The 72089-nt window shown below is 39.8% G+C and overlaps 1 long non-coding RNA gene across 2 annotated transcripts; it reads right to left on the bottom strand.

The window, feature by feature from the left end:
* Positions 1-42768: 42768 nt before the first annotated feature.
* On the bottom strand, positions 42769-54475 carry LOC113961482. 2 transcript variants are annotated; one of them, XR_003532315.1, is made up of 4 exons: positions 53842-54475; positions 49255-49332; positions 48912-48975; positions 42769-44781 (listed from the first exon to the last, which is right to left on the bottom strand). It is a non-coding gene; the product is annotated as an uncharacterized LOC113961482 (long non-coding RNA). The 2 variants fall into 2 exon arrangements; XR_003532316.1 differs by lacking the exon at positions 42769-44781 and having other exon boundaries at positions 47177-48975.
* Between the last annotated feature and the right edge of the window lie 17614 nt (positions 54476-72089).

Here is a 72089-nt window from a genome sequence, read left to right as displayed (position 1 = left end):
GGCAGGCTCTGATCGAAGCCCTAAGCCTCACAGGGTGGGTTTTGGAGCAGAGACATACCATTTAGCACTTTAAATTCCCCTCAGGAAGACTGTGCTGCAGCATCAATTGTCATTCCACCGCTCACCCATAGCAGATGAAGGAAAATGTTGCTCTAGCACCTTGCTGCTTTGCTTCACAGAAATGGTGAGACCTGGGGCTTCGAGCAAGCTGCAGACCCTGCCCTCCATGATGGGGCCCTGACATGCCCCAGCACACTCTCAACTCCCTGTCCACCACGAGGGATGGTTTGCTGTTCCTGGCCCAGCACTGGTCTGCCAAGGAGGCACACAGGCTTAGCAACTCACTGTCCCCTTTTGGTTCTCAGCGCAGTGCTTGACCAATATCAGAAGGCTGATATATGCTTCAGTAGTTCAACTTTATGCTTTCCCTCTTAGATGAGCTTGGAATAAGACTGTAGACGAGTACCAAACATCACATAGCTATCAAAGAAAGAAGAATTATATTTTAATTACTGTATTTATCTCAGAGAACACAGTGATTAGTTTTTCAGATGAAAATAAACACAATGAAAGACTAACAGACTTTTGGTAGCAGAGCCATTAAATTCTCTATCTAAATATGGTCTAGATATCTGGGGTGCAATTAGGATAGCCACGCTGAGTGCTTCTCAGGGTAAGTGTACTGATGCACTCTAACCTGAATCTAATTCTGTTCAAAGGCCAGGCAGATGAATGCTATTTGCGTTGTAATGATTGAGTAGAAATGGGCACCATTACGTTTCTAATGCCTTTTGGTCAACGAGCACGTTGGACTTTCAGTGCCTGCCACTGAAGACCTAATTACTTTTAGGAACTCTTTCACAGAAGATACACCATCACAGCAACACAGTGCTCATGTGTGAACAAATCAGATCCAAAGCAAAGCAGTGGGTGTCAGGAGGATAGGGCACATGATAAGAGAGCTTTTGTAGCAAACTGCAAAATTCAGACATCAGTATTAGGCTTTACTTGTAAAAACAGAGCTGAACAAATAATTCAAAATGAATAATTTATTTGATTAATTTTGTCTCTCCTTGCTTGGGGAATATATATAAGCCAATCACACCATCTTGAATTTGTTATTCAAATACATTCAGTGACTTTCTTTTCACTATATTTTTTTACTCTATGGATTAATCAGAATATTTAAAATTAAAAATACACAGTTATCCTGTGATTGGCCAGACGTGCCACACGACACTACTTTTCTTCTGTGACCAAGTGAGTATGCCAGCACTTCTGGAGTAATCCTTATGCATGCAAAATTGAAAATTCAGTTTTGAAAAATATTTGCATGTGCATCTTTGGAATTAACTTGCTGCCAAGAAAACTGTCAGTAAAATTCAGCACCTCTTAAATTTGCAAAATGTGAGAACTAAAACATGCATTTTAACATTTGCATTTAACTTTTTTTCTCTGTTTCATCTGGAAGTTTTAGAACATCATATTTTCCCTGAACGGATGCAGCATTGCCTACCAGGACTGAGCTACAGTTTTGAGCCACTCATCTTAATATCAAGTGGCTCAGCCAATGATCTGTTGTCCTAAAAGCCTGTAGTTTTCTAAATGGTCAAATGCTACATGCATCATGTACAAGGCTTTCAAAAGTCAGGGTGGTTTTGCCCTGATGGATACATGCATTATTCCTGCATCAAATAATCAAATAATCCCTCAATTACTGAATGATTCTAGTTCTATTGTTAGGAAAAAGCCTAAGCAATGATGTTAGCATGAAACATAGTTGAAGGGAAAAGCCAATCCACTCCAGAAAATTTTCATCTCAATTTTTTGTTTAGCGAAGAGCACCTGTTAAAGGAGACCTCATTTATTAGTCCCCTCTTTGAGGACAGAGCCTAAGTTAGGGATTTCAGGGAATGTCTTATGCTACCTCAGACTTCAGCTCCATGTGTCTGCAAATGTTTACAAGCACATCTATGTACTTCAGGTAGCAATAGCCCAGCTCTGGTGCAAAAGACACTGGGGGGGACTGTATGTGCAAGTGTATGTTTGCCTGAGAACTAATACAACTATCTGCAGGATTTATGTGTTAATATATCCCTTGGTCATCTTTAAAGCAGCTTCCAAATGTTATTGTGCAAGGACATGAAAAAAATTTAGGGTCTGTCTAATCTCCAATTATATCTGACCCACTGGTGACTCGGTTTGGGAATGAAACTGAATATATCCCTTATCACACTTTACAGAAGTATTTAAGTGGAAACTCTGCCCATAGAGTGATATTTGTTAAGTCATCTGTAGCAATCAAAAGCAGAGCTTGACACAGCCATTGCTATCCTGGCTGCAGACTGCCCTCCACTCAAGGCCACTGTGTCCTCTTCTGCCAGGGAGAGACAGTCCTACCTGGCCAAAGAGGCAGCTGGCACACTTTGGGGACCATAAAGTAGCAACAACCAAAACCCACCCCAGACAGCAGGAGGGTTATCTGCTGGTAAAGACAAGCAGGAGAACAGCAGCTAGCTCTTTTGGCTAGCAAGGACCATAAGTGCAACTATAAAACTATGGTGGGTAATTAATTGAATAAACAGAGCTGGTGCTCCAGTTAGCATACAAGATGATTTAAATGGCTTAATTTACACATCACAGTAAGCTTTTCCTACTGCAAATCAATAAATTTGCATAGGTTCTTAAAATAATAAGCAACATGCTCCTGCATATATTTTTTAAATAGGTACCAAATTCCTTAATGATAGCCAGAATCTCATCATGAACTCAGTTTTTAGTTCACTTGATAGTTGCATTGATAAGGAAACATGAATACATTAAGGGCTAGAGCTAAGCAGCAGCTTCGCTGTTCATTTCTGCAGACAGCAGAGTACAGGTTCCCATGGACCCAAGTGTACAGCCCCCTCCTACCACCCACAGTGCCCCGCACAGGCAGAGCCTGCTGAGCACTCACGGCATAAGCAGAGAAAGAAATGCAGCCGAGACATCCTCTGTGTACACCTCTGTGCAGGGGACAGGCATGCAGAGCGAGGGCCAGACAGATGGACAGAGGTTGACTTCCAGTAGGAATGGCCATTACCCAGATCCAGATACATTTTTTTCCACCTACTTTCTCACTTCTTGTTCTCCTTCTTCCCTTTGTTCTGGCTGGGATCAGAAGTAGAAGCTCCAAAATGCCACCGGCAAAGCTGTCCTGGCAGCAGAGTGCCCAGCTCCTGAGAAAGCCTATTGCCATCAGAGTATCAATGTGATATTGCCACTTGAAGGTTAAAAACATTTGACATAGGCATCCTGGCACTCAAGGTCTCATCTGAGCCAAGGCAAACTTCAGATGTTGCTGAGTTATTCCCGTAATTAGCCACAACAGCTGAAGAGCAGGCTTTGCACTTGCACTGGCTCTTCTATTCCCCTCTCATTTGGGTGCCCCCATGTATGCAGCCATAGCAAGGTCTGACCCTTCCAGGGCTTGAGGAACTGGCACAAACCAGTGAGGAAATCTCACAGCTTTGTTTAATCACAGATAGACACTGCACTGATGAGTCAGTGGGGCATGAATGGGGGGGTCCCAAGGCATGCTGCAGCAGCAGGGCACACTTAGACCACTGGCTGTGTGCAGGCATGGTGCAGCTTGGCTTCTGATTTATCAGTCTAATCTTTCTGGGCCCAGCTGTAGAAAAAAAAAAATTTAAAAAAATCAAGATTAAAAGATTGAAAGGGAATACTTCTGTGCTTGTAGCTGTGCAATGACTAGGGGCTTTGAAGTTAATTTTTAAGCAGTTCTTTTTATTCCTCTGCTAAAATAAAAAGCAAGGTTTTTAAACAAAGAAACAAAATGAGGACAGAGAATGGAAAAAAATATGGGTACTCATGCCAAAAGCAAGAGAGGTGTAGACAAGGGCCTTGATACTTTCACTGCTGGAGCAGGAGTGGCCTCTTGCTCTGCAGGGCCAGGGGTGCTCAGGTGTTTCCCTGGGTTTGGCATGAGTTAGCCTTAGGTACCAACCAGAATTTGAACAGTTCTGCTTGCTTTCACCTGCTTTCCCAAGTGCATGTCATGACGCTGTGGGGTCACCATCAGGCATCTTGAGGGAAATACAAACATCATTCAGGTGTAGTGCAAGACCTCTTCTGAACGGCAAGGACATCCTTTCTGCCCTAGCAGAGCTTTGTTCAGGGAGCTGAAGAGCTGGAGCAGACTCAGATGATCATTATCTCTTCCCTTTGCCTAGGGCAGGACTGATACCAGTCTCAAATCTTAGAGCAAATGCCCCTTACTGAGCACCATTACAGGAGCCCTTACTGTTTCTACTGGGATGGAGCTGCTAAAATTCCAATTAGCCTGTGCCTTATGAGACTTGCCAGAGAGCACGTCTGTGGGTGAAGGATCACGAAGGCACCTCTGAAGAACAGCTCAACCCTTCATCTGTTTCCCTGCCCTCCAAACATGGCCCCACACAGAGCCTGACGGACACAGTCTCCTCACTCAGTCCACTGTTGTCGTCTAGAATGGTTGCAGATAATTGGTGGATATGGAAAACAGGCCCCTATTATGGTCACGTTTCCTGGCAAGGTACTAGTCTGCTGTCCTTCATTTCTTTCCACTTCTCATACTTAATTTGTTTTTTGTTTGATTGGCTTTTTTTTTAAATATTTATTACTCATGGCAGAATGTTGGGTTATAGTGTGTCAAACTTGACAAAACTTCAAGCAGAGAGAATGATAAAAAGTATCTTGAAAATTGTATTTGCCCCTTAATAATTTAATTCTGTAGAAAGGGAAATCAAAGCATCACAAATTGATTGCTGTGAAACAAATTACAATTATTTCCACGCATCCAAATAAATCTACTAATTTTAGGCATCTGACTTGAGGCATTAGATGGAATATGCAAATACATATGTTGAAATGATGGCCGCGTCTCTAGAGCCGCTCACTTATTTCTCTGTTCTTACTAGATGCTCAACAGTTTCAGACTGCTATTGAGACATGCAGTAAATTAGCTGCTCTTAAGCATCACCTGTTAAAAATATTAAAAAGCATGGCTGTAAAGCACAGCTGACAGTTTTAGGCATCTGACACAGGCTTATCCTTTCTAGAAATGCAGACTCCAATGTTCACTGTCACTTTCCCCAAATCTGCTTCCAACTGGGTCATACTGTTCGAGCTACCATTAACTGAAGCCCTCTGCCCTGCTCTACCTTTTAGAAAAGGAGTGCCATGCCATGAAATGTCCCCCTTGAATACAAGGTTTCCACATACATTTTACAAAGTGTACTTGTTCAGCTGTCATACTGCTTCACATAAGAGAAGTCATCTGATATTGTTACTGACATACTAGTCTAGTGTGGCATTTACTATTAGGCTTTTTATAACTCACAGGGATGGCAGAGCAATCTCAGGTAATCAAAATAAATGAAGACAGCCTGAATAATGCATTTGTTAAATCTAAATAACATACAGTGGACACCTTTAAAGTGTTTTCCAGGAAAATGTGACTCAGGTGCAATATTGATTGAGAAGATAAAGACAGGTGGTTTTGATTCTTATATTATGGATGCAGAGAGGACTTTGATAATGTAACAATCATCTTTTGTTATTTTGCTGCAGTCCAATACAGCTAGAATCAATTTTTCATTGTACTCATTTACTGGAAAAGGGGATAATGGCAAGGACAACACAGCTTTAATAGAACGAATAAGTCATGATTTAATTCAGATGTTGTACTACAGTTACAAGTTGAAAGATATATTTATATACACCAAAACATACAAAGGACCCTGCATGCTTTTGAATAGAAGTCATGGCTCTGCATTTCTATTTATTGGTACTTAGGTGGAATGATGCAGCATTATTATCCTGACAGCAATAAGAAGCAAGAACCTTTTAAAGTGGAAAAAGATAGCTGTAGGATTATGAGCAATCTTTATAGAAAAGCAAAATAAAGGGCAATAGTAAAAGGGCACGTTTAGGTCTTCATTAATATTTGTATTTAAGTAAAAATGACAAGCAGAAAAACCCAAAGAAAGGCTAAGTTCACCATCAATGTAAAATGTTTTTCTGCACAATTGAGATCTTTCTCAAAGATTTTGATAAATTTTGTTCCTATGGAAAGTACTCAGAATGATGATAAAATAATGATTTTTTTTTCCCTAGCAAAATAGATTGCTTCATGACTTCTTGAATGAAACACAAATCTAAGAGTGATAGTGTTTGGGGCTGGATTAGTCTCCTGGGGTTGCATCCAGTGTATGAAATTTCATAGCTTTTCCAAGGAGTTCAATAGTGCTCTTCTCTGTGGTGAGACACTGCTGAATGACCCCTGAAAAAACACCCCACAGATCGAGCTTCAAAACATTACCACCAAAAGCTGCCAGGAGCTAATTGAGCCTGGTGTAGCCCAGAACTATTCTCCATGGCATATTTCTGAGCAACACTCATTAGTCCCACCTAAATCTGAATTTCAGCACAGACTTTGGAGGAAATCAGGATCCAAAGTCAAGCTTTAGAGTTGCTTTCTACCTCTCTAATATACCTGCTCTTGAAAGTCAGACTCTCCTTTTAACAAACATCTACAGAAAACCAGACAAAAGGGAAAAAATCCTTGCCTGGAATCTCAAGCTTTTCTTAAAAAGAATTTGGTCTAGTTCTAATTCATTGTAAGCTGAGCCCACATTCCTCTCTGAGGACCAAAGAGAAAATGAAGAGTAAACCAAGCAAAATCAGAGGAAAAATTAACCCCTTCCGCAGCAGCAGCAACTTCTCACAAGCATTTTCAAGCTTCTTTTTAAGCTGATGATTCAGGCTCAGCTACATCTCAGCTGTAAGTGGCTCAGGGAGGTGTTTTCAGCCTCCAGAGGACATTTGGGATTTACACCAGTGACCGAGCACCAACTCTGTACAGCTCTTGAGGTGTTGGGAAGCCTAGGGTAAGTCCCATTTTCCCCTGCCAAAAGAGGCACGTGCTGGGTTATTAGTAGGCAAGATGCAGGGAGCTGCAGGGTTCTGGTCACTGGAAGACCAGGGCAGTTTTTCAGGATGTGGCAGACAGAAATGCTCTATAATGTGCAGAAGGTGCAACACAAGCACTTGGGAGAGTCACAGATGTCCTACTAAGCAGAAGCCGAGACAGCCCAGCTCAGCATGCCTTGCTGCTCAGGAGCAATAGGGGCACTGTACTGCAAACATCTAGGATCCCAAACATAATGAAGCTGGCCTTAGACCACAATGAGTCTGCCCTAAAACGGCTAAGATTTATAAGCAATCTTAAAGAAAACATGTCTTCAATTTTCTTTACACTGCTATTTCTCAGCCAGTAGGCTGACACTTCCTCCCCAAGCTACAGGGCAGGTGCTGTATGAAGCCTTGACCTCTGGGATTCACTTGCACCCAGCCAGTCTGACCATGCAAGATAACCCCTAGAATGGAAAGATCCTGGAGGAGAACACAAAAGCTTTGAGCTGAGCACCAGTGACTGCAGCTCTGCTGACTCTAGAGGGAGGTTAGGGTAATGGTATAAAGATAACTCTATAAGGATATATAAGGATAGCCCTTGTGTCTACCATGTCTTCCTAACCTTTGTGTGTGCTGCCATGGGAAGAGAAGTTATTTGATCAGATTTTTCCTGGGCTGAGGAGAGACCAGTATGTCAACAGTCCTGTACAAGAGAGCAAACAGTCTCAGTGCCTGCGGCTGAACCCAACACAGCCTTCATCTCTGATCCTATAGCAGTCCACATTGCCAGACAGTGAAGAATGGGGGCTACCAGCATTTCCTTACCATCACCAGTCTGTGATTGGCTGTTTCCCTGCCACACATGTGCAGTGCCAGGCAGCTAAAGGTCCTCTTCACATACCCTTTTCAAGGTCCTGGGGCATTTGGAGAAATGAGCTGTTACTCACTGTCTATCCGGTAGCTATAGTAACACCTGACAACGGTGAATGACTTTATATATATATTATATATTTTTATATATATGTGATATACTCCTTTTAACAGGGAAAGGAAAAACTGCTGTTCATTAGAAAGGAAATTCTATCATTCTCCATTTCCTCACATTCCTGTTGATAGAGGTGCTTTTATCAACTTCACTCCCTTTACCTCTTCCTCCTCTTTATTTTTCAATTCTGGCTTCATTTTTCTTGCTTTTGATTAAAGGTTTCTTAATACAGATGTTTACTATTTATTTTAGAATTACATGGTCCAGGTAGGAATTCCCTGTAAAACCAGATCTTTCCTCTTGGGGAGAAGTGGGCATTCAGGTTAGTACAAATCAAATCACATGAACTCACAAGTTAGATTTCTCTCTTAGCCCTGTCTTAGTTTAGAGGAAACACTTAACCAGCTCCAATCTAGCAACCACCTAAGTGTGGCAAAACTATGCCTTTCCAAACACCACTCTGAGCTCCCAAAAGACTACTCATGCCCTATATAAGTAGAGTTAATTTTAAAATGAAAATTAACTCTGTAATAGAAAGATGGGGCAAAATCCTTACCAAGCTTTTTATACCTTGGTTCCATGCCACTGTGAATGCAGTCTAATCTGAAACATGTTAGCAGGCCCATTTCTAGGCTAGAAAGAATCAAAGATTGACTTTCTTACATATACAGGTGTTTTCAATTTCCTGGCAGGAAAACAAAACTGATACAAAGCACACAAAGGACTCCAATATCAATGAGAATGTCACTAGCAGTGCAATACATTAAAGAAGATCATTGCAACAAATCAAGTTCCTAAGCGTGACTGTCCCTTTCATGGAGAGAATGACTGATTCGTTCCCCAAACAATGGAAAACTTTGTGGAGTCTCTGGAACAGATTGCTCTGTTTGCTCCATTACTCACAGATCAGCTTGCCCCATTCAGCAACAAAGGCAAGGGCTAAACTTATTTGTTGTCCACAATTTATGAAAAAATAATCTAGCTCATAGGAAATGAGGTGCTTCAAGAACTTGCTGAAGTGAAAGCATTTTACTGTCAGCGTGGAGTCAGCTTCAATATGACTCATCTGATCTGTGCACTACTATTTTATGCTATGTTGATCCATCTAGGAAAAATTGTGAAGATTTTACTGGATTTTTTTTTACCACTAGAAAAAAAAATGAAACTGTACTGTCTGACTGTACCTTGACTTGAGTTACAGATCATAGTAGGACACGGTCATTGCATTTTTTGGACATGGGCAGGCCTGTTGTATAACATGTTATCAGTTAGTTCAGTGACACAGTCCCATGTCCTGAAAGGAAAGTAACATTTCTGCGCAAACAGCTTTTCCTTGCATCCCTGTCATACCCCTTTTTGATGAATTTTTTTGTCTGCCACCACTTGGCAATAGTGAACCATCATCTAAACATGTAAAAGCAAATGAAACGTATTGTATGCAACCCATTCAGAACTGTCACAACTAACACCAATGCTTTCAGACTAACAGCTTCAGGAATCCTTCAAAAGGTCAGCACATGACTTGGAGCTGTCTGAAACTACAAGAGAAATTTCTCCAAAGTCTAGCATATGTAGATCCCACATTTGACTCTATCCCACCATGGAACCTACCAGCCATGTAGTGTGAACGCAGCAGCTGCTGCTCTGCAAGGAGAGCCCACCTCAGCCGTTCTGTGCAGATACTCCCACACCAAAAGGGATTTGTTTTCACACCACCATCCAGAGAGGGAGATTTCAGGCTCCCAAAGACCAACTCTGTTTGCATCCTGTTTCAATAGACTGGAGGACGACAGGAAGATTATCCCTAAGACATTGCCAATTGCCCTTTCCCCAAATGATTTTAGTGAAATTTTGTGCCTAGGAGAAACTGTGCATATAAAGAGATCATTCTTCAACCTGCTTCAGAAAAAGGCATAGAAAAATGGGATGTTCACTTTGATCAGAAGAATAAGTCTTTCAGAGACAAGTTCTGAGGCTCTTAGTATAATCCTAGCAAAAATCCCATAGTAATTCATGTTTTTATTCAGAAGAACATTTTCATTGTTAATACATCAGATTTTGCTTTTATTTGGCTTACGCTCAGTGATTATAACATAGATATAGTGTTTGCATATGAAAGAGTAAGAAAGGAGTGAGTACTGTAGTCTATAGAGAAGATGGATGGATGGATGTTTCCCTTGGTAAATAGTATTAGAAATAATTATTTTTAAAAGTATTCAGGTGCATCTCATTTTACTTCCATGTAACTAAAAAGGAAGCAACTGATTTGCAACCTGGGATTTGAAAAAGCTGATAAAAAGCCAGAAAATAATTTTTGATGAAGTACTTGTTCAACAGCTGCAGTATCATCCAGTACCTGTTGGACAAGTGCCAGACTATCTGTTTAATGTCTGAAGACTGATATCTTTGGAATTTGATAAATGACAGGTTGAGAAGGTACACACAGTGCCTGGACTACAAACGGGCCTAGGGATGATATCCCTAAAACAAAAACAAGTGCAAGTTTTCAGTTACAACTGAGATCAGCAGTCTGCTGCATTACTCATTTGTTATTTTGGAGTTTCTCTGCAAAGAAAAGGTCCTGAAGGCATCCTGGCAAGTGCCCACTGATAGCTTTCTTGAAAAGAATTTTTCTTGAAAAGAATTTGAATCCAAAGGACTGAATTCTCAGCACCTCTCAATTTTTCTTCTAGAGAGCACCAGCACTATTTTATCAAAGAAGCTGCTTGACTTTGCTGGTATTAACTCATTCTTTGCTCCCCTAATCTTTTTGTTTTCAGTGTTGTCAAATAACACAGATGCAGAGAGAGATGTAGAATTCTAGCCTGAAAGCCAGCTTCCTCTGTTACATCAAGTGTTATCCCTGGGGTCAAGGATTGTCTGAATCAATAACACACCAATCTCAGTGGCCCCATTTAAATGGTGAGTCAGTTCACATAATCCAACCACATGTCAGATGAAAAAGAATGGTTTAGCAAACACTTTGCAGTCATCTGGTTTTTAGAACTTAGTAGTAAATTATTGGGTATCAGTCTACTGTTGCAACTATATATCTTTACACAATAGCAATTTTTCTTAGAGTTTTCTCCTGCTCAGCTGCTTATTCAGTATTTTTATATACCCTATATTTATTTTCAAATACCATTTTAAAATACTCACTGGAATTTTTCCATCTACAGAAGTTTTAAGGGACTAAGTCCAGACACAGTTCACGAGCATTTTTCAGGCAAGAAAAGCGGATAGAAAGAGTTTGGCTGTCCCACTAATTCAGAGCACAGAATTACTTACCTCTGGTCCAGTTCTAATTTGGAAACAGCCTTTGCTTCCCAAGGCAACTGCATTCAAGTGGGCTGTTCTAGCCATACATGCTTCTGTTGGGAGTTTTAATACATACACTGGTTAAGTGAAGCAAAATTCATATATTAACTATTTTCTATCAGATTAGAAAAATAACCTTGCTGCATAATTACACATCCTCAGCACCAAGAGCAGCTAAATCAGACTGGCCTCGGGCCCTCAAGCAGGAATGGGAGCCCCAGTAGCACTCCATGGAAGACCTGGGAGCAGTCAGGAGGGGACTGGAAGAGTCCCCCCAAACACATTCTGCTTTCTAATAGGGGAAAGGGGCAAAGACTACCCAGACACTCCCCATCAGGCACAAACTTGAATGGTCAAGCTCCCTGTCCCTGCATCAGCTCTTGGACGTGTCCATACTTTTTCCCACAGTCACTTGAAAAAGTTTTAATGCCTCTCAAGTGAGGGGCATGTTAAAGTTAGTAACAGGTGGAGAAGGAAACACAAACCAAGATGTTCAGCAGGTAAACCTTTTTTCTACAGAAAAGGCCAAACTCTCCTAGTGGGCTAGGAGTCTTCTACCCAAAACAAAAAACAAACAAACAAAAATCACAAAAAAATCTAAAGTAGTACAAAAGAAGTCCCTGGTATCATGAAAGACAAATTATCTAAAGCTACTTTTATAAGTCACTCTTTCAAGTTTTCTTTGGGATTACACACACACACACAAAGATTTCCAATACTTCATATATATATATATATATATCTTTTTGATCACACAAATCCAGACAAGCAGTTTGTGAACAGAATGACAACAACAAACACTTTTTCCAGAACATTCTAACCAAGTGTGGTGTGTTTTCGAGGATTTGCTCTGTGCTCACTCTGGAAAATACATGTGAATTTGAATAACATTACCAATGCTCTAGTACAGAAAATCCAACACTTGTGCCGGAGTGACTCTGATTCAATAGTCTTTGCTAACACAAACATCTCAGATTTGGCCTTCAGCAGCCAGTGTGCTGCACCTGCATTGCTGGCAAACAGCGGGCAGTAAAACACGTTCAGGGGAAAGAGGAACTCCATGCACGCCTTTGTTCAGGGCTGGGAGCATTTGCTGTTTCTGAAGAGCAAAAGGCTGAGCAAGAGACCTCTCCTGTACAGCACATTTTGCGTGAGCACAAGCTTTCAATAGGGACTATATACATGACAGTACACTTGGTACTTAGGAAAGCCAGATAACTTAGAATTAAAGAAATTTGGCCAGCCACCATAGAGGGGCTTAAAATGAAGGAAAAACCTAAATCAGTACTGGCTGTTAAAACGTTGTTAGAGGAAAGAGCAGCATTGTGATGCATGTCATACAGCACTGGCCATCTGAAGAAGTGCTGTTTTTTACAGGGATTGTCTTAGCAGTTTCATGTGTAATAGCAAGTTAAACTAATACTGTGGGGTTTTTCTAAGTGGCTGATTTTACAGGAACATGAAACCTCATGGGAAACAGCAATGCATAAGTTACTGCTTCCCTGTTGAAACTTGCCAGCAATGGAATATATTATGACATCCTGTCTCAAACAGACAGATACCAAAACTGACGTTAAATACAATGAGGGTCTGACTAATGCTAGTTGAAACCCAACACAAACATCAAACAAGGAGTGTTTTCAAAGTTGGGCAGGAGATGCAAAATTTGCTAGGAAGGTTGTGTTTTTAGTGTGGATATCTGTGAACGTGTGTTGCACTTGTACTGCAGCTAGGTTACTGCAGCCCTGATTTCCTGCTCATTTTCAGCATCTTTAAATCCTAGAGATTAGGAGCTGCCTGGTAAAGCTATGCTCTTACCTCTCAATTGGCTGCTGTGGAAACAGCAATTACAAGTTAAATTTCATTATGCTTAAAAATAATCCTCTTTTTCCCTCTTGTCTAAGGTTACCAGTCTTAGAAGAAGGCAGCAGACAATTAGAAATGAAGGAGCAAAGCCTCAGGCTGGGACATGCATATAGCTTCTGCTCCTCCTGCTCAGGCATTTCTTCTTGGCTCCAACAGCATCAATAGCAACTTCACTGGCGGCAATGGCAGATTTGCAGCTGAACCTCAAAAATTTTCCATAGCTCCTATATGGATCTGGACCTCCCTAATAGCCAGAAACTCTCAACATTGCAGTGAATTTCTGAAAAAAAATAATGTCTCAGTCATGCTCCTGCTATGGCAGCCAGAGGAGCAGAGCCACTTGAAGCAGCATGTGCAGCTCTCCCCAGGGACCAAAGAGCTGAACTGCTCCAAACCAAAGAAAGCCTCAGACAGCTCTGCATGTCACACCAAGATACGTTCTGTTGCATCATCTTTGGTTTTGGTTTTCAAATTAATCTCGTTAAAAAACCAAACCAGTTCTTTTCCTTTTCCCAGTTACAGGAATCAAAACTGAAGGGCATAAACTAGGATACTTCTAAAATATTATTCCAGCTCTTGAGAAGTAAGAGTAGTGGTAAAATTGCAGTCTTATATTTAAAATAGCAAATTAAAAATCCTGATCTTTAACACCCTGGCAAGTGAATTAAGGACTAACATCATCAGTAGGAATCCAAGTAGAAAGAATAAGTTCTTAGACCAAGGTAACAAAAGCAGAACGAGGAATGCAGCCTCATGACTTTATGTTGTGTGCTAGATTGCAAGCCACCTATTTGGAATGATATTTTCTTTTCCCCCCTCTGCTAAAAACTTCTGTGTACAATGTAGAGTCACAGCATCCTTAATGGCTGGGCCACTTCTGTCTTGTACAGCATGAGAAACTTTTGGCTTTCTTTTTCTTAATCCTAAGGCATGCTAAAATATTTTGGGTTCACAATTAAACTTTGAAACAAAAATATGGAATTGTCTTAGTCCTCATAGCTTCATTTTTTACTAGATTGTATCATCTGCAAATTTGTGCTGTATAAAAAGGAAATGGCATTAAAAATTATCAACAACACCACATGGTATAAATTACTGAACAAAGTCTTGTCGCTTTATCAATAACAAGAACCAGTTCAGAGAACAGTACAGAGAATGTGTAAAATTCTCTCACTTTACACACTGTATGGTACCGTGATGTCCAATTGCTTCTCAGAAGCTACCCACATCACTTAATCTCCCCATCACTCTGAGAAAGAGATGACAAAATCTGATGTTTCCTTGCTGTGCATCTGGGTTTGTTGACTCTTCTCGAGCTAGACAAAACCAAGGATAAGCACATTTCACATGTGAGATTCATGCTCTGCAAGGAATGAAAGGTCAAAGGGTAGCAGGCAAAAGCTATTTGCCATTCAGTTCTAATTTCCCTCATAAATTCTTAAACAATCCCTTATGCATTTCCATCTATGATAGTCTTGCGGTATAAAGTGTAAGTCAATGGATAACCTAATTGCAATAAGCAGAAGTGGTATTTAATGCACTGGACACTTTCAACAGCAAAGTAGTTCTAATTAGTGTTTCTAACTGATGTGACAGCAGTTTACAGAGTGCCAAAATAGTTCCTCATTTGTCAAGTGGGTCCGAAGCTTATGGCAGCTTTCTGATCATCTCCCTTGCCGCAGGACCTGAAAGCACCTTCAAAAAGCTTTCTCCATTGATCTTTAGTCAGACGCTGACTGAAAGGCCCACAGCTTTGCCAGAAAGAAGATAGATAGGTAGATGCTGCACTAGCATGAAAATGTCACTTACTTAATGAAAAAGGGTACCTGTTTCTAACCCCTCTGTATGCATCTATATGCACACACATGCACACACACAAGCCCAAATGCAGAGAGGCAGTGAAAAGAGGCATTTATTAAGCATTTGAATGTGTGTGTAAAGTATTATCTGCATAAACTTACCACATCAGATCATGTATGACATAGCCTTATATATATACAAATGATATCACACACTCTATGACTGAAATGGAGATATTTTCAAAATTTCATTAAGCTTTTCACTCTAGATTTTTCATTATTAGGCATTCAGTGCATCAGATGAACTGTATCATTAATTTCAAAATATCATTTTACTGTCTATGATTTTTTCTTCTACTATACCAATAGTTCAGCTATCCTGTTCTCTGAGGGGTGAGGGAGTAAATGATGGCATGTCAGATAAAAAGCAAGTATTTGCTGAATAGTGTTAAGAAAGTTCAGAACAGTTTTCTCTTTGTTGCAACTTTTTTTATAGCCATCATTAAATTAAATATTGTGGTTAGTTATGGGATAAACTATGACATCTTCCAATGTAGCTCAGACAACATTCAAAAGAGCCCTAAAAGCTATTATGAGACTTTAAAAATAGTTTTTAAATTCACTACCAGCTGGGTTTGTCAAAAGCAACTCTTTACTGAAATACATGCAGTAAATAGCAGGAGCTGTGCTGATGTGGTACAACCAGAATTTTTTGATGGTACCATTTGTGAACCATAACCTTACTTTGATGCTAGAGATCCAGCACTCCCTGTGATGTTCCAGGGATGTGTTCCAAAAATCTCCCAATTTCTAAAATGAGAAGAGGATGTACAAAGATTTGAGACAAAACAGCCGAGTGGCATCTGCGTTTTCAGACCACCCATCTCTCCAGTGCCTGCACTAGGTGGCTTCTGGTCAGGTACCTTGGCTCCTGGGTGTCTTTCTGGCCATCAAATGTCTGCTACATCCTTGTCCTGCTATGTTCCACCAGCAGCCCTTCTTCGTTGGATTTCTTAGGAACAGCACTGAAGAGCCAGCAGATATTTCAGGAGTGCTACATGGAGCCTCCATCAGTATATTAAGAGAGATTTAGGACTACTTTTGGCTTCATGCCTTTTGGAGGGATATCCTGTCCCACTGCTCAGCCTATGTGCTTCCTTAAAACAAAAGCTGAATTGAAAATGCCTTATTTGTGCCATATAAGGGTTAAACCAGTAAGAATGAAATAATAATGAAGGAATAGCTTCAAAATCTTTTTCTTGAGAAAGAAAAGAGATTTTTACCACACATTTTATATCCAGACTGAATACTGAAAGGGCAACTGCTCCTTCCAGAGACAGAACACTCAGTATAGTACCTAGAAACAGAGACCAAAAGAACACCAAATGAACTTCCATTCTCTTTCAGCACACCCACAAGTTTTACTTGAGCAGTTTTTCAGCCCCAAAGATCTGGTGGAGTCAGAAGCTACTTGGCTGATGCCAACACTCTTTTCTCCCTCAAGGCAACAAAAAAAACCAATAACCAAAAAAAAAAAATCCAAAACAACAACAACAACAAAACCCCACAACAACAACAAAAAAACCCTAAACCAACCATTGCTACTATGAAGAGCTTGGAAGCAATCATGATAGATACAAATGGATGCCCAGCAGAGAACAAGACCCACTGTCCCAAGAGGTGATCACTCCCCTCTGGAGTCTCTCTCTGTAGATATTCCATAGTTTTTAAATATGCAGTTTGACCAGTTGAAGTAACAGTGTCATTTCAGGTCAATCATGGAGGCTGCTACAGATAAATCTCTCCTCTTGCAGGAGACCACAGCTCATAAAATTGTGTGAAAGGCGATATCACTTAGTGCAGCACAGGCAATTAGGAATATGGAAGGGACTGGGTCAGAACACGTCAGAAATAATAGAGAGTATGCACTAATTGGAGAAGCTTTTTATTTTATTAGTGCTTCCATGTCAAATTAGACTGCTTAGGCACTTACCAAGTGGCAGCAGAGTATGCACCCTGCACAAAGCCATGTGCATCTTCACATCTCACTACCTTTGTTTTCTTTTCTCTACTTTCTGCACTCAGGACTCTGACCCTCGTGTAGTTCCTGTCTGTGTCAGCCTGGTCACCTTTCAAAGCAGGTGACCTGACATTCACAAAAGAGAAACAGTTACTTGACTAAGGTACTATCTGAAACTCATTGAGCCAAATCTTAGTTACTGAGCCCCATTAGCTTTATAGTCTGGCCTCACCACAGTGCAACAGAGGCAATGCATCCTTAAGCCCATAGTGCTGCAAAACATGCCCATGCTCTGCACGTTCCATGATAAGAGACAAAAATCAGTGATATACTTCAATAAACAACATCCCAATACCCAAATTACAAGGCAAAAACCTAGTCTGAGCCAAGTGAGTATCAAAACACTTGCACCACAGCACAGGTCCCTAAGAGAGGAAGAAGAGCTGGTGGTGCAGTCTGTGGTTACCAACCCAGGACTTGCATTTGCACTGCTTTGCTCTAATTTAAGGCATTTGCATGCCTGCTTTCAGGCCAGGCTGAGGATGATCAGTGACACTTCTTGCCTTTGAAATTCTCATATCAATTTTCTAAAAATGATCCAGAATACTATGCAGCTTTGTTTAGATTTAAAAACATTGCTGGAAAACTTTCGCAATGGAACTGCACTCTCTGCTTCTGATATTTATGGCTTTGAAAAGCAGATAGATTCTGGGTGATGGAGCAGGAAAGCCTGTTTCTGTTTCCCCTCTTCATGCTTATTTCCCAAAGAACTTTGTATCACACAGGATAGAAGCAGCCAAGCCACTATTTCACCAGAGTTTATGATACTTTTTTGATGAGATCTATATATAATAGGGTCAGTCATAGAAGCCCAGCTTCTAACTTGTGCTTCCCATGCTTTGAAAAGTGTTATCTGGTTTAGGACTCAGACCTCTCTTCCAAGTCCCTGTCTTAATTATTGCTCTTGTATTTTAGGATTTGTCCTTCTGTTGTTTGATCCACTTACTGACATATCCCATTTTGTGTTCTCCCAGCAAGCCTTCCTATCCTTTTATCAACTAATGTCCTATACTTTCACACTAATTTCTTACTAAACAATAGCTCTCCAGTTTCTTTTGTAGCTCTAGATCTGTTATGAATATTAATAGCTTCTTGCAAGCTCTATTTGTGGGAGAGAGTGCTGGTCTTTGATCTGTGGCTTTTTCTTGAATACACTAGTATCTCTGCAATTGGGTTTTGGGTCCCTTTTATGTTTTCCTACCAGATTCCTTTCTTCATTTCCATCTTTTGCTTTTATTGCAGAGTTGGAAGCTGTGGAGGATCTTTATGCATTTTTCTTTATTAAGTGAGCCCTCTCATACTGGCACAATCTATGCCGATTTCAGCCCTCATTGTGGACTATTTCTGTACATTCCCCAAAGACATCAAGCCATTCAGGTGGTAGCATGTAATTTGTTTTGTACTGTAGAATTCCTGCCATGCCTATATGTATTTAGACCACAGGCAAACCAATAAAGTTGTCATAGAAACAAAGCATTTCATGAATAAATCAATTCATAACAAACTTGTAAACTTCGAAGAATCCACTGTGCTTTAACAACACATCTATTTTATATACACACTAATCATGTTTGTAATGAACAATGTACATATTCTACACATGTCCATTTGTTTTGTCCTGTTGGGCATCTTATAAATATTATTCAAGTCTTTCCTGTATGTTGTGCATGTCTCCACAGCAAGGAAGGACAGAATTGGATGCTTGCATGATAATGTAGCAGCAGGAATTTTTCTATTTCTTTTTTGATGTGCGCAAGGTGGAGGTTCAGTAAACTCTAAATGCCTTTTTTTACAAGCCAGTGAGGATTGAAAGTATCAGTGCAGTAATTCTTTTTCTAGTCCCAGACAACTTAATAGGACTCCATCCACTCTTCATGTAATTATAAAAAAGCCCAGACGATGAGAGCCTGATAAAAGAAGCAGATAATATTGCTGAGAGCTGATAATACAAGCACAAGTTCACAGGCTGAGAAAATCCTACCTTCTTTTACTCCAATTTAGTCTTACTGAAATATATGCATTTGTGGTAGAAATGTTGCTAGAACTGATCATAATGCAGTCTTGATTTTTCACTTTGCACATCGTGCTCTCACTAGCACTTGGGTGAAATGGGTGCAAAACACTACCTGACTGACACAACACTCTGTTTGCCTGGGTGGGAATGGCCAGGCAAAACAGGATGGAGATTTTTTGGAGTGCCCCAATCTAATAGTCCCCTGATTTCAAATCAATGTTCATGTGGTAAGGTGTGTATTTGCTGTGAGTTGCGCAGTGAGTTTGAACTCAGCTATCAATGCAAAACCAATAAAGGGATTTTCCTGTGTGCCTATGAGAAAGGTGCCTACGAACAAGATGAAAGTAAAGGAGCAAATGTTTCAGGATGCAGGGGAATAAAAGAAAAAACACATTATTAAGGGAGAATGTTTAGCATTCAAATTCAGAGGCTGGGTATCTTCCCACTGGTAGATACACATGATTAAAATATGATTCCATACAAGGACAGCCTTATGGGCCCTGCCCATATGGGTATCCAAAGCCACAGCAGGTCCCTCTCCAGCACCATACCCTCTTTTCAGTCTCTGCAAAGAAAAGGGCAAGCTGAGGTTTCTGTTACAGTGAAATACCTACCTGCCTTCTCTGTACAACAGCACTGGTAGAAAAAGTTATGCATAATAGTCTTAAGCATCTATCCCAGAAAGCACGTGCCTGAATAATGAATTTCTAACATAAATTGGTAGCAATACACCAGAGCATATGAATCTGCCAGATGAAAGGTGGAGTCTCATTCTACTGATCCCAGTAATTAAGCAGTAGGCTATAGTTTAATACCACTCTGTAACCCATTAATGCTATGCAAACTTGGTCACAAATACCATTGGCTATATATACCTATCAGGTACCCCTGGTGGCCTAGTGGTTAGCATGCGGGACTCTCACCGCTGCGACCCAGGTTCGATTCCCAGTCCCCCCGGGCAGATGGAGCTCGTCAGCCCTGTGAGGCCATCCATCTATGAGAAGGTCACTCTAAACAAACCTACGTCCTGAGGACCTCACTGCCATTGTCCAAGCTTGCTTGGCCCCGGCAGATGAACCTTAGGATTAAAGGGTGGGCTCAGTTCAGCGCATGCTGTGTCTCACCTAAAAAATCCATTGCGCAGGCTTGAAAGGTAAAAGACCTTTCCCAAAAATCTTCGTTCGCGAAGACTGGCCATTATTATTATATACCTATCTCACTTCAAGGAAACAACAGGGAAATCACGAACAAATTGGAGTAATATGTTGTATAACTACAAGTTCAAAAACATTTCCTTTCTTTGTAAGCCATTTAATTGCCTTTTCTAGTTCTCCAGGATATTCATTATTCGCCTCACAGTTAAGAAAATTCCAAATATTTATTTTGTTAAATTCTTGCATATTTAAGGAGATAAAGAATTATTTTAAAAACAAAACTCCCCAATACATTTAGGCAGCCTATTTCTCTGCAGAATTCTCCGTTATTCACAATGGGAGGCTGCAGTAAAGAACTTGGCTCACAGACTTATGCTGCGGGTTGGGCGATTTTAGTGTTGCCCATGCACAAGACGAGAGCTCTCATTCAGTTAGTGCTGTCCAGGAATATTCTATAGGGAACACAAGTAAAAAGCAAAGATCATCAGCTTTCAAATTCACAGTGCCTTCTTTTAACTACATATTTTACACATATGTTATTTCCATAGAACAATACATTACCCAGTAATTAGGTTCATTTACAGAATCAAATCAAAGCTATCTACATTTCTGCTGGGTAATGTTCTTCACAAACAATCCTCTCTCCTGGCTCCTCTGATTATTTTATGATTCCTCTTGCTTCTTGTCAGTACAGATTAAAGGTAACACATACAGTTGGGAACAAACATAATTTACCAGCAATAGCATTTTGTTTTCCTTAATAATTAACAAGTGCTGCTGACTAACCTTCCAGTATAAAATGTGCACCTTATCGAAAGGGAGCGGACACAGGTTAGAACACTCACTTGGGATATCAAAATAAGAAGTGTGATTAAAGTATTAAAGATTTAGAGGTTGACATTAAGGGATGAAAGGTGGAATTACTGTAAATATAAAATTGTTCAGCATTAAATGGAATGTGTTGCACTTGAAACAGTCTTTCAAAGTGCTAACATTTCAGCATTAATTATTAATAGAAACTGACAGCTCATTTTTAATTTGAGCCTAATGACAAGGTTCCTTAAGAGATAAATACAACACACAGGCTCAGAGGGTTTGTGGATCTTTTGAAAGGCTCTCTAAGCTGTCTAGACCTTAATCTGAAAATTCCCCATAAAATAACAGTTTGTCAATAGAGGTAAAAAAACCAAACCGGTGAGCACCAGCCTGCCCACTGGCTGGGGACACCTGCCCTACCCCAGCAGAGTGCCACTGGCAGCACTTGTCCTCTCTGCTATGGATCCAGATGGACATGGAGAAGGTTCCAAGGGTGCACCACCAGCCTTTCCCCTCACCCCCTTCCTCACCAGACAAGAGCTTGGGAAAATGTGTATCTATCCTTCTGAGTGCTTTTATTATCACAAATACATTCACCCATCACTAATCACTGAATGTCTCTAAAACAACTACCTATCTCATTTTCCTGTTTATCATAATTTTGAGTTATGTCACCAAAACAATGAGTTTTAGGATCCAGTTCTGATCCCACCTCAGCTCCATTACTCAGTGGTAAAATCACTGCCATCAGGGATACCAGAAGGACACACACACAAAAAAAAAAAGGACAGGACCCTGGGTCAGGCCAGGCAAAGGTGTTTTTGCTAAAAACCACTGTTGCTGCATTTCCTCTGTGGGTCTGAATAAACTTTTGAAGTGTCAGCTATCGATAAAAATATTATTTCTACTACTGAAGTTTATATGATGACATTAAAGGAAAAAATGCATTTTAGGTATGAAATAGGATATATTCAATCACATAGTAAATTTTTTGCTAATAGAAATATTTGTAGTAATACTGAGATGTTTCTTTGGGACATTAGAAATCTGCTAAGAGTGTGAAGTCCTAAATAAGCAATCAGAATGAGGGTCAAACTTAGCTCATTAGCTCTGGCAGGTGTAAAGGCTCATGAGTGACAATGTACTTTCTTTCCAGCTATGCAAAAAATTGCAGCAAGGAGACTAAGTGAAGATATACGGTCACTGCATTCCTGTAGGGGAAGTGAGAAATGGGGAAGATAGAAAGTGGATGGGGCAAGGAGTGGGCAAAATAAAATGAAAAAACACCCCATGTTTTAGGATATGGCTAAGGAAACTTTTCAGAAGAAAGCAGAAGGAACTATGCTGATAGTTTTATCTGCTCTTACTGACGCATTCAGAATTCCTCAGGGGCTAGAAAGAAACGAGGCAGTTTGCAAGCTGGGCTTTTACTGTGCACAACCCCGTCGCACAATACAACATGAATTAACTTGTGTCTATGAAAAAGCAATATTTGGCAAAAAAGGGCACCGAGGCCAAGAGGTTGTCAAATTAAAGGACATTCAGAGAAAAGCACTTGTATACTGGTTTAATTCCAGCAACAGTGTAAAGGAAGAATAAATAAGAGTAATAAGAAGCAAGTAAGAGAAATCATTGCTTGAGAGTACACTGTGATTTCACTGGAAAGCCTGCTAATGTGAATCTTTGTGGGTGTGCCTTTTCTGTTTACTCTGTGCTTTTGTTCTGCATCAAAGGAATTTGTGCTAGAAGTAGCATGTTAGGAGGATCAAAGTTACAAGATGACTTTTGGGAAAAACATTTAGCTAAAACACTCAGACCTTCACTTGTGCTGCTATCTTGGAGTTAGTGTTCACTCAGTTGTTTTTTGGCACATGCAATTCCTCTGCAATAGCCTATAGGAAGCCTGATGAAATCAGATGTATTCCCATTAGTGTCAATCGAATTCTACCTGCTCGTGGTAGTGTCCAGTTAGTGTCTCTGCAGTAATTAAAAATATAATTTGGGAAGCAAGTATTTTGGTTTTGTTAAAGCATCTTGTGAAGAATTTTCCTTTGCATGATCTCTGTCAATAACTAAACACCTGTATTCTGGCAAGTGGAAAAGCTGAGCTAAGAAAAGCTTTTCAGTTTATATACAAAATAAAATTGCTAAATTCACCTAAATGAACCATTTAACACAAATTGCTTTCCCAGATACGACTCAGGACTATTTGCCATTTAGGAGTTGTTAGTGAAGTATGAAATACGCCTAATGAAATACACAGCTATACAAAAGTCAAGGTTTTTTTTATAAGTCATTCTTTAATGAAAGATGAGCCATTTTCTTGCAAGAGTGTTGCCAGTGTGTATATTTCTAAAGCATATTAAGAAATGTACAATCAGAAGCAGCATGCTGTTCTACCTTCTGCTCATTTCCTTGAAAAAGTTCCTGTCACAAATAGAAATGGTATCTGAAAAGACTCAGCGAGTGCATCTTTTCTAGGAAAAAGAAAAGATTTCCTCTTCATTTGAAGATTTGATTCCAGGGATGACAAGGCAGTTTGCAATTTCAGCATGTCTCCTGATTTTGATAAAAGAGAGGAACAACAGCTTCAAAGGCCCAGCTCCCAAGTATGAAACCCTTTTGTAAATTTATCTCAGCTCCTAAATACCTGCTTTAATAAGCTAGTGTCAATACATACACACCACTTGGAACATGAGGGTTCACATACAGGCCGGATAGTTGTCCTGACAGCCTCATCCCATTTCAGCTTTCCCAGAGCCTTTTGGGTTCCCCCATCATGTTTTACACACATGTCAATCACAAACCTAAACTGCAGGCTTCCTGCATCCCAACACAAAGGCAGCTTCCCCTACAAAAGGGGAACACACCTGTGTTATGCCATGTTTGGAGGCTGCTCATACCACAACATGTATGAATATTTTCACTTGTCACAGAACAGGATTTAATCTTTATTTTGGCCACTAACAGATGCATACCAGAAAAAAGGCCTTATTTTGCTACCTACACATACTTTTTTGGAGGCTATATGGCCTGCTTCTACACCAAGTACATACATCCCATTTTATGACATATCAAATAAGGGCAGCAAGTGTTGATATTGCACATATCTTATTACATCAGAGTCCTGCCACATCCTCTTGAGGGCTTTTAAACTAGCAACATACACTGTAAGTGGCTGCCTTGCATGCAGACTAAAAAATGTACCACATTTCTCACCTCTCCTTCCCTCTGCCTAACCTCACAACCACCTCAACTGAACATCTATGGAAAACAATAATGTGACTTGAAACAGACAAAAGAAATCAAAAACCTTACTCTCAGGAGCTGCAACAAACCTCAGCTGGCAGAGACTTGGGCTCCTTCCTCACTTCTCCACTACATAGGACAGACTACCACCAGCAAATCTCATCTCTAGCCTGTATACTTACAGGCTAATGCCTCATGCCAGGATTTATAAGACAGCAGCAGCTCTAAGCTCATGAATCCCAGTATTTTATTTTTCTAAAAATATATTTATCAATAAAACAAATGTGAAGAGCATTGTGCCCACACTTCTCGTTTCTTTTCAGTAAGATCCTCTCGTATTCTTTTTTGTAACTGCAGTGGGTTTCCAAGAGAGGTTAAATGGCCTCACTAGCTAGCTTCTTGGTTGCATTACACAGTCCCCACTCAAGGCCAGACCTTCAGCCAGTACAAATCCAAGCTACATCCCTGCTGTTATTGGAGCTTTTCTGATGTGCTGCAGATGGGGATTTGGCTCCTGCAGTTCTGATGTACGTGATAGCCCTTCGCAGTACATGATACTTTATGGAGGCAGCATTAATGTAAACACAACTCCTTGCTCTTTGAAAGCCAGACACATCTCTTACAATCTGACTGCAACAATTTATACACCTGAAGGGACCCAGCTGAAATGGCAACAGGAACCTGTTTTTATTATTATTTCTTCTTGTCAAAATGGGAAGATTAGAAGGGGTGTGTTTTTGAAGTGGCACACAAAGACTGGAGTAGTGGGAGTTTAAGAGGCTCTGCCAAGGAAGAAGAATGCAAATTGCATGTTTGAAGCACTTGGCAATAGGCTATGCAAGTCCCTAGGAAGCAGTGAGACATAGGGAGTAAGGAAGAGATGAAACCAAAGCATCACAAGACAAGTCTGAGCCCTGGAGACAGACGGGGAGAGGCACCAGGCATTAGCCTGGGAGGAAAGGCAAGAAGCTGTTTCAGTCAGTAGTCCTGAAGGACAAGGGAACATCAACGGGAGATGTCTTGGAGACAGCTGAAGACCTGAGGATTTGGGGTGGTGTAAAGAATAAATTTATTGAGATAGGAGCTGTCAAATAGGTGCAGCAGGTTAAATCACATAAGAGCTTGTAGGGGGAGAAATAGTCCTGTAAACCACAAGAATCAATAAAATAGATTTTAAATGGAAAGATGCTGCTTATAGTAATGCTGACTAAAAAAATTGAATGGGACAATGAAAACCAAGACACAGTAAAGCAAATACAAATCACTGCATAAACAGGAAGTTCTAGCACATATTTTCTTGGAGAACCAAGAAAAATGCCAACACTCAGCTAGTGTAAACTGGCACAACTCCACTGAAAGCCAAGGATATCAGCCTCTGTGATGCCCTTAGACTTCTCAGGGCTTCTTGTGCACTATCCCCCAGTACTTTATCAACTATATCACATCATATGCACAGGCATACCAGGCTAACCTTAAGAAGTGTCCATAAATTGCATTTGAGGTAGGTGGTAGAAGAATAAAAATATGAATATTGACTTTTATCCATTACTGACAGATGCTCCCATAAAGAAAAAAACTAAGGAGGCTTACTGTGTAATTGTTCAATACAATGATTTACTGTGCAACCCTCCAAAGCTTATCATGTAACTCATTGTGAAGCTCCCTGATTTACTGTGAACACAGCAGAGCTTATCACAATGTTTCTGTGGGAAAGACTTGGCACTAGCTTGGGATAGGGTTTCACAAGCCATTAACGATGACTGACAGGTTCATTTCAAATGAGTTATAAAAGTTCTCTGTACAAAATCATCATGCTGTCTGTGCGATAGTCAGATATTTTAACTTCAGTGCTGTATAAACACTCCTTAACACCAAGAAATTACCAAACAAGCACATATATTATCAGATTGGTTTGATTTACATTTCTCTTTCATTTTTTATATTATCATTAGAGTCAGCCTTCACCTTTTCATGGTCTATAAATGAAAAATTGAAACATTTCGCTCTTCCTTCAGATTGGACTAGGTGAGATATGTACAACTCTTCAACCCAATTGTGAAAAGTTAAATGCTCTCGGATTAGGTAAAATATTTTCAAAATCATAAATCTGCATTTTTGAAGGCTGGGAGACATGTTTAAAAAATGTAAAGTGTGTGACATGTCAGATAAAGCCCAGCATAAAAATAATGTAAACACAATTTAGCTAACTGTTCACCTGGTTTCCTTTTGCTTGGCTGAGCACATTAAACTCGGACAAATAGGATAAACATCAGATCTTTGCAGAATTTCTATGCTTGAGGCAATCCTGACAATTAAATCGTAGTCAAGTACTGATTGCTACAGATAAGAGGGGAGATACCATCAGATTTGGGTGGCTCTCTTAGCCAGTGCCATGCTAGAACTACACAGAGATAGCAAGTCTGCCTTTCTATACAAAGGACTGAAAAGGAATAGATGAAAATACCACGTGAATTACACAGACAATACATTGAAAGTTAAATGCAGAACTAAAGAGGTCATCCAGCAGCTACCACCAGTTCAGGCCAATTCACTGTCAAATGTTGCATACAACACAAGGAGAGAAGACTGACTCTTTGCTGAAGCAGTTTGCAGGGGCCAATATCTACTCCAAATACTCATTTCCCCTTTACCCGTTTTGTAAACAGCAACCTGGGCTTTACACAGGATCAAGTGTTCATCCCACTTGACCAGACTATGAATTGCACGTTATTCTACAGTGGAAAATCTCATTCATTAATCCTGCTAGCATGAGTAAAGGGAAGATCAGGAAATGCCTAATGACCAGTTTACTCCCAACAGCCCGGTGCATGTCATTGTATAGCACAGCCATGCAGTCTTCTCTTTTGTTGCTCAAACAGGTGGATGCTAAGAGTTGCTTTCCTCATACTGGACAAAAGCTAAACCTGTTGCAGGTCACCAGATGCTCTCAGTGCACATTGCACTGTAAGGATGGCCATCTCAGACCCCATGTATCAGGGCAGGCTGCCTTTCCCACTCCTGTCAGGGCTCAAAGCAGCCTTAGAGGGAGCAAAGTATGACTCTAAGAACAAAAATGCCCCCAACAAGATAGGGCTGAGCAAAAACTCCCATTCCTAAACCGTGCTCAGTGCTGACATGAAAAAAATAAGAGCATGGCTCTGCTGCCATAGCTGTGACCGTTCATATTCAGTCAGGTATGAACTTGGTAAACAGATATGGGCTGTAAAAACTGCAGCTGAAAATGTCAGCTTGGGTGCATCTTCAGCTACTCTGTGTTTCTGTAGAAGAACCTAACTTTAAGTGGCCCCACAAACAGCTCACAGCTGATTAGGCAGTGTGATGAGAGGCACAGCAAAAGCATACTAATGGCACGGAGACTCACCCAACCCCAAGACCATAGCAAAGAGCAAGTTTGCTTTACAAACAAGCTAAATTCACTACACTATTAAGGTTTTCTTGGATCACACTATGTTAGCTGTGACCACAAGAGGAGTTTCAAAGAAATTTGTTTCAAAAAAAACCCAACCCCAGTTTTCATTGTTCCTGTTGCAAAAAAGCATCAAAACAGACCTTGCACTGTTACAAGCAAAGAGCACTGAGCTATCATAGCCACAGAACTGCCTCAGCTTTGTCTTTTCCATGAGTGAGTAATTTACTTCCCTTATTTATACTGGAAAACAGTAGGATTTCCAACTCCTGTAATTAATTTTCAATACTGTGTAAGACTGGGCACCTGATTCCACTGACTACAAAGGGAACCAAAGCACACATTTCAGTTTAAGCATGTGACAAACTGTTTCAAGTAATTGGTGCCAAGGAAGTGTGCAGCAGTATTTGCTGTAGGTGCTTCCACAGCATCATTTTCCTCCTCATATGCTAACATGAATCAGTGCTATCTTGCCACTGGACTGGCTGACCTATTAAAAATGTATCTGGACATACAGCTGTACCCTGTGATATACAGTTAGCTCTGTTCCGTCAGATTGATTTAGGGAAAGGAATATGCTTATCTGGAAAGGTAAAAATCACAAGGCAGGAAAGGAACAGCTGGCAAGTCTTAAAGACAAAGGGGAGGCTCTCTTCAGACACTTTTCTTGTATAATTTATGCTGTAGACATTTTACTCTGTCTAATTGCCCCATTTCAATCTAATGTCAGTTAATCAATGACTTCTGCATAGCATGGAGGTGAACCCTGGATGCAGAACAAATGCATAAATTTGGTCTGCTTTTTTGCAGGCTCTACTTACAGAGCCTCATCTTTTGCATTTGCTTTCTGGAGTTGAAATTTCTTCTCTTTTGACTCATCCTCAGCAAACACCCACGCTCTCCCTCTTTTGAGTCACAGTGGTTTTTGTATTTTTAAATCATGATTACACTTGTGTAAAATGTAGATTTTTTTTCAAGTATCTCATCACTGCTTTTTACTATTGTTTTTTTATTATCCTGCTATTTTTATTTGGTAGGTCTGCTTCTCAAACCTATCCAGGTGGTAAGATCCCAGATGTACCATGAAACAAATGTTGTGACTTTTTGCTTCGCTTCTAAAGTCTAGATTTCATGCCTTTCTTTCCTTTACTCAATATATTCAACAGTACTTTTAAAATGAGAATATATTATCCCAAGTGCTTAGAGGGACCCACAGGTTTTTTTAATCTGGTAGGCTAATCTATGTAGAGCAGTTGGAAACAAAAAACATTCAGAGATTATGCCAATTAACTCTACATGTAAGGGATCTGATTTGGCAAGTGCTCCAGTCTACAACTTTGGGGGATGAAACCCATATTCTTCTATTACCTTCACACTAATACTACATTTAAACAGACACACATCCCAATTCACTTGTAGATATCCTGAAGAAGAACACTGCGCCTATCCCAGGCGAGCAGACTCTTGCTTCTCCTCAAACTTGCCCTATCATAATCTGGCAAAATAAATAGAGATTTGTTCATATTTTTTGAGGAAAACTGGAAAACGTGCCCAAGCAGTAGTTAAAATGAGCGTAAGCCTTGAAACCAATAGGCAATGTTCTTCTGTCTTCCCCTGGATGCTAGATTAAGCCTCATATGGAGTTGGACAAAAGTATGGGCAAACCAGTTAAGTGACACTGTTTTTTGTATTTTTTTATAAATGGTGGAGAAAGGCAACATAAGGCCAATTATTTATCCAATTTCCTTAAATGGCCTACATATCTAAGTTGTTCTGCTAAATACCTGAAGTAGTGCCATAGGTTTCTTAAGAGCTTGATATTTATTGAGGAGAAGTATTCAGGGAAATTTTACTTTGATCCGTTCTGCTGCAAATCACTACAGTTATCTTGAAACAATCCATGAGATTTTTATCAACTCATTGCCTCGCACTCTGTCCAAAGAAAGCAAACTAAGACAAACCATCCAACTTCTTGTCAGCTTCCAACCACCACTGCCCCATCTCTTCTACCATGACCTGTACAAAAGACATCAATGCCAGGATGCTCATGTCTTCATTTGTGAAATTCTTGAACAATAGCTTAGGTTTGCACACAGAGTAAGTAGACACGAGGTCAGACAGGTGAGCAAGCACTGATTACCACAGAAACCTTTTGGCTGCACAGGAGAGCACAAACTCAGCAGTAGGTCTGTGTCAGCTCAAGCCTCCTCCAGCTGCATCCTTGAAGGAGCTGCAGCTCTTGTCCCCATATTTCTGGGGAAAAGTCTGGAAAACTAGATCTGGAAAGCTATTCCAGAATAGTTGCTCTAGGATATTAAATCCAGTTAATTTTTATTCTCCTAATGAAGCTCAGCCTTCTAATAAGAAATAGCAGGTGGAGACATTGGGCAGAGCAGGTTCCTTCAGGTTAAGTAAACTCTATTAACAGATTTATTTACCTTGACTAACCCACATCTTCTTCCAGCAGGACAGGGAGGCAGGAGCTGGTGGCAGTATTAGGGCCAGTCCCATACCAGCTGATGAGGAGATCAGGGCAGCTTCAATCTCAAGTCCTAATATCAGGCAAATTCACGGCAACAACGCAGGTCTGGGGGCCAAGATTAGTGGCCAATATAAAGGTCGGGGTCAAAACCAGATACATTCCACAGACTGCCAGGCAGGTTCATGCTGACAGGACAGCTCTGTCACCAAGCTTGGAGGTCCATACACAGGCCAGAATTCACATCAGCAGGGGGCATAGACCAGGAGCTAGAGACCAGCAACCCTACAGCATTGTTCAGAAAGAGGTTGGTGCTAAGGGCTGAGCTTAAATCCTGATCCATGGAGGGGGTGGGATGCCCCAGGTGAGGCTGGTCAGGGCCATTAATACCTATCAGTACCTCAGGGCACCTGACAGCTCATTTATTGTTCAATTAATTTCTGTGTACATTTACAGCAAAGTGGGGGCTTAGACTGCATTATAACACATGCTTAAAAATTATAACACATACTTAAAAAAAAAGTACAAAAACCCACCAAAGCAAACCCCATGTAAGTGAAATTATTGGGAGAGACCTCTATTAAAAATACCAGCTGTGATATGGAACCTCAGAGGGGATATGAAATTTTATTCAGTATTTCCTAGTTGAACTCAACATTCTGCTCAGGGAGCTACAACAGTGCACAATCAAAACCTTCTCTTATTTACCACAACAGACTATTGTATTGTGTCACATTGTTGCTGGTACAGAAATTATTTAATATCAGTTTTGTAGTTGCAAATTACAGCTCTGAAATTTTCAGTATCTTTTATTCAATACACATTGAACTGCTACAATAATTGTTCCTAAATATGTGGAATTTGCCATAAAAGAACTGATCAAGATCCCACTAACTTAAAATAGCCTTTTTCTTTTGCCCATAAAGAGTAGGACTACCTGGGGATATTTTTTCCATTGCCAAAAGAGAGAATCAGATCAACGATAGTTTGGCTCATCAGGAAGATGTATAATGTATTTTATCTTCAGTTTTTGAGAAAACCCTGTGTCAGAAACGTGTACTGTAGGTGGAATAAATTCACTGCTGTATAAAATTAGAAATCAGTCTGAGATCACATGTAAAAAAACATGGTCAACAATAAGGTTGTTTTAAAAGCTATTTGATTTGTGGCAATATTCCCCTTTTAATACACCATCATTATTATTTTATTGATCTCAAAGTTCTTGATATTTCAAAGCCTGTGATTAAAATTTTTTCCAAATACGAGGAGAAAATCTGTTGTACCACTTACATGAGCAATCTGAAGTCTGTAGTGTGTGTCACTTTACAGGACAAAACAGTAGCAAAAGGAAATAAAAGCCAGTGTCAATCTTCGATGAAATTAACACAATTTAAAGCTGCTCCAGGCAAAACAATGAAATCTGTAATTTATCAGCACTGGATAACATCACCAGGGGAATTATTTAATGATTAACTACAGTGGGCTGGAGCCTGGGGTGAGGTGTGTTGGCTTACGGCTGCGCTCGGAGTGTGTTCTGCCTCAGAACTGAAACACTGTTCATTTCCACGGGAGAATAAGCCCTAGGAAGGGCTGTTCCTGCATGGGACACAGTTGGGGCAAGGGAAGTATGGAGACGACCTCTTCATTGGCTTTGCGAGTGTACGAGTGCTCTGGACTGGCAATGAAAGCACTGACGTATTGGAACAGCTTTAAATGCAAAACCAATAAAACTACTCACCATAGGAAGGGCAGGAGCTGCTCTGTCGCTGCTGCAGATTTTATCACTGACCTTTGTAGAAAAAAGATTTCACACCAAGTATTTTTTGCTATAAAGAACTGAAAAGGGGAAAGAGCTTCATGTTAGTATTTAATATTGTAGCGTGAGTACTGGCAAATTACATTTCTGCGCTTCATGGAAGCAATCTGCTTCTGTGACTAAACAGATTTTTGTGTCAGAGCTTAATGATGGGGCTCAGAGTGACCTGGGGAAGCCATGGGGAGAGGTGCCACGTTTATCAGCCTCCCACGGGGCGCAGAAACACAGATGGCATTCCAGAGCTGAAGACCAATAACCTGTCTGTACCCTCAGAAATAAGGAAAACAGGATAACTATTAAGCTACTGGAATCACAGACAGGCAAAACTGATGTAACCAAGAGCAGACAGCCTTGGGAATGATCTAACATGGTTTGTGAATACATGTACACGCAGCCCTCCTCCTTGTCCTTGTGTGTGGCTTGGATGCTCAGGTTTGGTGACTCCTGCTGGGAGTTCCCCTTCCAGCCTCTTCCTGCACATTTCACAGTGCCAGCATGGCCAGCCCAGCACTGCAGGGTGCCTGCCACCAGCACCCTGCAGGGCCACCCATGTCCAGGCTTCTCTCAGCACCTGTTTCCTGCTGCCTTGGAGCACAGTGGCCTCAGGGGTCCACATGGAGGGCACACTTCAGTCAGGTAAGGTAAAGACATCCATCCCAGCAGTGCCACATAGCATCTGCTATTGGGGGCAGCAGGTAGGATCACTGCAGACCCAAAAGGGATGAATTGCAAACAGCATTTGCAAAACTCAAAGAGCTGTTGGCTTTTCCATGTGGCTGAACTTCTCCCAGCTGAAGGCTGAGCTCCAGGCTTGGCCCTGGCCCTGTCACTGTAGTTTGGCTGCAGGGCCACTTGCTCCTGCCTAAGGCTGCTGGCTTGGTCCTGGCACCTTCCTAGTCACACAGCTTTAGGATGGTGATTCTGATAGTAGGTGTGTAAAAGACTCCACCAGGATGGAGCCACGAAGCTTTGGAGCAAGTGTATTTCCTCTGCTGGGAGAAGCACTCTGTGAAGTTATGCCTCTGTGTGGCTTTCCACAGTCAATGAGCAAGGAAGACATCTAATTTGTTTTATTATATTTTGTAGCCTGAAGACAGTGGATGTGTTGAGACAGAAATATTCTACATCAACTTCTCCATCATGGTAATCAAATAGTGCATGAGTTGTTCATTTAATAATGCATTTTTGTTATAGAGATGCTATGTGTGTGAAGTATCTTCATTTTTAAGTATTATGGTCATTACAAACCATTGGGATATTAGCTATGCGTTACCTTGGTCATTTTGTGTCTGGGTTCTGTTCAAATTTGTCATTTTTATGCATTCTCAAAATTGTCTTCAAATTGGTGGATCCTTTGTCATCATAACTGCTGGAAGAACACCAGCAAAGTTATGTTTCTACAATTAACAAAACTAAGGCTGTTTCCCCCAAAGACTATTGACAGCAATATCTATACACAGATTTTACTATTCTCCATCTAAATCTTGCTGCTGATTAACAGGGTGCGTTTCTTCCTGAGGAATATGTTGTTTTTCTAGTTTGCTATTAGCCTCCACAAATGACTGTGATGCAGTTTTGTGTCTCCAAGCCTACAGTAAATGAGAAACATTTTGTAGAATTTTCTTTTGCTCTTGAATTTTTCAACATGCACATGGGATAAGAATGTAACAAGACTCCAATAGAATTTTATAATTGGATCAAAACACAGTTCACCCACATATGAGCTGGATTGGTTGTGATAGATGTCAGGAGAAATTCTAAGGCAATACTAAAATTCTTTTATTCCATAACTGCCAAATAAAATAGTACTAAAAGCCTGTGAGCAAAAGCCTCCTGGTTTGGCTGGGTTTAAATAGGAAAAGAGTAATCAGATAGTGGATGAGGCATCAGTAAAATCAAATTATGTGAAGCCAAATGATACGATTGCTGTACCATCCTCCCTGTCTCCATTTCTATTTCAGTACTGAAGACATTAATCATGGCTAGATCATTTGCACCTTGAATCCAAACCAGGTATGGTATCCCATCTTTGGGAATAACCAAAGGCTAAGATCCCTTTCAGCTGTGTGTAATATCTCCTTGCAGCTTGTCCAGCTGCTATTAAAACCATATCAGGTCTGGTTGGCCACCTAGATGCAGAACTGGCCAGAGCATGCATATCCTTCTGGGTTATTTACTCTAAAGCTGAAATACTGACTTGCCTGCTTACAAGGAAGAGGCAGTAATGTTTCCTCAGGGGTCTGAGGAAACCTGAGGTGCCTGGCCCCACCAGTCTGGACTGCAGGACCCCAATGGCCCCCCACTGCAAAGCTGAAGTTTCCCCCTTCATCAGTCCTGCCCCACAACCTGACCTGCTGCGTAGCCCCAGCCTGTCCAGGAGCCTCCTGGCACCAGAGCTCAGCCTCTTTCCTCTGCACCATGTACCTCCAACCTTGTGCACCGCTGTGCTGTCCCACACAGTGTCACGTGTTCTGAGCCAGGGAGCTCAGGTGGGCGAGCTACAGATAACAATAACCCCTCCTACACTGGAAAGCCGACTGCCAGGAGCTGTGTGCTGAGCTGTCTGCCCAGGCACTCCAGGCACCACCTCTGAGACATTGAATTCATCTTCAAAAGCATCAGTTCAGTAAGACAGACACAGCCAAAGTGCCCCCATTTCTTCACAAAGCACAAGGAGAAGTCATCCTGGAGCATCCATGGTCTGCAATAAAACCCCTCCAAGCAGCATCCTTGGTGGAGGCCGGAGCAGTGGTAACACAAGAGACGAGGATGAGCTCATGCCGTCCTGCCCGTGGTGTGCAGCTAAAGCCCCGTCTGCTTGCATTAGCCTTTCCTCAGTGGAGATGTCGTCACCCTGACCTGCAGTCCCCGAGGAAAGCAAAGAAAAACAGGGAAGGCAAAGCAATCCCCAGCCCTGCCAAAGCCCCGACGCAGCCGACCATTGTAGTGTGTGATGCCTGGATTTTATGTCAGCGATGCAACATAATTAATTAGATTTAGATTAGATGAGAATACATTAGACACAGTGAGATGCTACCTTCCTGCCTGTCCATCCTTGGAAGAACTGGGCACACTTTCTTTCCTTATGCATATTCCCTTAATAATATATTTGTCACAAGGATTCTTCCTACACCCATCTGGCATATAGATATTTTTCCAGATTTGTCATTTTTTATGTTCCAAAACCTATTTTACTTCAGATGCTTTTATAATGAAGCAGCAAAAACCTGCCATAGCTTGATATATGGAGCAGAAATCACATCTGTGCCAGGCTGTTTTCTAATCAGATAAAGCACTGAGTACCTGCAGTGCTTTTTCTTCTGGTCTTTGAATAGATGTACCTGAGCAACTTCCAGTGCTAGTCTAGCTTTGCATTTACAATTACTAAAACATACGATTCTTAATTTTAGCTTTCAGCTAATTTCAGTGCTTTTCAAGCAAAAGAAAAAGAAGCATTAGAATTGCCTAGTGGCTCCCCGCACAAAGCAAACCATGGCAAGTCATTCTGTAACTTGGGCATCAGCCCAAACACTTGTGCTTGAACTAGAGTGTACTCAGAAGGGCATTTGCCCTTGTTTCTCCTTTTAAGGCTGTCATTCACACCATATAATTTAGACATCTGTTATGAGTGAGGAGTGGACTCATACCATACCCCAGACAGAAGGATAAAAAGAGTTGTGATGTCACATTTTCACCAGCACCTTAAGTCTGTGGTGCAAGGAACTTCACTTAACAGTCATAAGGAGATGCTTCTACTTTTCTTGAGGCTTCACCTGCCCTGCTGTGCCTGGCTTCTTTGTGTGCACACAACCAACAGGCAAGATGGATTCTGCAGGAGATAATTTCATCTGAAGCCATATTAACTCCCCAGACACACTGTCTGCTCCTCGTGGTACATCCCTGGAGAGGCTTCGTTGGCACAGCAGAGACAGGAAGGCTGATGGTTTGTGGCACTCCCTGGTGCCAAATCCCGGGAGAGAGTTCCTCCTACTTTGAATTTCCTCTGTTCATATAAAGCAAAAGGACAATCTGAGGCATTGCTCTCAGCATAGTTCAAAACACAGTTTGAAGTGTGAATTTTTCAATATTTGAAGCATTGGCTTTTATGATTTATTTATTGATATTCCAGGACAAGCATCACAGAGTGAGGCTGGTGTCTACTCCAAATATAACAATCATTGAATGGATAGCAATATTCTCATAGACATTTTGTCCATTGCTATGCAGACAAATTTTTGTCTCTGTATAATAACACAAAGATATCAAGATGATAAGATCAAGCATATTGGAGAAACACTAAAAAAACCTCAACTCTGAAACAATTTGGTTCATATTGTTTCATTTCTGACAACAGTATACACTTTATGAACAGAATCTGACTTTATAGCGGGTGTGACTCAGGCATAGGAGGTGTGCAGAGTTTGCTGTCTCTTATCCCTTGAGTCCACCTTGTAATATTGCTGGTATCCGTGTGTAACAGATAGTGTTGTGCAGTGGGCTGGAAGATAATAAATAGATGTGAGCTGATGATTTACAGGAGGGTGCTCGGAACTCCTTGAACCACTGGGGAAGGGAAACTGTGCTGGTGCAAGGTTGTGCTGTCAACCTCGCAATAGTTTTTCCTCTCTCCTGAGGGCAATTTCTCCAAGATGTAACTTGCTTCCTGCCTCATCATCTGGAAATTCACAAATCAGAGGAATTGTGGTTAATTACTAAAATGGCTGATCCATAGATTGTTAGCTGTCAGAGCCTGGGGGGAGGGGTTTAATTGTTGTTTTCCTCTGAAAGGATTTCTCCTAAAGTGAGGAAATAACTCTCATTAATGAAACTTGCAAATAGAAGACTTTTGTGATTATTTCCAGTTGTTGCGAGAATTGCTTATTTAAAATGCATTGCTTTCTTAAGTGGAGAAACTTATATTTCTCCAAACATCCAGAATAAATTTAGCCCTAAAACATTCATAACAGAGGATGAATGCATATCCAGGCTAACACTGCATGTGATCTCTGATCATACAGTAGTTAAGTTATACAATCACAGTGATTTATGGTACTAAACTGTGGAGCCTCATATCTGCAGGGGTGTGGGTAAAGGGGTGGAACTCTCATCAATCAAAAGACTATACTTGTTCAGCATTTGGATAATTAAGGCAGACAATAAAAAAGCATGAAATAATATTTAAAAAAATGAAATCAGAATATATATTTGCATAGTGTTATTAAGCAATACGGTGATGAGACATCTTTTCAAAAAGCTTGCCTAGAAATCCACTTATTATCTTGTAGCACTCGATATATGTGTTCTTTATATTCATGCTGAGGGTATTTGTAGAGTAGTTATATAATACACATACTGTCTTTGACTTAAAAAACAGGATTACAAATGATGGTTATCTTTCCAGTTTATTCCAAGACAGAGACAAAACAAGAAGGAAAAAAACCCAAAACCATAAGCAATTTTAAAGTGCAAAATTCTAAAATTTCACTTATCCTATTGATAGTGCTTTTCTTCCAATTCACCAACCTCAGGTAGAGATAGTCAGGCATAATGAGGGGCTAGCACAGGGGAACTGTATTAATCAAACAATGTTCAAAAAAAAAGTTTAATTAACTGCATATTTTGTAAAAGCCACATTTCATTACTGTTTGTTAGGAAGATGGAAGCATGCACTGGAAGCACTAATTCTAATTATTACTTCAAGTGGGAGTTTTTGGCAGAAGGTCAAGGAATAATAGAAGAATGTGTGAATCTGTGCTACAGCATAGCAGTAAGACTAATCATTTGAATACAGCCAGTTGCTTTTTCTTGGACTGTCTGTGTGCTGTTCAGTGTTCTGGATGAATCTAACACAATCAGCCTGTTCTCTGGTGTATATCCACTTCCTGCTGACTCAGGGCAGCTTGCCCCTTCTGCCATTTATTAAAATGAAACATTCCTATTAAAACAACATTTTTCAGAGAGATGACCAAATAGATATTAGTAATGACATTATTAAAACTATTTTGTTTAAAATGAACTGTCACACTTGTGTGTTGCAAAGCAACACAAACAAATCTATTTCATTTAGTGAGAGATTGCTTTGAAGAGCTGGATTTCTTTCTTTCTATTAGAAGGTATTGCAGAGGGGATGTGATGTGTGCTCCAGGAAACTGCTAGCTTTTATAGCTATTAGAAAGGAGGAATATTGTTTCTAGTACTCTCCATAGCAAATAATGTATAATTCATGAATTTCATTAACATGCAAATATGATCCATGGCCTCCTATGTTTGTATCTTCTAATAATCTATTAATGGTTTTAAAAGTAAAGGGTAATAGAAACATTTTGTATGAGCAACATTTACTCGTGGTTCTCTGTGTTTTTCTCTAATTGTATAGTATAAGCATGTATAGAATTAAAACAGAAACAATGGAAATTAATTAACCTATAATTCTCAAACAAATATTTATTGAACATAAGGTCACATGCCCAATAACTTGTGATTCACTAATGAAAGACTCCATTATCATTAGATGACAACATGCCTTAGAAAAATTGTGCTGGGGGATGGAAAGGTATTCATACCATAACTATTGCTTGAAATGACCCCTAGATTTGGAAATAGTATTGAGATTTCAGCTCCCCCATCAAACATGGATGGGACAAGAAAACAAAGAAAGATTAATGTGCATCCTGAAGACTTAGACTTTTCAGTTTTCTTTGTCACAGCAGTGGATAGATAAGATTTTATACTGATGCAAACTTATTTAGTGTTTTAGGATCAGCTGCTCTCCACTTCCACGTTCTGACTGAAACTTTAGAGTTGTCCATCTGAAAAAATGTGAAAACCCTCTTCTTGCTTTGTCAGAGCAGACATAAAGCATTACCAGGCAGATAATTCCAGATTTTGGCCAGTTTTTTTCCTATTCTGAGCACTTGGTGCTTGCAGGTTTGCATGCTTTGCCTCCAACTCTCTGCAGTGCCATTATACCCCTGTGCCCGAGTGCTGCCACCGCTGCCCTCCACTGCACTCCCAAAGCAGGTATCCCAGCCCCATCACTGAGCCCCTCACCTTTCCCTCTCCCTCTCTGAAATTCCACGGGGGGGATCTGCCAAGATAGTAATTTCACTTCCATATTTATCAGAAACCACACGAAGAGAAAGAGTGCAAGACATGGGCACATCTGCTCTTTGTAAAAAAATACATTTAAAGTAATGATGCTGTAGGCAACAATAAACCATTTTAATCAACTAATGGAAAGAAACATCCTGTCAAGGACAGTTTTGATGATTTTCATATTATAACCCATAAGCACTGGACAGTATTTTAGACCAGGGTTGAGGACTTTTTCTCTGAGTCTGAAGAATTTGTCTGAGCATAAGGAGAAAAAAAATAATGTGTCAATCCCCACAGCATCTCTCTTAATTTTTAAAAAAAATTTTCTCATATCACAGGAATATGGGAGAAATGATGGACTTCTGAACATCTTTTAACAAATAAATATAGAGTCTTTTCAAAAACAAATGCATATGTGATGTAAGAGCCCTTTATTTTACCTTTCCTATGATGCTGATTTCTCAGAGAAATGAGAACAAATTATGTCAGGCTGGGAAACACAGACAGGACTTTCACTCAGTGCCTTAGCTCACCCCTTTGTGGATAACTGTGTGGCATGCAAATCCTGACCATAAGCTTGTGCCAGTGTTTTAATATTCTACTGTGATGATCTTTTTCAGGCTAACTGTGACTAAAAAGTCTCTTATCCACACTCTTATATGTCACACCTCTACTACATCCTCCTCCAGTTTGAAGCATGGAAGAACACTTCTGTCTCAGAAATGAGAATTGCCTGAAAGCTACAACTGTGTGAATTGGGGAAGCTGGGTGGTGGGTCCAACAGGAGAGAGGTGGTTCAGAAAAGGGCTTATATGCTATTCATATTGACCTATCTGTGTAGAAAAAAAATTTGTTTAGTAGAGGCTACCTGTCAGTATAAACAGTCACAATCACAATGAAGATGTGCCAATTTTACACAACAAAAAAGCCTGTTGGTACATACATTTCACAGTTCGTTACAGATTTCCTTAATTAAATGAATGTAACAAGTTGATTAGACTTGAGAAGCTCGGAGAAAAGTCAGATCCATTTATACTGAAAAGTAGGACTAAGAAATAAATTATTCACAGTTGATTAGACTAAGACAAGCATTTCTCAAACATTTCTCAATACTTTAGAAAAAGCGACATATTGAACTCTGTTTTACTGTGAGGCTCAAAACGGCAATTAACAGTCCTAAGCTGCATATAAAACCCAGTATGAACGACGTTTACAAGAACATTGTGTGTGAATCAAATTACTTTATCTTTGGTTTGAAGAACTTAGAAATAATTGCCAATAAGTATTCATGTATAGGACCAGTTTTTTGAAACAAGTTATTTTAATTACTACTAGTGTCAGGAGTACGTGTAGGCGATTTTATTAGACTTAATGTGTTTAGTGAAGCTCCCTGAACTGTAGCTGGTTTATTTCTGTAGAGGATGAAATATTTAATATATTCTTATTATTCTTACTTTCTAATATTGTATTTATTTCTACATCAAATCCCAACATTTGATGGTTTTGCCACTTTCATGGAGAATACCAGAATGAAGTACAGTGATGTATTACTCTCAAAAAAATCTGAACATCATGTAGCTGAGGGCTTCTGTATACCCCACTTGAAAAATGAATACCCTCCAAGCTGCTCTCCATTTGTGGCCACACCTGGACCCCTGACACAGTCATGAGTGGGAGCCCTTCCGTGAAAGAATGTGAATGGGAAAAAAGGGAGAGAGAGGAAAGGTCCCTCAGAAGTGAATATCTTGGTCCTGAAAAATTATAGAAATCTTTGATGATTTTCATCTAGCAGCTCTTTCAGCAATGTTTTTCTCAAACATGGAGCTGGGGAACCAAGGCCACATCCTGCCTGGCACAACATGCAGTGAGGGGTCACAGGCACAACGCCACTGCCTCCTCCCTCACAGAGAAGCAGACTCAGCCAGCCCTACACCTACCGGAGCTCTGAAGGAGTAAGGCAATAAAGGGAAAACAATGTGGCACTTCATGATAATCCATATTTTTCATCACCCAATTCCAAAGGTATCATCTTGCACATGTCAATCCCATGTGAAGGTTTTACAGATGTCTGCAAACATTCATAATTCAAGGAACACAATAGTTTTGCACTTTACTGATGTGATATAAATTAGCAGTTTCCCACTCTTCATTGCCACAATAAATCCACACAGAAAGAACTGTTGGTATATACAACAACATCAAAGAGCCTGGAATAGAAATAGTGAATTGCAGTTATAAAAATAAATTTCTAAAAAGAAGAGAGAAGCAAAAAGGGAGACGAATGTTCTAATCTTACCTTCATCATAATCTTATTAGCATTTCTCAGTGAGTAGTTCAAGTATCAGTCTATACTCTTATGAATCTGTCTCATAAATATGTCAAGTGCAAAGTATAGTTATTTTAATAGTCTGTGTTGGTGGGCCATCATGGATTTAATTAAGAGACAACTAGTGTATGAAATATGACACAAAAGCACCAAACTAAATGGAGAAATGTTTTACTGCAGATTTAAATCAGCGACACAGAAGTAATGATGATCTGGCCTTAGAATCCTACCTAGATTTAATTAACGCAGACCAGCACAGACCTGTTCCTATAGGGGGAAAAAAAAAGCAGCATTAAAAATAATGATTTAAGCTATACCATGTTATTTATAAAGACATTTGCATTATCTCCAACTTCATTATGTTATTCATAAATGTGTGTTAGTTTGTGGCTCTTAAATTAATTTTAAAAAGCTGGAAATGCAAGTCCAGTAAAAATTGTTAAAATAGTACTTTCAGCTATCCATTTTTCCAAAATGAAGCATTTATTAGGGTTTCTGCCTTTTTCTGAAGGCTCTCAGAATGCTCAAATGATTCTGCTATAAAATTGTCAATATCTTTCTAAGGTTGCGATGAAAACTGTTATTTTCCATACAAATCTGCTCTTTCTCCATCTTTTCAAAGAATGAGGGCATAGTCAGCACTGTGAGTATGCAGGATTGGATTTTTCAAGCACTGCACAATTCTTCCTGCTATCATTTTGGTGCACTGTTTTGACTTGATAGGAGAGATTTGGCAAGATACACTGTTTTTAAGAAGCAGTGCAAGAGCATATATTTTTGCGTTTAAATTCTTACTACTTATATGAGTTTAACACTATTTAGAGAGAAAGAATCCAATAATTCCATGAAACTATTCCAATATCTTGAACTGATCTTGCAAAATCATCGACTGCCAACAACCTCAGTTGCACTGAAGTTGAAAGCAAGGCTTACTATTGATTTTTAAGGGCACAGAAGCAGACTCTGAGAATATACAGTTAAGTATATGCCTGTCTGGCTCTAGGAATTGATGCCTTGGACAACTACAGGGACCATATTTAGACATGATTTTCACGTCTAAGACTTTGCTTTTTATTAATCTGATCCAGCAGGTACTAGTTACTGCATGTTAGCTTTCTCAATTCAAGAGGCTTCCAGTAATTTAGATCAGAATAACCTTTTATTGGTTGGTTGGTCTAGCAGGCAGTTAAAGTATTCATAGATTTTATTAACCTTTTATTACTAAAGAAGAAGAAAAAAGACAGCGGTCAGAAAGCATCATTAAGAGAACTTCATCCCTATTTTCAGAAAACTCAGAGCTGTGGACTCTAGGTGCTCTCCAAACACCATAATTTGGACTGCCAGGAATGTAATAAAACCTGTAAATTGACACAAAAATGGAAGTGCTTGGGAGAAATAAATTCATAACTACTTTTATTTTTTGGTGAAGAAAACATCAAAGGTTTGCAACTCAGCCTGGAAGGCAAAAATGGATAAAAGGATAGTGCCTATAGTTTCAAAATATCTTTCTCTTTAATGAACAGTTGAAAATATCCATAAATCTCTTCCAGTATCACTGTATTTAAAAAGCAGTCAAGTCTTTTGTGCCTGGCATGTTTATAGTAAATCTATTCTCATCTGTCATGTTTGCATAAATTGTCCAAAAGTTCACCCTGTCTTGGCTGTCTTTCAGTTTTCATTAGTATTGAAGTAATTTTTGGAGTAAATGAAGGGGAAAAATGCCCAGAAATTTAGATAATGCATAGAAAGAATGAGACTTTGGATAACTAACAAGAACAAACACAGCTTTATTCAGCCAAATTCACAGAAATTTGTTTCTTATTGAACTAAACAGTATGAATTGTGCATGTAATAAATGAATTGTGTGTAATAAATGTATGAATTGTGTATAATAAATATATGAATTGTAAGTAATAAATAAATGTATGAATTGTATGTAATAAATATAGACAATCAGGATGAAATTCCAAATAATATATAATAAGGTAGTAATATAGTGCAAATAGGTATTTATATGGACATCTAACTAATCACATGGCTCCTGTCAGAGGTCTGCTGTGAGCCATCACCTGGCCTTAGTATAGCTTTGCATCTTCATCTGATAGTAAGAACTACAGGACAGAAACACAATGTCAGTCCCAATTTTCCACCTTCTTCCTCAATTAAGGAGACTTATATAACAAAAATGAAGAAAATAGCGTTGCAGAACTGCCATGTGGGTACAGCCTGAAATGTGGGGATGGATGGCTGAAGCCCCTGGGGAGTGATAGAGGGAGGGGAGGCACCGCACAGCTGAGAGCCCCTACCTTCTCATGGAACAGAGGATTCAGGTGCCTCCAGAGCTTGTCCTTGCTTAGCTGTCTGCTCCATCTGGGATTTTCCTCAGCACCCACAGCCTGGCTGTTTCCTCTCCCAGCCCCAGCAGCTGGAGGCATCCCCATGGCCCTCCTTGCAGTGCTCAGCTGGGCCTCGTGTGTGTTTGCAGGAGGCAGTGCGAGCACAGCCCCCTTCCCATCGGGGAGGAAGGAACAAACACGGAGCTTTCATTTTCTCAACAAACACTCCCAATTCAAAACTTTCCTCTCAGGAATAATTAGAGCCACTTTGAGTGGCATTGTAACTGCAGCATCTAAACACCTTTTGGATTACTTTTAGCATGAGGTAGTGACTTGATAAAAAGGGCTGAAGATCAAGGACAGCATTTTGCTGAGTCCCTCAAGTAATAAAGAGGTGAATAGGTAAGAAATAACTGTACAGCTGCACCGCAACCAAAGAAACAAGGAAACCAAGAACTTTCAACTCTAGACTCCCACGGAATCAAACCTGAAGATATGCAGGAAGAAATTTACCCTGGTCTACATTATGCACAATGTGTTCATTAGATTTTAAAATAATAGGGCACTATATCTCTTAGCCTCAGGGCACAGTTTCTTGTGATTTCCATTAAAAGTCTTGTTGACAGCAGGGTTTGTTCAAAGAAGTGCAAACATAACAACGATCTTGCAAAGTTTTACAGAGTAACTTACATTCACAGAAAGCTCCCCACACCTCTGTATCAAAAACAATTTGCAGAATTAAATATTTAACAAACAAGTTTGAGATCTGCAGTGATTAAATTAGTGAGATAATTAGGTAGATATTTAAGGTTAATGTTTACAAGTAGGTTAATTATATCCTTTCCCAAATTTCTGTTTTCATTTCACTTGACACATGTTGCAATAACAGTGAAAGTGAGGCCACACTTGCAGGGATGGCAGGCAAGGCAGCATGTGTCACCAAAGGCATCTAAACACACGCTTCTGAGGGAACTTTTCTCCAACATACAGTCTTAGAGCTTTATGTTCTTCATGTCCCAGCAGTTCTCCATCTTTTAGGGTGAATTCCATTGAACAACACTTAAGATCTGTATAAGGAAACATTTTCTACAGGACTTGCAGGATTTCATAGCTTCAAGACTTCATACAGCTCTCTGATGTTAATTACAAAAGAGACAGCGTTTAATGCTCTGTACTGAATTTAGTTCACTTGCACAGCTCCAGTGTACAAGACTGCAGACACAAGGCAATATAAAGAGCTGAAATTCCCTCTGATTGGACTTTGCAGAGGTTACTTCTCTTTTAGTGTAATGAAATTAAGAACAAAATCTGCTGCAATGATCAGCTGGATGGTTATAGAAAATCAAGAAGGGAATCAAGTGCTGCAGTAAAGTTTTAAAAAACTATTTAACAGTTATTTGTGCAGAGGCAACAGGACACAGCATCTGAATTAACTTACATAAAGCTATTTTGCAAATATGTCAAGTCAATGCAGCCATGGGCCCTGAGAAACCAGGGAGTACAGCCATGCAAACAGTGCAATGCTCCCCAGCCTTGAGCTCAGCCACAAGCTGGTGCTGATGAGAGAAAAGGTGCTGAAGCTTTTCAGTAGCAGAACAAACATTTTTCAAGCATCTGAACACTCTTCCCTCTTCTGCCTGAAAGGGACTACCCATTTGTTCTCTCTTCAGCATACCAGAGCCCAGGGCCAAACTTCCCAAACCCCAATGGGACTAAAATCCTACATATAGGGCTGAGCTTCAAAATGTTCACCTCTAAAACAAGGGAAGTTGAGACCCAGATACTGTCAAACGTTATGATATTTGATATACAGATCTTATTTAGACAGCATGTGTGATTTGTAACCATTACATGTAGCAGTAAATCTGCCTTGTATGGGAAGCTGTGGTTTGAGTGTGTTTCAAAATGGCTTTGTTGTAATCTCTTTGCTAACTCAGGTTCTTCTTCCCAAAATCCCCCATGGCCAGTTCTTATCTCTGTCTCAGGAATGTCCTGAGAAGATATCAAGAAGTCTTCTCATTGGACCTTTTAACCCCTTCCTGCGATTGGGTGTCCTGTAAGCCCCCTGATCCTGTAATTGGTCACTCTGTGAATCCTCCAAGACCTATATATGTAACTGCCTCATCAATAAACTCTCTCTCGCCTCCTCTCCAAGTCCCGTGTGCTGTCTCTCCGGCTGCCATGGGAACACGTGGGTGGGGGGAGGGGTGAGCACCTAACCCCTCCATGCGTCCAGGACCCTGAAGAAACCCCTGGAGCTGGAGTAACCCCTTCCCTATCTACCTCAAGCCTTCGGAAATGGAACCCCACAATGGGAGGAATGCACCCAGAATTACATCCATCCCATCGCATTTTACAAGGCTTTCCTCTTGGTAAACATACAAGGTGTAGTCCACTGAAGGCCTCCCAGCCCAGCCGCCCTCCCCCAGTGATAGGCAGCCTCGGAAAAAGTTCATTTGTCATTCATAGTAATTTTTTTGGATTCTTCCCTATGGGAAGACAGCTACATTTCACATCAGGGTCAGGGCTGCTGGGGAGCCCATGCTCACAAGCTGTGGGACCTGTCCTGTTCAAGTCCCTTGGAGTGAGTGCCTTCAGCTGTCACTGCATGGCAAGGGTGGCTCCTGGAGAGGTTGTGCTACTTCTTGCCCTAACACAACCCCAGCGCTCCCATCCCCTGGAAGAGGGCCCATTTCTCCCCAGGAGGAGGGTGTTTTCGAGCTGTTAACTGACATCTGCTTTCTCTCATGTTGACTCACGGCCCAACCTTGTCCGCACAGACCTCTCGGGAGAAGCACATGCCAGGCAGCCAGGCCCAACCTGCCCATCCCCTCCATCCCCTTGATTGTGGGGTCATAAAGCTGTCACCAGAAAAGCAAAGCATACTCGTTGCACTACAGGGGAAGAGGGAGGCCAGGACTGTGAGGGACAAATGAATAAAATGGTTTGTGTCAGATTTTCTCCTGCTACCATTTTGCTGAGCATAAGAATGGATATCCGTGTCTTATCACTATCCAAGGAAGTTGTGCTTTTCTGTACCTCTGCAGCTATAAAAATCAACCTTCTGAGCAAAAGGATTCACGTTTCAGACTAGAGTAAGCCACAGCAGCTGGTTCTTGGGTTCTGCACTGCAAGAAACTCACTGCACACTATGTTGAAATTTTAACTGTTTTCTGACTTTTTTTAGGCTGCAAAATCTTACTCAGTGTTGTTTTGTCTCATTTCAGTTTTTATTTTTTTATTTTATTCTAGTATGGTGCTGTTATTCAATACACTATTTGATCAATTTACCATAGCATTAGAAAACACTAATGTGCCGATGCCTGCTGGACCCTGCTGATAAGAAGGCTCACAAGACAGGAGCTGGTGAAAATCAGTCTCTGTCCTTTTGAAAAATTAGTTGAAGTAATTTCACATTTTTACTTTCCCAAAGACACACTGCAACCATTTCTCTTCCTTTCTTATTTATTGTTCAGAACACTGCAACATAAGCACATGCTTCTCTATTGCACAGACCTACTGCCACAGCCACAGCCCTGCTCTGTAGTATTTCAGTGGTGAGCATGGAGGTAGGGACGCTCTGGGCTGCACTGTATTCGCACAAGTGACTGCTGTGAGTATACATGCAAGTAGAGCAACTGATTTTTGAAAGGCAGTTAGATACCAACCAGTAATTGTGTGCACAATTACTGTGATTACACATGTAATCATGGTCATTGTGGTTTCAAATGATGCATGTGCTATTCTAAAAATTCGCTGCTGTATTACTAAAATTAATGGGAGCTTTGCCATCAATTTAAACTGATGGAGGATCAAACACTATGCATTGTGGCAGTAGTCTTGATATATCCAAGAGCAAATGCAATTTTTGCAACTCAAATGCTAAATTTTCAGAGTGTTTTAAAACAGTAAAAGAGGGATAAAGACATAGTTTCTTAGCATATCTAGATATGTATTCATTATGCATTTGTTAATAAATTATCATTTTTGAGTAGAGTTCTCTATTTGATTCAAATTCAACTGACATTAAGTGAAAACCAGGACTCTGGCTCAAGGCTTCTTCCTTTAATGTTTCCAATTAGCTCAGGTTATACAGCCATGCATGCATTTTTTCATGGCAATATCTTTGGGTTTTGATTGCCTTGTCCTTCAAGCATTAACCAGGATTTTGCAGTGAAAATGGTGTGCAATACAGTAAGTATAGCGATATGTAGTATTTCATGTCTAGTCTTTGTCCATGTTCTAACAATGTGCATTAAATTTCTTACTACTGTCTCTTTTTCTGATTAGTTTACAGCCCTGTAGTTCCAGCTGTTTTATTCTGAAACTCTAAAACCCTGTCACTAGGGAGTTCTGTGTAATTGCCCATAATACGCACCACATTATCCATTTCAGGAACTGTGCTGAAAGACAGCAGCAATAAGGGGTTTTCTAAAGGCAGTCTGGTTTACACTAATGGATCTAACAGGAAGGAAATGCAATTTGAAAGAAGCTGATGCATATGTTCTATTGTTGAATATAATGTTTGATTTAATTATTAACTGTCTGTGATGGAAAGTCAGATCCTGCTCAGTTCTGCTTACAGTTTGGTACTCTCCTACCAGCAAAAACAGACAAGATTCAGTCTAAGGATTTAAGAGTTCTTTGTAAAGTACTGACATAATTGTCCTTTTATGTAATATCAGCTGAGGAACCTCAGTTGCGTGCTTCTTCCATACAGGCTGGCTTCCTTTTATCAAGCTAAATATACAATATAGAAGCTAACACTCTATCATTTTTCCTTGCATAAATCAGGAGATTCTCACAGTTAACAATCTGCTATAATTATTTAAATAAATATGATCCAAACTGAGTTCACATTCACTGCTGTTCATGACCTAGTCCTTTTTTAATTTAATTTTATTTTATTTTACATTCCATGTCATACATAGCATGGCAGTCAATTTAATTCTGTATCACCAAGGAAGTACACAATGGACCCAAGTGAATTTTTAGGAAGGAGTTAAAATGTGCTGGCATGACTATACCTACCTTCTTTTATCAGGAACAGAGTATTTGGCAGCCTATTTCAGTTCAATTCTATAATTGGTGTTTTGTGATGTCTAGTAAATTGTTGCATTGTGTTACAAAGGTCCTTAATTCCATGGGTGGGTGTTAACATGGTATAAGGAATGAATTCATTATGAAGAACTCTTACCTGAAATTCCATTATCCTTTCCTCACCATGGTGACTCCTATCAAATTCATTCATGTAACGTAATCTGGAAAGAAATAGGTACTGATGCTAAATGGCTGCATTTTCAGAGGAGTTTGAAGGTAAAAAATCATAGCTCTTCTGCATGATTCAGAGAAATACAGTAGTTTAACACCACTAGTAAACAAAATAATTGAGCGACATAATTTCAGTTTTGTATTTTGTATCTGCCTGGTGAGATTATTATCTTTGACACTATCTTAAATAGATGCAGGACTGGAGTTGAAATTAAACAATAGTGATGATATTTGGAGTGCATCCAGAATGCATCTTTTGTTAAACATACCTGTCTACAAGTAGTGCACATAACATCAGCTCTGTGGGATGCACCTTCCTTTGCAAGCTCCAAAGAGATTGGTTACTTCTGTCAGAAGGTAACAGAGAGAAATTAAGTTCCTAGGAAATACACTACCATGCCTCAGACACCTAATTGATTTGGACATCTTAAGAAAAAGTTGAGACCCCTTCCATCAGGTGTTTGTGTTATTGATGTCAGTCAACAGACTTCAGTCAAAGAGTATGAAAGAACCACCGCAGAAAAATCCATCTCAGATTTATCTGGAGACTTCTGTTTGTAACCTGTTCTCTCTTGTAAGGATCTGAGAAGATTTTAAGCTTTTTAAAAACCTCAAACATTTTGAATATTTTGGTTTAGAGAAGTACCTGAGAGCTCAGATCAAAATATATCCAGACCACTTCAGCCCATGATTCCCATCAGAGCAGATTTCTGCTGGGTCTTTCCTGGGTCAGAACATCATAGAAACAATCTTTCTTATGCTGTTTCAGGACTCCTGAAAAGGATTCCTTCTACAAATCCTTGCCAGAAACCAACAAATTCCAAAATGTGCAGTTTTTTTCAAAAAGTTAACACCAAATCTGCAAAACAGGTATGAGCTGAAGTCACTTCTCATTTTGCCTAAAGTTTTCCCATAGTTTCACTGTTACTCCTACTCCTAATTAAAACTTTATTGAAGCACTTTGCATACTCTAGTGTATTGAAGAAGCAATTGTTGGAGTGAGAAGGAAAACTGTCAGTTCCGAAAATAGCTTGGACTGCTCATGTGTCATTCTCAGTACATGCTGAAATATCCAGAAAAATGTGGCTCATGCTGAAGATTGCATCAGATATCAACACATGTATAAGCAACCCTCTCTCCACCTTCTCCTCCTGAGGCTCATTTTTACAAAACACACGGTTAGACCTGAGCTGTGCCTCCTGCCATTAGAGTAAACTACAATGGAGCAGAGTACAAAGGAAGTTTATTCCCTATGTATATGTAGGATCTGTCTGTAGAGCTCAGTGTGAGAATTAAGAGCAGACACGTGTAACCAGCACACTGCACGGGATGAGGGGAAGCAGCCTGGTTCATTTTCTTGGATCCCACAACCAGACCTCAGGTAAAGCTATATATGTGCTAAGTGTCAGATCATTTGCAGATCACAAATGCTAGGTTCTTGCCCAGGTCCTGCAAGCTCATCCTCCTATCTCAGCCAGGTCAGAACCCATCGGGCCTGAGCATTCCCAGTGCTCCCGCAAAGCACCTGTACAGTAAGGGTGGTAGGACCAGTCGACCCACCCATTCCCTTCTTCCCTTCTCAACATACAGCTCCCTGCACTGCTCATGCTTTGTCTTCATCCTGAAGTACTATTCTGTGTTTGATGGTGACTGAAAAGCGTATCAGTGGCTAACACAAGGGCAATTGAAAAAGGTTGCTGTGAAAATCATATTCACAGGGAGACAGAACTGAACTCACGCAGGTGTTTCTCCATGTCTGCTGTGACTCCTCTAGGCAGCAAAACAGGTGAGTCTGCTGCATGCTAATCAGGAAAAAAAACATCTGAAATATGCATCTGCACATGAGCATCTGTGCAGAGTTTCTCCAAACCAGTTCTCAAGTGCATTTTTTTTCCCTGTATGGGCCTCTTTTGTACTTTGTTGTGCCAAGAGGCTTATTTTTTATAGGTGGAGAGACCCTATCCACCAGCCATCAGGGAGTGCTATTAATATGCAACATCTTGAATGCATGAGCTGAATGACAAGCTGGCAGTGTTTGAGAATGTGTGGTCCAAGTTTATGTCTCTCCCTGAAGAGGCGAAAAGCCCCTTCCTGAACTCTCTGCCAAACTGTGTAAGAAATGAGAGAAAGGAGAATGGGCAACCTATTTTTCTGCTTCTCTCTTCCTAATATCTTCACCGTGGTGTTTCCTTCACCTGGCCACAGTTAATGTGAATGGCTGATTTCACACAGTTTGCTACTGAGCTTCAGTGTCAGAACACAATAGCGGAGTTAAGTGTTTTTTTCTTGAAAAAAAAGCTTGTGGAAGAAATTGGAAATATTTACTAGACTTTTTATACATATATCGTGTTTTGGATTCATGTATCATTCTCCATCTTTTGTCTGAAATGTCCTGACAATAGTGAATTAAATTGAGGTCCTGAATTTTAGACATATTTGCACTTTGCTTTTGGTCACGTAGTGTCACCATGCAAGGCTCAACTCTGAGTTTTTGAGCCTAGAAAAACTTGCTGAGTGTTTTATGTGCCTGAGTAGGAAGAAAGGATACTGGCATGTCTCATTATGGACTAGTTACAGTTTGATCTAGGAAGAGTAAATGGGTGTTTCTTACTCTCCTCACCAAGAAGATGGGGAAGGATGCGGAGGGAAGAGGAAGAATCAGATAGTCACCATCCCTGGCCTCTAAACCAACCTACGGCTGTTCCCAGACATTCAGTGGGGCTCAAGAGCTGGACTCTGCTTGTGCAAATTAGCTGCACCTACCTAGTTGTTCACCTAGATCTTCCTGCACAAGAAACACTCTGGACACTGTTATGACACAATCTAACCATGCTGTGGTTTGTTTGTGGCACTGGTAGGTGCCTTAAAGATATACTTTGAGCTTTCACCAGCTGTTCAGCTTTGGGGTGTTCAGAAGGAACTAGAGAAACAATGGGCCACAAACTGAAAATTTGCTTCAGTCTTGTGATAGAAGAGCCAGAAGTACAGAGATGGGCCAGCACGTGTCCACATAGTCTAGGAGCAACGTGTGAACAGAACTGAAAGAAGTCCACCTCAGAGACTTTTCCTTAATGCAGCCATTCCCGATGAGTCCACGTGGTCAAGCACGGAACTGGTTTTCCAACTCTCCATGGCAGTGTGGAGTTAGGATCTAGTTTTGCTGTACTCGATCCCAGCTGGTTGGGGCCTCACAAGCCATGAGTTTTAGACCAGCATCTGCACCGCAGTATCCGTGCTAGAGCCTGGCCTGATCAGTGAACGGCTCTGCCCCAGCCTCCACGCAGAGCAGTAACGGGGACGGCAAACTGGGCTTTTCAGACACCAGCTGTTTCCCTGGCATCACTGCCTCCCTCTCTGCATGCCTTTGTCATTCCCTGAATCTCTGCCTGCTGCACAACTCTTGGAATCAGTTAAAATGACTTTCGGGATGTTTTCCTCTTGCCTTAAAGGACTCATGTGCTTTGTTTTTCCCTCAGTCACAGCAGAACATAGAAAATGGTCTACATGGAAAATGTGAAAGATGGTTTCTATGTAAATTGAAGGTAATGTCAGCCAAATTAATTTCTTAATTTAATGTGTAAAAATAATTTTGTATTCTACATTTACAAATTTATATTCTTTCGTATGGGAGTCTATTTTCTCTATATTCAAGTCATTTTTTAACTGCTCCAACCATTTTTCACCATTTCATAAAGCAGGTTCATTTACAAATTATGCTTATCAATCACAAGGGAAATTACATCTTTTCTTCCTTATTATGAGATTGAAGTGCTATCCCTTTTCTGGGAAGATTATGTAGTATCTTACCAAAAATTCTTTTTCATTCAGGAAACAGGGGAAGGTAGGGAAGGTCAGACAAATGCTGCTAAAGGAGTAAAATTATTAGCTACAATGCATCAGCTTGAGGAAAAAAACAGTTACACTCTGTGGAGTGATGTGGAACAAGTACAAATACATACTTTTATAATGTTATGACCTTCCTTAAAATTCTGTCAAGTAAATGTGTTAAAATTTAGGTGAGTCATTAAGAATCTCATAAAATATACAAAGTATTAATATGATTGTCCATGCTAATGCCGGAGGGGCTAGCAACAAACTGTCACTGACACTTTAAATTTGGGAAATATGGATTATTACCATCTTGCCCACAGAAATAGTGAAGAGATTTTTCAGGATAAGAGACACGTGGGTAATTTAAACTTTCAGGCTGAAATCTCTCTGTTGTTGAGTTCAGGTAACCTCCCCAAGACCACAGATAGGCGCTAGGCATGGGTCTTCCACAGAAGAGAAAATCAAAGCTTTGAATCATGCATTTGAGGACTTTTCACAGAGAGAGAAGCGAAATAGTTTTTAATAAAATTCCTAGGTGTTGAATAAACACCACAACAGCACGGATGCCGGCAGCATCCGTACCGGGGATACCTGGGCTGTCACCCCAGCTCTGGCCCAGCTCTGCACAGTGCTGTGTGATGGGGACAATTCCAACTGCAGTAGAGCAGGCATGGGAGTGTCCCCACGAGCACATGGACAAGCCACCTCCTGTGGTAGGCAGCACCTACCTCTCTGTGCTAGAGAGGCCATGTCTGCAACATTAAGCATCCTTTCTCTGGGCACACTGTGGTGTTTGCTAGTTACAACACCTCTGCACATTGCCAACATCCTTACAAACATCCTGTTCTTCCTATGAGCCACAGTGGCTTTACACCACCAGGCAGCATTGGAGAGAAAACATCTAGGAGTTAAAACCCACCACCTCAGTCTCCTGCTCGACTCTCCTGGAGGTCAGAAGCCCCCAGATACCACAGACATCCAAAGGCTAGGGGCTATTTTAATGACACCAGACAGACTCCACTTACCTTGCTTAGAGTGTCCTCTGATGCCACTACACTGTCATGAAGACAGATGCGGATTTCTTCAAAATAATAGAGGTCTGGAAATAAAAGGATATTGATTTAGGCTATCTTGTCAATCACAAGAAAGAAAAACATCCTATAACATAAAGGGAGTTTGTAACAAAATGTGCCTTTGTTTCTAAAGACCAGCAGATATACGTGGTTTTAATGTTGGTTGGAGGGACTATGAGCTTCCAAAAATTTACTCTGAGACAAAGTATTTTGCTGGAAACACACAAGAGCAAGAGAACAAGTTTTCCACTGGACCAAAATAAAATGATTCACACAACTTCATTAGCACCTTAGAAGGAAGCAGCAGGAAAATCTGAGCAGTGTGCTATGCAGCCGGACTGAGCTTGGCAAGCATCTGGTACCTCTCACCTTGTGCAAGTTCCTCAGCCACTGCTGGCCCTCATGTATTGCCCAGATTCTTGATACCTGGTTCTTTTGAGATGCTCCTGACACAACAGGTCAGCAGCCTCCACAGTTTGGATCGTGCTGTGTTGCCCCTCATTCTCAGCAGGAGGAATGCTGCCAGCCTCGGGCATTCTACATCGCACTACCTCTGCAAGTAACCCCTGGCTCCGACAGCCAGCGCGGGCACTCGCTGCCAGCCCTGCAGCACAGCAAGGCAGCCCAGGGCCCCACGGCAAGGGCTGCACAGGCAAACCCATGGCCTGAGAGAGTACAAAGCCTTTATGTTAAACAGAGCTTCAAAGCTGCAAAAATATTAACAGACACCAAAAAATAGAAGCATAAAGGTCCTTTAATAGCCCTATGCTGCTCTTGCCACGAGCTCGAGCGCTTAGTGTGGAAGTGACCTTTACAAAATTATTGTTTATGATCTCTCTGTGTGTGCCAGTACAGCCACAAAGAGTATTCCAATTTATTTAAAAGGTTACATATCAAAACTGAATATGCAGTACAACTGTGTTATCACATTGTATAGCTTTTACACAGGAAATCCAATCTTGGCATGTATGCCTTCTAGCCACTGGGGCTGGATTCCCTCACTATCCAAACTAGAGATGAAGAAGCAATAGGTAACAAAATAATTTATTCACCCTTCTTTTCTTGTTTTTAAATCACCTACAAATCACTTAGAAAACTCCCCATATAATCCCTGGCTTTAAATTACTCACAAATTTCTTCTAATAAACAGTATTTTAGCTTGCAGAATATTTGAACATGGGATTCAAGGTACTCAGCATCTTTGCAAACAAAGACTGTTCTGGCTAAATAATTTAGTTGTCTCAGTTCCAGAAACCTGATTCAATTTCTTTTGAGTTGTACGACCCTCTTATGGTACCGTATGCGTCATAAACAATTTCCCCTCGCTGGCTGCTTGTTAGAGACTGGCTGTGCCTGCCGAGGGAGACTGACCCAGCACTGCCTGTTACTTGCCCTCAAGCTGACTCCAGTAAATAGGTGGGAAACCACTTCTCTGCTCCGAGGGAATACCTGTGTGCCAGTGTGTACACCAGTAAGAAAGTGCCCTGAATCAGCCATAGGGAATATGCTTCTCACTTGTCAAAGTAAAAGATGAAATCAGGACACATTTAATCCAGCCAAATAAGTGGTTAGACTCCTGCACACCACATTGGATAAACTCACAAAATAAAAACTAAAATTAAAAAGCGCATTTCTAGACTGCAGTTATGGATAAGGACCTCACCTAGCCCCTGCAAGATCAGCAGCACAGTTGGCTGCCAAATACAGTCCAAACCTCGCTCAGGCTGTTCACCCTGAGCACCTCTTTTCCCCATTCAAGGTGGATGAGCTCACCTTCTCTGGGCCAGCCCGTGGGGTCCTGTGGGCACCTCTCTCAGGTTCCCTGCGCATCGGAGCTCAGGCCAGAACTGATCCCACTGGGTCCACAGAGGGGTCAAGAATCCTTCCTTCTTGTCCCTGTTTCTAGGAATACAAATGTACATGTGCCAAGCCGGCCACATCTCGTCCTCTCAACTCACCTGCTAGTGACGGTTCTTCTGATATGGAAGATTGCCAAACTGTCATTTCTGTCGGATTCCTTAGTAAGAATACTCTTTCTGGCTTCAGTTCTTCCTGCAAGTCACAACAGGCTCAAGGTCATGCTTAACTGGATACACCATGAGAACAGTTTTATACAAACATCTTATTAGACCTAGGACTTCTTACATGAAGTCAGCTTCTATTTGAAACCACACATCCCATTTTGGAGCTTCACTGACAGTCATTGCATGTATACCACTTTTCTAAGTTATCCCAAACTATCAGCCATTGCATTCTATCAGGATTTTTGTCTTCAACGGTTAAAAAAACCCCAATCACTTTCTTAAAATTATTCTGCTTGGACATAGTCAGTGATCATCTGACAGCACAAGTGAGGAGAAATAGGCCTCTAAGATTCACTTTGTGCTGAATTACAATGTTCAATATATTAAAAAAAAATTCCTCAAATGGAAATTTGAAATCTGTCAGTTTCTTATTTTCTTGTATCTTCTTTGTTTCTTCTTTTTGATAAATTCTGCAATTCACAAGGTAAGGGTTCTCCAAAGTGTTCCATCCAGCCAAAATCTTCCTGAGGGCCTTTAGATATGCAGTCCCACAGAACAGATCGTGAATATCAGGCAGCATGATGTGAAATCCAAATCTCACAATTAAATATATCACTGAAAAATTATTTTCTGCAAGTATCTGAAATATCTAATTGAAAATTTGCTTTTGGAAATATTCATGAAAGTTAATTTCAAGTGCTTGTATGCTCATAGAGAGCAAATTCCCAAAGAGTCATAGGTATGATCAATTTGGAGTTCATTTCTGAATTTAAATGAATATTCATAGACATTTTTAACTATTCCTTTAACTTCAATACAGACTCATCAGCACTCATTTGCACCTAGTTTTTATTACTGCAAATCAGAATTAAAAACATTGAAATCAAGTTATGTCTGAAAAATACTTAAAAACCACAATTACACCAGCCTTTCTTGTCTTCAGAATAGAACAAATCTACCTTCCTTTTTCTAGCTTCCTTTTCTATTAAAATTTGAGAATGATATGTGAAATTTTGAAGTTATTGTTCTGCTGTCAGCTAAAGCCATTTATATGCTTTGATAATAAACATTCCTTTACATAATGGTGTCTCCTCCTCCCAAATCCTTAAAAATTACTCATCTGCAATACTTTTTTTCCCATTTCCTTGATTTCAATTTAAATGGAGTTTATAAAACTCTTATAAAATTGTCTATTTCAGGCTGATTTCAAATGTTACCAAGTTGAATATTAAAAATTCTTCCACTTATGAAAAAAATCGACCATATCAAGTAGAAGAAGGAAGATATTTTAGACAAGTTTAAGCAATTGGAGATCAATGAGTTATCGAACCATTTTCCTAAAGAGTAGCAATAATCACACTTAGTCAGGTTACTTACAAGCTTCAGGTTCTCATGTGACTGAAGAACTTGTGGATATGATATTAAAGTAAAATTGTATTGTTGAAAATCTGTAGTCATGGAACTTTCTTTTTTTCCACATCTTATGATTTATTCTTTCTCAGGTTAAGGCTGAGCTCCGCAGTTTCTCATTTTATTTGTCTCCAAATTTATCTGGAAACGCTGGGATGACCCTTGAAGCTGTTTAGAAAGATGTGACTGTATTAAAGGTCATATTTTCAGATATTCTAGGAGATTTAGAAGTATAAAGGTCTGTCGATCTATAGGATTCAAAATGTCTTAGTCATTTCTAAAAAGGGCATAAATCTGGGACTGTTTGGCTCTTTTGACTGTCTTCCTAACACTACATTGTCAGAGCAACACGCAACGACAAACTGAGTTGCATCACAAAAGCTAAAAATTATATTAGAGCTAATCAAGTTTGTGCTCTATGATGTCAACCATAAGCCTTTTCAAAAAGCCAACAATGAGCCTGATGACCATCATTCTTGAAGAGTAACCAATCTGTTCTTCATCCTTTCCCCTGGAAAACTGGAGAGATGTAGAATAGTGTCTCTTAAGAACAATTCCTCCCATGCCATAGCACCTTCTGATTGTTACAAATGACATATTTGCAGTTATTGGTTGGATTTATATGGAGCTAATTGATTTGCTACAAAAGAATACCCTGGGAAGTATTTGCAACAAATGAGAAATCTAAAGAAAAAACAAATTTTTCTTAGATTATCCTAACATCTAAAATCAATATTTTTCTCCCTACTTATTTTCTTCAGTACCCAGCTGCTGGGCATGTTTTACACAAGGCAAAGTGAAAGTCTTGGCTTTGAAGTCACAGAAAACTCACTGGCCAAGTGCATCAGTAATTCATGGAAATACACATGAAGGCATATACGGAGAACTGGTACAGATCAGAGGAACGGCAGAAGCTGCTGTATCAGCTCAGCTTCATTTATTAAGAGGAATTGACAAGATACTCTGTATTGGAGTCTTGAATATATTACTTACAGAATAACAGGTCAAACTTTATTAGAAATTTCTGTTGCTGCCTTTTGCAGATGGAAAGGTCTTACTGCAGGTGGATCATTTATCTCCCCTGAGATAAGACATTCTCATTCCATCCAGCCTGATCACTCTTCACCTTTATTTCTTAGATGATATTCACTCTCATTGCAATAATCACTAATTATCTACAATTCTGAAAATACAATCAAAACATGATATTTCCTTAAATCCTTGCCTATTATTACAATACTGAGATAGTCATAAACCTCCTATGCTAATTGATTAGTTGAGATACATCATAGTGGTGGAAACTGGTTTAACATAGGTTTTAATTCCAACTGCAGAATTCTGCAGCATTCTTTCCCATTCAGCAAAAATAATTTTTGTCCTTGTCCTCTTTGCTTTCTCATTCACCCCACAGTCATTTACTCAACAATGCAGCTGTGAAGATTGCAGTAGCTGTTAGTCTACATGAAGAAACTGTTACACTCACACCAAATAGATGATATGCAAATATACCATTGTGATTCATCTATTTCTTTAGGTTAATTTATATTTTAATGAATTTTATCACTGGGAATTGAAGTACTTTAACTTCAGAAATAGAGCTTGTTGAAAACCTTTTACTGAAATACATAATTTTCAAGCAGGTTTTCAGCCAACTCAAATCATTGTCGAGATCCTTTATTTAGGAACCAACACTTCAATAAATAAGACAGAGATACAACTTTTGTATAATAACCCATCATTTTGTATACAGAGTATGGGGATAGAAGAGGAAGCCGTGCCCACTGTGACAGATAGCCAAGCTATTTCTGAGGTGTAATGCAGTTATGAACCACAATTTGAAAACTATTCTAAAATGACTTTGACTTTGTTTTGTTGCAGGAGTAGCTTTTTTCAGAAGATAATTTAAAGTAATTTAAAAGATGCCATCCAGATTGAATAGACAAGTTCTAGTCATAATTGGGAAATAAGCTAGGGTTGGCTCACATGTTGGACGGAGGTAGGAACGGTCTGATGGGAACACTCACAAGGTGGAAGTGGTCGATGTTCCAGCCTGGCATCACCTGAGATGATCTGAGGAAGACCACCTGTATTAAAACTCGCACAGATCTGAAAGTACTGTAAAATGAACATAGACTTTACATTAGCACGTGACACAGCATTTTAGCGGAAAAATCCAAACTCACTTGGTGAAGTAAATTCAGGCAGTAATGAAATTGCTTTGGGAAGGGGTGTAAACCTTGCCCATGCTGGGTGTGACACTGACTAGCCAGTGCCTTCTGAATTCATTCAGAAGCTTAAAGGCATTCATTTTCCCTACAGAAAAGCACTGAATTTGAATTTTACCTTGGCTGAATATAGTCCGACATCTGAAAAATCTAGATTTTCTGTTGGCAACACTTAGTTACAGGAAATATGAGCTTTTAAAGAACCCCCCTGCACAACAGACATTTTGGAGCTCTGGTTCATTAGCTGGGGATTAATGAGCTCACTGATGCTGGAAAGCCTGTGCTGTCATGGTCAAGCTAGAGTCATGCATGGTGGCAATTGTTGGCTTTTTAAATAGATTACTTCAGTTTGGATGGAAAGAACATGCAGATTCAAGATCACAATCAGGAGGATAGGGAAAGACAGAATGAGATTAAGAGAAATATCACTAGAAAACCTCACACGCTGAAAACAATGGCAGTAAACTCACAATGACAGAACAATCATTTATGTCATACCAGTTTCAGAGAACATCTATTTAAAAGGTGTAATCAGATCCATTTATGGCCAGGACTAAAAAAATATGGAAACTGTGAAAGTGAATACAAATACATCCTTTGCTGTCTTTTAAGCCAGTGGCATAGCTTTACCCAATTAGAATGAAATCCATCTTATAAGAAATATCTAATTAGATATGGTAAACTTATTTTATTTTAAAAGAAAGACATTGATGACTCCTAATTATACACATACATGTTCTCTAAGTAAATTAGTTATTGTCTAAGCCATTATGCCCAACATGTCCTTATACAACAGTGGCATCTAGTGGCCAGTGGTCAGGCTCCGCTCCAGTTGGAAGAGGGAGATGGTCAGAGGAGTAATAACAAACACAATCGGGTTTTTTGTTTTTTTAATAGATCACATTATTTCACATAACAAAATACTTCATGGTTTATTATGTTCGTGTTAATTATAGGCCTTTCAGCATGCTCACAGAAGGCATGAACGGACTGATATTTGGACACTGGGAGAGGAAAGGGAAAGCCTATCTGCTGTCAGTCCAGTGAAAAGTAGGGCTGTGCCAGGTTCTTTCTGCCATGTTAGCAACACTGACATGTTTAGTCTCTTTCTGTACCTCCAGATTTGTTCCCTGGAGTCCTTTTGGTCCAGGTTTATCATTCAAGCTGGAGGAAGTTTTTCTGTCAACTGCACATTAGACAGGGAGCTGATCCTAGTGGATCCATGAAGGGAGCTGATCCTGGTGGGTCCATGCTGTCATACAGCCCTGGCTGCCCCACAGCTGCACCCTGCTGGCAGCACAGGGGGAACAGAACCCCCCCAGCCACCCCGTGCACAACTGAGGCAATTTAGATCAATTTGTGCATTCAAGTCCGCAGCTCCCCGCATTGAGCTGTTCTGCCCCATGCCTTACACCTCTGTTGGAGTCAAGAAAGTCTTTTGCAAGTCACTTTGCTTCCTATTAGCCAGCCAACTGCACACGGGTGAGAATACAGCAGCATGTGCTGCCTCTGACTGCAGTACTAGAGACAAACCACCCAATGGAATAAATAATTACATTTTACAGACCTGAATCCTGGAAATACTGGTAATTAATGAGAAACAGAAAAAAATTATGTGATGACAACATGCCCTAAAAGCAATGCATCACCACAGCCCTGAATAACCTGTCATCATCAGCTGAGCCATGCATCTACCAGTAAATCTTATTTTATAAAAAATAAGAACTTTATGTTCTAGAACTAGTTGGAAGTTCTGGATAACAACACTGTGAGTGTACAGCCTTGCAAGGGACACCTACCACAGCATTCAGTGAAAGCCATGTTTTAAAAATTAGATGCCTCTGAGATCCAATACTGATCATAACAGTCAGACATGCAAACCCAGATAGTATTTCTCATCTCCTCGCAGTAACAGGCTACTCCTATTCCCAGAAAAGCCTGATACCAACAATCCTGACAAATCAGACATCATCAAATTGTCAGATTGGCAAGCTGTGATGTTTGACATAACCAAATAAAATTCAGATTCCACCTCAATTCACAAGAATGCAGAACTATTTCTGAGAGTCTTCAAATATATTCCTGGAAGAATTGAGGTCCTATTTCTTGACACATAAATATCATAATTTGCATTCATTAAAAGACTGGATTAATTTGGAAGGTCTTTTTTAGTGTGTTCTTGAAAAAAAAATCCCGATACATTATACACAGATTTTCAGCATCCACTAATTACAACTAGTATTGTCTCATACTTAATTTTCCCTGATCAATGACATTATGGAAATAAAGAAAAACAGACAGAAAATCTTGTAGAAATCAGCTGCTTTGTTAAGTTTTTTTGAAGGTAAAAGATAAATCAAGGATCGTATTTTATGCACCAAACCTGATCTCTAACCGGTCTGGGATTTCCCCTGTTCCCTGCTGCTGGGTCCCACTTACCCAGCTTTTTCTTTCAATTCAGCCGTCCTGAGAAAGGCTGCACTAAGTCAGCATTCTTTGACTGAATTGTTCCAGTGATCAATAGAGAAAGGACAATGATTTATTTATAAAGCAGCAATGCAGCACTGCAAGAATTAGTTCTCTTCTGGAAATGTTTCCCATTTTACACATTTTGTACATAAAAGAACGCACAATAAACTTCAGCATGAATTACAGTGCAAACTACATTTTAACTGTACCCCTTCATTTGTTTCTCTTTTGGAAGTATTGTGTGGTTTTGTTGTTTGGCGGGGTTTTTTTGGGGGGGTGGAGGGTGTTATTATTTATTTATTTAAAGCTTGTTGGATATTGATTCAGCAGGGAACAGGTAATAACCATATCAATTTTCTCACAGTAAGATGTACTGGTAGAAAAACAATTTTATAACTAAACAGAAATTACTGATCTATTGGCTATTATGAGCTATTCTATTATAAATAGATTATATAGCTGATATATATAGATAACATAAGCAAGATCTGTATTTTAGATATGCTTCAACTAACACAGGCAGTATTGCTGAAAGCAAAAGGTCCACATCAGCAGTATAATATACTAGAAATGCATATTTTGCATAGGAAATGGGATATGTGTCTCCAAGTTCCTTATTATATTGATTATTACATTTGGGAGAAATAACATTGAGTATTATTATGGCAGCTTGAGAAATAGCAATGTATCTGAATCTGCAAAAAATACAGCTCATAACAATCCAGGCACACACTCAGTGTTTCAGAAAAAGTAAATGCAATAGAAAGTATGTTTTACATCTTCAAGAAGAGATTTTTTCCCCCTTTTTGGGTTGCATGTTTCTTCATAATCATCATTTTGCAATATAATGTCAGAATAAAGCACAAAAGAGAATTTTTTTCCAACAATTGGAATTGCCATGGCAACACCCCAGATCTCAGATAAAGTTTGGTCCTGTACTGATAGTCACATTAGCATTTGTTTTTGTGCTAAGCGCAATACTGCATGTGAAAATCACCTCGGTCTCTCTAGTTATGTATAAGAAAATGTAATTTGATTATTTCAGAAATGTGAACGATATAATTTTGACAGCTCCATAGAAAGCTTCATCTTTAAAATCACGTTTTTGAAATTACACAAATCATCAGAAGAAAATTAGGCACGGATATCAAAATTAGGAGCAGTTGTTTGCATCCCTAGTCTCAATTATGCTGAATTTGAATAACTGTCCACTGTCCCCTTTCTAGCAGCTCTTAACTTTCCCAAACATATTGATCTTCAGTCTTTGTATGCACATACATATAAAAAAACCTGATGAATTTAAGTGACGCCTTCAAGCTACTAAAGAATCAAAGGAGACTATTTTTCCCAGACACCTTTACAAGGATAATTTCCTTGCAAAGAATCAGTTGAAGATAAAGACAGACATTTCTTTTCTGACACTCAAAAATCCTATCCAAACTATAAGGAAATGAGAATCCTCTAAATTACAAATATTCTAACTGGTAAATCTACGCATCTATAGAACATATACATGTCAACATACTTAGGATATATTCAGGAGGTTTTTATCCTGTAAGATTACTCTGCAGGCTTGTAGAACAACCTACCAGAAACAAAACACAGAGGGAGAACCATGACCATTCAAGCTGCAACCTGATTCCTCCCCAAGCAGAAAACAAAACCAGAATATACTTTCTATCAAAACAGCATACAGTTCAGATTTCAATTACTCATTTTCTCAAACAGTGTAGAGCCAAATGGTATGTTTCAAAAAAGCAAGATGGAAATACCTAGGAGATAACCATAATTTTCCCAAATAAACTGGCTAACAAGGAGTGCCAAATCACTTACTATGAATTTTAACAGTTCTGATGACAAAATAAATAGTACAGAACACAAGATGAGACTGAAATTCTGTTACAAAAATAAGATATTTCAGAAAGATTTGATTCTACATGATTGGGAAAATGATGAAGCATAAAAACAAAACAATACAAGGATGTGGTCTTGGTATACTCAAGCTGGTACCACATGCTCTGTAATAAATACAATAAAGAATATACTACACAACGTTTCCAGCTGGAGAGGGAGTAACTCAAACACAAGACCCATGTCTCCTTTCTCTTTAAGGGACAGACAGGTAAACAACATTGGCTGGGAAAGGATCTTCCGGAAGCCTGACATTAAACAAGGCACTCATGGCTGTCGCTGGAAAGATCCTAAATTCTAACATTTTATGAGTTTACAGGGTCTGTTTGAAATCCAAGCTGGTGTTTGAAGTGCTACTGTTCTATTCATATTACAGATAGAACTTCACGGGTCCAGGATGATAAGCTTAGCTCCTCAAATGAAAAATAGGACAAGCACCAAACTGTATTTAAGGGCAGAATAAGATAATGACCAAAAGCACAAAACAATGAAAATTAAAAGCCTGAGACCAGATGCTGTTGGCTGTTGTGGGGCTCAGTTTCCAAGCACCCAGAAGAACTTTTAAGTCCCTATTTCCTCGCCCCAAGGAAGTTTAATGTACCCAAGAGGTGTACATTACTCTTTATTGGGAATCTCGATGCCTTGACACAACAGCATCCTACCCTGACACACAAGTCCTTAGAGTTAGGTGAGGACTTCGCCACTTTTAAGAGCAACAGCCTTGACAGTTGCAAAGCCCTTGGCAGGTAAATTCCACATGTCCCAGATGAGGCCCCGACAAGCCAGGAACACATGCTGCACTAGAGTCACATATACGTGATTCCCTTTTAGTATTTACTGGGGGATACTAGGAAAGAGAAAGGAACATTTTGCTACAATTCTTCAACATTGTTTAACTTTTTTCTTTATCATATTGATTTCTACCTGGCAGAACAGGCTGTGAGCTTTGTGATCCAGCAATAATCATTTGGGTTTACCTCTGCTTTAATGCACAAATTCTAAACTAAGAGACCTTTCCCACAGAAAAGGCAAAATATTCTGTTAATGCACGTCATCTTTCACTCTCCCAAGTAAGATGTTTATGTTGTAAGGGTAATAACTGGGATCTTTTTGAAGACATAGGAATACTTTGAATCAGCTTTTCATACTTCACATTGTTAGGCATGAATAATTACTACCTATGATGTGAGGCAAAAAAGTTAGAAAACTGGGAGGGAGATGGGAAGAAGGGACAGAAGCAGTGAGACTACACCACTGAGCATCTGTTTTTCTCTCACTTTTTCTTGCTGCCCTACAATTTTTCTAGTAGCTCCTGTTGGAAGGGAATAATACATAGGTAGCTGTGTCACTGGTGGCTCTATCTACAACCATGCAGTTGTGATTTTATTATGCAGTGTTGTGTTCTAGTAGCTATTTGAAAGCATTATTGAAATATCCCATTGCACATTACGATGACTCTTGTACCAGTAACTAAAGATGTAGTCCCCAGGAAGTGCCATTTGTTTCTGTGGAGCACAGCTGCACTACAGGAAAAAGCCTGGGGCACCCACAGCAGCAATAGGGAAGCAAAGGGAATCAGCAGCTTCTGTCTGACTTGAAATAGGAGTCATCTCCTTTAAAGTATTTATTTGCAAACACCTTGCACAATTACATTTTAGAGGAGTCTCCATTTGGTTTATTCTTAATTATTTTTTTCTTCAGGTGTTTTGATTATTTTGCTAATCTTTTCCTTTGCAAATAAGCCTATTCCTTGTAAAAAAGTCTGGCAGTTCTTTTTTTAGCATCCAATATGTCCATACATGGAGGTTACACATTGAAAAATGTATGCTGCTTTTCTATTTGTTCTTGTGTTCTAATGGAGGAAAAACAGCAAGTCTTTGAAATGTCTTTCTTCCTATGCAAAAAATTTAGTTCTCTTTTTTTTTTTTGCATTTTAGAAAAACATTCTGAAATGACAATTGGAAGCAGTAGTTACTGAAAACCCTTTCAAAGAGGTTTACAACAGCTACTGTATATAATTATTTCTGTAGAGAGGCACAAAAAGGATACAATAAAATTCAAGCCAATTCCAAACTCTTCACCTCTTCCTAAAAATCAGGACTACATTTCTGATGACTCCTAATTTAGTAGGTTGGACTAGGAATCTACTTCTCATGCTGTCAAAGCTGTGTGTTGTGATCTGAAACAGGTCACTTAATCTATATCCGCTGTTTTCCTTCTTCCTTCCTTAGCTGTCTAATTTATACAGTGAAATATCAGGACAGACTACAACATTGCTGCCGACACAGCTCATAGAAAAATGAGGCATGATCTTTAAAATACAGTATTCATTATAACACTGGCATTGGAAATGCTTTACTCTTTTACAATGCAAATAAGTACATCCTAGTTATGGAGGTTACGTGTACAGATGTCACAGAAGGACATTTAAAGGCAGGCAAATATATGAAAAAAACAGAAGAATCTGAATGGAGATTAAATTTCATGGGGTAAAAATCTGATCATGAAGGACACTTTCTGCACAGTGCATAATGGAGGGTATGGTGTATTCATTTAAATTCCTCAAATGTGTACATTTTCAGTGTGCACCATTTCATAAATTAGAAAAGAAATTTGGATGTCAGAGTTTCCATAAATAACAAAAATCATCAAGATGCATTTTTCTCATACTTTTTTCTTTTTATCTGATTTATAATTTTTTAATTTCCTTTGTGTGATCTCAAGATATTAAAGTCCAAACCACCTAGCTATATCACTGGCAAAATAAGTCATATGTCATGCTCAATTTTTAGAGTCATTAGCTATCTGCAGACATCGTCTTATGCAGTGGAGTTAAAAAACCTAAAGAGAGAAAGACAGAATATATCTGAGGGTAAAAAGCCTTTGTGGGTGTTGATGGAAGTATATGGAAGAAACCAGCAAGAACAGTGGATAATGGAAGATTGGTAGTGCAGGTAGTGGGCTTATCTATATGACAAATTGATGAAGAATGAGGAGGAAAACTATGTTGATTTAATGCTGGCAATTTGAAGCATAGGCTGCACAGCTGTTTCAGACAGAAATACCAAGATAAATTCAGAAGCAACCCCTGCTCTGACAGATTAATAAAAGACCAGGAATTATTTGAGCTTCTTAGAGAGAGGGATCACTAAAGAGCCCTTCGAATACCCGAGATATTGCACATAAGAATAAAAGAATAGCTCATCCAGCCCTTGCCTGTCTGTTATCAAGAATATGCTTTAAACTGAGAGTCAAGCTTTTCTAGCAGACATGAAAAAAATACATATTAGAAGTCAAAAAGTAAAGAATAAAGCGAACACCTGCTGTTGATACAATTTTAGGGAAAAAAAGTCATTGGCAGAACCTTCAAACAGGACACCTAAAAAAAGGCTTACCTAAAATAAAAAAAAAAAGAAAAAAAAAGCCAGACAGGGTCTTCTGTTTCAACTTATGTTTCTTAAACTCATTACTAGAAATAGGAACATTTATCCAGGTAAAGGGAAGACATAGGCTTTTTACACTTTGAAAATAAGACAAACCAGCTCCATGTAAACATTTTCACCACTGCTGTAGGCATGCCTGTGAATGCTAAGCCCTTCATTCTCTGGTCAAAAATGAAAGGCCATCTTTCCCTGGTGCTGCCACGTGTAATACGTGTCCTGCATGCTCACTGCTAACAGTGCAAGTCTACATAGTCATTATAAAATATATTTTAGCACATTTTACTAAACAGTCAGCCATGTCTCTTAGCTGGATTTCTGAGGGAAAGTTTGATTTACAGGAATTTTGGCCAGTTCCAGACAATCCAGCACTCTCAGAAAGGTTACACTGCATCAGCAGCTTCCCCTGCTCTGCTCCAAAACCTCTTGAAAAAATAACACAAATTAATTTACAAACCTAAAGATCAGAGCTGAGAGTTAGTTCTATGTTGGGAGAGAAGCTTGTATGGAAGAATACTTAAGAAGTGTTAAGACTGCAAGATAGCATTGAAAAAAAAAGTAAGTAGCTTTGGTATCCCTCCCCTCCTCCCTCAAAAGAAGGGAATACTTCTTTGGAATACTTCAGTGTGATGGCTCACTAATGAATTATTCACAGAAAGGTAGGACTTGCTTTCTTTCCCAGGGGTTACAGCAATGTCAAGTGAAAACACGTCAGTCTGCCAAGAAACACCAATGGTGTGGAATAATTCTACAGAAGATGACACAATCACCTCTCTAATGATATGAGCTCTTTTGATGAGTGTATATGAATTACATTTCTACAAAGGATGCCAGGCATTACCAATAATTTGATACTTAATTTTGGAAAAACTTAAAGATTAACAAGCTCCTCTGAGCAACTTGTAAAGCCATGTTTTATTTTTAATTTATCAGCATTGCCTAAGCTTATTATTCATTGCACAGTCCTTTTCCAGCACTCTTTATAGAGTATAAGCACTCTAAGCACTAATTTTAATGCTAATATGACTTGTGTTGTAAAAATGCCCACCACCTCATCTCAGTCCCAGGCAGAATTCCCCAAACCTCAGCCCAACAGACAGTCCCAAATGGTGGGGAAGATGATAGCTCACAAAATCTGACTTGCTCTCCGATATTTGGGCTAAGCCTATTTTTCCCACAATCCCTGTAGATATGGTAGAGAAAATGTGTTATTTAGGATGCTTTTTGTCAAGCTGTTGGTTCTGATGGTCAAGAAGAAAATTCCTTTATCAGGAAATCTATTAGGAAAATATTTGTTGTCCTTTTTTTTCACCTCATTCACAACACCATTGCTTAAATACAATTTAAAAATAAATTTAATTTTTCTAAACAGGTTGCAATTCTCAACTTAATTTATGCCTAGTGCTAGTAAGAGATCTAAAACACTTACCTTCCAGGACAAAATTTTAAATTCATGTAGTGGACTTGATTCTTATGGGAAAATCTTTGTGGACTCAAGTTGTCCTTCACAATCTCTCTCTCTCATCCTCCAGAAAAAAAGTTAGAGATCAGAGAGTTAGCTGCATTCATAAGTCAGTTGCAGGGGAGTCTCACAGAAACTCCATCATCCGTCTTCTGCACTTAGATTAAGTTTTGGTATTTTGTGTGAGACAGTTTTAACCTCCAACTGAAATTCATGTTCATGCAAATCTTGATCTGCCCGTTATGTATAAAAATTAAGTTACAGGCAACGAATTAAGAAGGAATTCTAGACTGACCTATGCTCAGACACTATTTCAGCCCACAGGTGGGGTAAACTGGCCCCTAAGAACACCTGGGCCCTGATGAGGGTGTGTGTGCACTGCCTGCAGCACACTGCTAACATCAGCAGCCTTGTGACAGTCCAACACTCATAAACAAAGCTGGATTCAGTCAAACATTTGCAGTTACAGGAAGGATGCCCTTTAAAAGTTGTTCTTAAGCCTCAAGGTAGAATTAAGGCACCTAAGACTACTTGGATCATTTTTCCTTCTCTCTGATCACTGTGTATTTGCTGTCATGTGGTCAGATATGAGACTTCATGAGCCAGTCTCTTTCTGGTCAGGGAACTCTTGATCACCATCCTTCACTAAGTCAAAATGCTTCTGTTTTGCTTGTATCTCAGTTGACAATGACTTTTATTTTAAAGCCTGTAGACTTATTCCTACTAAGCAACCTCCATTTCCCATCACAGTCAGTAGCAATGTTTCTAATGAAGACAGAATAAAACATTGTATTAGTTTTAGGGTCATACATTTAATCTCTGAACAGTGACCCCATGTTGTTCTTAGTGGTTTGTTTCTGAAACTGCTTGCTTAAAGCTGAGTAATTTTATCATGTTTAATATCCACTTCAAGGTCTAGCTCCTCTTGACTTTAATTCACCTTACTCCTACCCTTCTTTAACTCTTTTGCATAGATTTCTCTGCCTGTCAGTCCTTTCTGCAATCTTTTTACGTTCTGCTAATTTATTTTTAATTATGTGGCTATTCATCTAGTTAGAATATTTCTACAATGTTTCTTTCTTTGTTCTGGATATTAATGCCGGATAGCGTTCAAACTTTTGAATAAAAAAGTTCCAGACCTTCTCCATATTTAAGTTTCTGAGTTTCTTTGGTAGATTGATTTAATCATTCAGATCTGTACAGTATCAAGCTTTGAAATCCTCAGATACATGCACATTTCTTTTACTCTTGTAATTTAATTTATGTGAATCACACATCATATATTCTTCAATCAGCTCATCTAGAATATCTTCATTACTTAAATGAAACATTATTGATGAAGTGAAAAAAACTGTCAGCTATTATCAGCAGAAATAGCCAGTACTATTAGCATTTGTTCTCCAAGCTATTCTGAAGAAGTTAAATACTTCCATACGCAGGGCTGCCCACCCATATGGTCACAACTCCTGGTAGTACTTAAAAGCTTTAACCGTGCACAAAATGTTAAAACATAAAATGCTTTAAAAAGATCCCTTTTAGTAAGCAAATTCAACCCTACAATATCCTACAGACTCAAAAAACTAACAGAATTTTTCTATCATTATTTGATTTTGAAGTGCTTTAGATTCAAACAACATAGCTACACTAATGCTATTTCTTTCTTTCATCTGCCTCATAAATTAATATGCAATTCTACTTTTTGTGATTTCATACCCATTTTACCACTACATTATTGTAATCCTTCTAACATAGAATCATAAAGGTTGGAAAAAACCTCCAAGATCATCAAGTCCAACCTTTGCCCTAATACCACCATGCCCACTAAAGCATATTGCAAGGTGCCACATCCACTCACTGTTCGAACACTTTCAGGGATGGTGAATCCACCACTTCTCTGGGGATCCTGTTCCAGAACATCTTACATTTTGCTGCTCCAGCTCATTATATTTGCATAAAAACATTTTAATGTCTCTTTCCTGGCCATCAGTTTTTACCCAGATTAATCAAAATCCTCCTGCTGACTGTGGCACCTCAGGAGCTGCTCTGGCCTGTTGCTTTCCCCTCCAGCTGGGCCAGAAGCACTTCCCTCATCAAACCTCTGACCAGTTCCTCCCAGCTGCTACCCTGCCCAGCCTCAAAGGAGAGGTAGGTACTCTGGAGAGGTGGCACAATGTGTCTCCCTTGGGGGTGCATCCACTCGCACAGGGATGCTAGAACAAGAACCAGCGAGGAATTCATCCCTCATGTTGCAGAAGCTGGACCAGACTGACCTATCTGACTACTGTCATGCAGATCATTATTCTTCTCTTATTTTGCCCGTGTTTCTGCTCATTGCCGACTCCATTATCATTGGGAAACACTTGATTCACTTCTTCTCTTAATGGGAGATGGGCTGGGCATCCAAAAATCTCTCTGTCTTACCTCCCCTTTCTTAGCTCCGGACTCATTTTGCCAATTATGCCAACTTCAGCCCCCAGAGGCAGATTACCAAAGCTATTTCCTTATTGTCAGCTTCCTCAGTATGCAGCAGTACATTTTGATCAACTGTGAGATAATCTGTGCCCATTCCACTCTGCATTGTGGTTACCTACAAATTGACTCATTCATTTGTAAATAGGCATAATTTTGTTTAAAAACCATTTGCATTTCAGGACATACTTTTATTCGAGGTTCATTCCTCCACCTTCTGTACTGATCTGTACATTACTTGGGTTTTTTGTGCTATAAAAGTAATGAGAAAAAATGCTTTATTAACTAGATCATACTTTTAAATACGTTGCATAACCAGAGGATTACTGAAACCTTTTTTCTTCAGGGTTTAAGTTTATAACTACTGTGTTTGCTTCTATTGTTTCCTTTCACCTCCTTTCCTTACTCCTATCAGGCATGCTTCTGTGTTCCAGCATGCATGTAAAATTAAGGATAAAGTTAAAAAAGCATCCTCACACCAGCAGCATATCTTCATGGGAACCTTCAGCTAATTTGTTGCCTTGTGAATAATCTGCATTGGTTCTTCTAGAGCATGGGAATCATGCATCTTCTTGGGGAATGCTCCTAAAGCCCTCAAAAGGCACACAGATATCAAAGGAGATTTGCTCCAATCTATTCAATGACTCTATCGGCAGAGGACGTGGCTGAAGGCAAGAATGGCCTTGTTGTGCTCCAGTACTATATTCAAAATACTTGTGTGTTGCCATATCAGCACAGGGCTTCAGACAGAATCCATTCAGCTTATAGGAAATTATATTAGAGATTTTTG

The sequence above is a fragment of the Neopelma chrysocephalum genome, unplaced genomic scaffold (genome assembly GCF_003984885.1).
Source record: "Neopelma chrysocephalum unplaced genomic scaffold, ASM398488v2 Primary Assembly neopelma1_97222, whole genome shotgun sequence".
NCBI classification, from domain to species: Eukaryota; Metazoa; Chordata; class Aves; order Passeriformes; family Pipridae; genus Neopelma; species Neopelma chrysocephalum.
The sequence above is the reverse complement of the archived record's forward strand: the minus strand, read 5'-3'. Positions and strand labels throughout refer to the sequence as shown.